This window comes from Populus nigra, chromosome 16 (assembly GCF_951802175.1).
Source record: "Populus nigra chromosome 16, ddPopNigr1.1, whole genome shotgun sequence".
In the NCBI taxonomy this organism is placed as follows: domain Eukaryota; kingdom Viridiplantae; phylum Streptophyta; class Magnoliopsida; order Malpighiales; family Salicaceae; genus Populus; species Populus nigra.
The window spans coordinates 4,136,752-4,203,497 of record NC_084867.1 but is presented as its reverse complement, the minus strand read 5'-3'; the positions used below and the strand labels follow the sequence as shown (position 1 = coordinate 4,203,497).

General features: G+C 32.3%; 2 protein-coding genes across 3 annotated transcripts; both read left to right on the top strand.

Moving 5' to 3' along the window:
- The first annotated feature begins 8,623 nt into the window (after positions 1-8,623).
- On the top strand, positions 8,624-13,221 carry LOC133676343 (uncharacterized). Of its 2 annotated transcripts, XM_062098006.1 has the most exons (5): positions 8,629-9,635; positions 11,348-11,503; positions 12,204-12,293; positions 12,489-12,644; positions 12,785-13,221. In XM_062098006.1, exons 1-5 carry the CDS (start codon positions 9,024-9,026, stop codon positions 12,917-12,919), a joined length of 1,149 nt encoding a protein of 382 aa, XP_061953990.1. In that variant the 5' UTR covers positions 8,629-9,023; the 3' UTR covers positions 12,920-13,221. The 2 variants fall into 2 exon arrangements, with proteins under 2 accessions (XP_061953991.1, XP_061953990.1); XM_062098007.1 differs by lacking the exon at positions 11,348-11,503 and having other exon boundaries at positions 8,624-9,635.
- Positions 13,222-23,614: 10,393 nt separating this feature from the next.
- LOC133675857 (disease resistance protein RUN1-like) lies at positions 23,615-32,258 on the top strand. Its single transcript, XM_062097378.1, has 6 exons — positions 23,615-24,197; positions 25,026-26,133; positions 28,531-29,046; positions 29,598-31,172; positions 31,259-31,842; positions 31,927-32,258. The coding sequence occupies exons 1-5, from the start codon at positions 23,716-23,718 to the stop codon at positions 31,784-31,786; spliced, it is 4,209 nt and encodes a 1,402-aa protein (XP_061953362.1). The 5' UTR covers positions 23,615-23,715; the 3' UTR covers positions 31,787-31,842; positions 31,927-32,258.
- The last annotated feature ends 34,488 nt before the right edge of the window (positions 32,259-66,746 follow it).

The window sequence follows — 66,746 nt, the reverse complement described above, 5'->3', positions numbered from 1 at the left end:
TTCTTTCATATAATATAAAACACTAAAATTATCTTCTCTTATATTCTTATATTTATTTAGTATCATAAATTTACTTTTCTTATTATAAATGTAATATAAAAAAATATTTTTTAGTTAATAATTATAATTCTTAATTTAAATGAGATAAAACTAATATTTAATAATTAAATTAATTATTACAGTATAAAATATTAAGATGACTATTATAAATGATGGTTTTAATTTTCTTATAAAAAATAATTATAATATGGAAGTATTGTTTTATTTTTTAGTGAAACCTTCTCTATTTTTAACAAATGAAACGTTATTTTATTAGGAAATAAAAACCAAAAATAAGAAAAATAATAATTTTCTATTACTCAAACTCCTAAATTATTTATTATGAAATTTTCTGTCTACAAAAATACTAAAATAATCTCATTGAATCAGATACATCTTGTGAAGGTTCTCGATTATACTTTTATATTGTATCTTCAGACACGATTGAATAGTCAAATAAATGGATATAAGCCAATTTAACTAGTAAATTCAAGAAATATATATATATATATATATATATATATATATATATATATATATATATATATTCTTTCTTTATAACTTTGTTAGTTGGTATGCCTATATAACACCTTTTCTAGTAGAATAACTCTTCCATTTATAAAATTATTTAATTAAAGAAATAAATATGTGAATATTAATTTATTTTCATTAATTAGGTTCATTTTAAATAATTTTCTCTCTCTTAATCATTTGATTTTCACCCTAAAAAAATATTAGAATATTCTAAATCCCATAAAAGAATAGATGTGAAGCATTTAGCTTGGTTCTCAAACATAGGTGTATTTATAATTTTAAAATTTGATTTTGAAATCAAGTCTGCAAGGTGGCCTGGTAGTAGATTAGACTCTGGCGGATCGGTAGACCGCCAGAAGGTAGGGCTTGTCCGCCATTCGAGATAAAAGCCTATCCGGTCATTGCTTGCCGGACCTAGAGCAGTAAGATAAGAGCGCCTTCCCCTCCTCGCTCAGTAAAGTCAGAAATGGATGAAACTTCCTTGTTCTATTCTGATTTACTTGCAGAAACCTCCCGAAATTTTTACATCAATCTGATTTCCCTTAATAGACGTCCATACAGTTTATGGAAATACGGGAATGGGCATTTTAAAACATATGTAAGTTCCTTTTCCCGAGATTGGACAATCAAAGAAAGAAAGGCTAACCCCGTCTTCTTGCAATGGGCGGAATCGATGCAGAGTTAGCACCAACCCTTTCAACCTTTTGGAATAAGGGTCGTATCGTAGCGTTAAACCCGGCTAATCGAGTGCCTTTACTAGTTTTCTGCTCCCGAGATGAATGTGAAGCCTCTTCTGGTCTGGCACTCTTCTTATACATACTATTGGATTAACTGGCATAAATTCAATTTCCTTTCCTAAGTGACATAAAAATCCTGTTTCAGCTGATTCTCAAACAGCAGATTCTGTAACAACCAATTCTAGTATTCGACGGTCTATTTTTCCTTTTTCCCAGTAGGTGCAATAACCCTAGTCTATTATAATTATTTTAAAAAATTAAAATAATGTTTTTTTCAAAAAAAAATTAATTGATTAATAGTCCAATTTTTACAGGTCAAATCCAAATTAATAAAATCAACCTCAATTTTTAATCATATAAGTTTATTTTTTTTTTCAAAGCATAAATTATGAGTATTATGATTGTTACCATTGACCTCCTATTGTACACGCATATAAGTTAAATTTTAACATTAATATAAATCCCTTTTCTTTTGTCTTGATTAAGAGATTTTTTTATAAGATACTGGAGATTTTTAATCAACCAATTATTAAAAATTTAAATTCTATTAACATAATATTTTTTTTAAGTAATTAAATTTTTTAGCACAAAATATACAAGTCTTAAGTTTAAAATACCTTCTTAATTAATAACTAATTATTGGAAGAAACAAGTTTCAAGTCTCAACTAGTCATCAAGAGTTCAAACATTTTTATCATCAGATTAATAGACATGAATTTATCAAAGCAACCTTTGGAGAAAATATGGGTAGCGTGCTCCTCTAAGAAACGTTATCTAATTTAACAAACTTTGACCGACTAATTGAGCAAGTAATATTCATAGTCCTAATCCCACCAGCTCCTCCATAACCCAATTTAATTACTAACAAAGTCAATACACTGGACAACTTGATATGCTGAGGAGATGGTTAGCGAGCGAGGATGTGTATTGAATCAAAGATTAAAGAAGATGCACCTCACCTAAGCAACCTTAATATCAACCGAAATGGAAAATCAAAATAAAATCTTGCCATCCTAATAACCTCTCACGATCCCAACTGCAAAACATCTTTAAGATAGTGTTTGTTATGTTTAACAATATTGATTGGACAGTACTAAATAGGAATGGAGTTGATTGGGTTTTGATGAATAGTTATCTTATCTCATGTTTGGTGTGCTTTGAATCGAACTCGATAATTTATTTTATTTTGTGTTTTGTAGATACTAGATGAGACCCGATCGATTCGGGGTTTGGACCGATCTGAGTTATAAGAAAAAATAGAGGAAGAATTGATCTGAACTGACTCGATCAAAAACTCAGGTCTACCCTTTGACCTGTAACCTAGACCTTGCCTCGGGTTGACCCCTTAAGTTGGGTTTTAAAACTATAACAATAATCATTTTTATTTTTATATTGACCTGCATCAATTCGGGTTGACCCTCCTAAACCGTGACCCGGACTTGGCCCTGAGTCGACCCTTAAGTCGAGTTTTAAAACTATAATAATAATATTTTTTTATCCTTGCGTTGACCTGGGTTAATGGTCAACCCAATCTGTGACCTGAGCTGGCCGTAGGTCGACCATTGAGTCGAGTTTTAGAGCTATGATAATGATTATTTTTATTCTTATGTTACCCTGAGTCAATCCAGGTTGACCATCTTGACCCGTGACATGAATCTTGCCCTAGGTTAACCCGTTGATTGAGTTTTAAAACTATGATAATAACAATTTTTAATATTATATTGACTCATGTCAATGGTCAACTCGACTCGTAACTCGGGTCTGGCCTCAGATTAACCATCAAGTTGAGTTTTAAAATTATGATAATAACTATTTTTATCCTTACGTAGACCTAGGTCAATGGTCAACCTGACTCAAGACCCAAGCCTGGTCCTACGTGGGCCTCCGAGTCAGGTTTAAAAATTATAATAATAAATATTTTTATCTTTATGTTGACCTAGATCAATGGTCAACTCGACCAATGACCCAGGCTTTGCTCCAGATTGACTCCTGAGTCAGGTTTTAAAACTATAATAATAACCATATTTATCCTTATGTTGGCTTAAGTCAATGATCAACTTGATCTGTGACCCGAGCCTTATCCCAAGTTGATCCTCAAGTCACATTTTAAAACTATAATGATAATCATTTTTATCCTTGTATTAACTAGGATTAACCCAAGTTAACTCTTGTGCAGAGAATTTGATAAGTCTATCCTACCTTTTTTAGTGAGACAAAAATTTCTCCACTAATGCACAAGATAAAAATTGATTTTTGTATTGTCTAAAGGTGCACCTAACAACTACATAAAAAAAATTGTTCTATCTAGTCCATTTTTATCCAACATACCAAACACTATCTAAGTATGATATTTTTTTTTAAGACCATGAATCTATCTAAATAATTCTCCAATTAAGAGAAATTGTCAAGTTGATGTTTTTGTATAGATCACCATCATTATTTACAAACTGACCTAGACCATGACATATAGTAACACCTTTGTATTGGGTAACAATGAAGTCAGAAAAGACTTCAAATTGGATCGAGTCTTTCCATAAATAGTATAGTGGGTTTTTATTTTAAGTTGGGCTTGGTTAGTTCTCAAACTCCTGTAAAAAAAAGTTTCTTATCAGGATAAGAGACCATTCGATGCTAACTTAGTAAATGTAAGAGAGAAATAATACATAATAGATAGTATGAGAATGTGAGAGAGTATATATACATATATGTAATTATTGTGTATTATTGTATTATGGTCTTGCGTCTGTTATTATCTAGTGACCTGAGATATTTATATACCTTGATCATATGAAATTAGCTCATGGGACATGGAGTTACAGACATACCATGTGGAAGTAATCATGAATAATAATTATCATTACCACGTACGTAACCTAGCCATTGGGTGTAGGCATTATAATAGCTATTGGTAAGAAAAATAAGAGTCTATTGATGAAACATATAGGTGTCTGCAAGTGATTATGCAATGTCATACTAAAAAGACATGCATGGTCTGCTCTACATAATGTTCAACACGATGTCATATTGACAAGGCGTGCAGCCATAAATTCTGTAAGGGCGTAAATGATTGCATGGAAAACTAGCTTATTATTTTTTCTCATTTTTCCTTTATTATTTTTCCTTTCTTATTTACATGTTGTCTTGCCAAATAACTTTAGGGATCAAAGTGGAAAATTATAGATGAGTTAATAACTGAACTAGAGAAGAAGGAGAAAACATTATCTACCACATGAATTACACGTGTTGGTGTATGAAACAACCTAAGAAGGAGAAATTGTCTAGCGCGTGGATTATATATGTTGGTGCATGGAACAACCCACTACATTTAGGTGGCGCATGTGGCTTCTTCCCATATTTGATGATGGTCTTCCTTGATGCCATTAGGTTTATTTTGTTGAGTTCTTTCTGGTGGTAGGGCGCGTATACATGGTGGTGCTCTGATAGTTTTTTTCTTTTTTCCTTTTTTTTCCTCTTTCCCTTGAAAAATGAGTCTGTCATATTTTTTTTCCTTTACCTACTAGATATTTTTTTATTAGAAGGGATTTTTCTTCTTCTTTGAACTACTATATCTAACCCTTTCCCCTTATTATCCGTGTTTTTTTTAATCAATTAATTTGTTAGGCCTTAAACCCAAACTAGTAGACTAGATAACGACTATTCGATTATGACAGTTATGCCTCTAGCCTAAATAGCTTAACCAAACATCACTCTTTGATCTTTTTAATTATTTTTTTATTAATAAGGCTTTGGCATTTTGGCCTATTAGTTGTCCTCTTTAGTCTTTGAAATTGTGTGAAATTTTGAAAACTCATGAATTTTCTCATCAAACTATAGATTACTTAACAATGTAGTATGTCACGATGATTAGACATGAAGTTTGTTCTAAAAAGTAAAGTCACGATAGCATGGGACATAATATACTTCTATGGTTGTCCTTTTTCTGAGTAGTAGCTAGTATAGTGCTTATAGAGGTGGATAATGTTTTGGTTGCCATAACTAGTTTTGACCATTTTTACTTGAGGTGAGGAATGCTTTGTGATTATAAATATCATTAGGATTATGCAAATGACAATAGAGAATCAATAGAGAAATTGACATGATGAATGTTCAAGGATATCATTAAAAGGAGACATGGAGATTTTGTTTGAAGATATGTAGATAAGTAATACCATGGAGAAAAACATACAGAGAGTATTTGGAGAGATAATATTGCCTTTGTTTTTTATTGAAAATTTTAAAAGATTTTCTCACTTAAGTGAAAGAACAAGTTTTAGAGATTATTTGATCTTAGACAATATATTGTGGGAGGCACCGACTTCTGTCTCTTTTGTTCTAGTTGCATTTCCTTCTTTATTAATTGTTAGAGGTAACCCTAACAATCAATTTTTCTATCTTGTTTTTTAGGGCATAACAATCCTCAATATCATGACCATTTTTATGATGAAATAAACAAAATTTATTGGGGTTTCGTGTGCTCATGTCACTCTTTATGGGAGGGGGATATTGCAAATTTCCCCCCTATTGATAGCCAATAGCCAATACCTCCGTGTGAGTTGTGGTCAAAGGTGTGATCATGAGAATTGAAAACTTCAATTTGTCATGAATAATCTCCTCTGTGTTCCTTATGGATGTTTTAAGTTTGATAAGAGACTGATAATGATTGTGGGATTTTGTTTTATATTGCTAGAACTTAGGGTGTTTTTGCTTGGTCATGCTCTTTCCTTCTAGTCAAATATGAGTTTTCATTTTCTATTTTACTTTAAGGATAGTTAGGTTGTGAAGAATGTGCAATCGTTCATATGAAAATAGTTATAGACTCAACTATTTAGGGCTTCAGTGGCAATGATTTCGAGTAGATTTTTCATGTTGAACATTTCCTCATTAAACCTTTGATGATATACTCTTATACTTTTATATTCTTGTTATATGATGGCAAATAACACACTTGTGCTTTTTTAGCTTGCATATTTATGCTAAAACGAGAGATGAGTTTGGGGCTTCAGTTTATGCATATTTAGTGCAAGCGTTCTTATGAAAATAGTTATAGACTCAACTATTTAGGGCTTCAATGACAATGATTTCGAGTGGATATTTCATGTTGAACATTTCCTCATTAAACCTTTGATGATCTACTCTTATACTTTTACATTCTTGTTATGTGATGGCAAATAACACAGTTGTGCTTTTTTAGTTTGCATATTTATGCTAAAACGAGAGATGAGTTTGGTACAAAAATCATCAAAGTCAATGATGGAGCCAGACTCTAAGTTATGGTACCACGCTTGAGCTGATCCTCAAAATGTTGTTGGAATGACTTTACACATAGCATTGTTGTTTTGTGTTACAAGCTCTAGGCCATTGTAGTTGTCTAAAGCTATCTTCACGGACACAATCTTTGAAAAGACAGGTGTGCAGCATTCGATTGCAAAGTGATGAATCTCTCACATTAGTGGGGATAGTGTTCATTCTTAGAAGCTCGTACAATTATTGTTCTCATTTGTGTTGAGGTCTTTTTTGATATCTCAACCTCTTTTTATCAAAAAATTAAAAGCAGACAATATATCATCTACTTGACTAGTTTTAACTATAAGAGAGATGATCAAAAAAGTGATCTAGGGTTTTTTGGATCTAAAAATTTATTTTAAACCTATTTTCATCTAAAAACACCTAATAAAAATCCTTATCATGTTAATAAATCAATCTCTTAACTCAAAATACCCGTAAATCATTTCAAAAACACAATAATATTGGGGAAGAAAAATCTCTTTTAACCCAGATCTACTTTTTTCGACAAGATAAAAGTCTAAAACTACTTCAATAGAACTCTTCTCATTGAATGAAACCCGCTGATACCAAGATAGATTTTTTTTATTGGTGAACATGGCCAACTGACAGTTTTTTCTCTCGGTCATCATTTTCCAACAAGTTTTTTTATACTATCTCAAAACTAGAGACCAAAAAACAAACAAAATAAACTTTTAAAATAAAATTAAAATTTCAAAAACTAAATGGGCTGAATTTGAGGAGAAAGGCTGAATTTGAGGAGAAAGGAAAATCGATGAATTGAAAAATATTTTTTGCAAATTTGAGAATGTTCACTTATTTTTTTCGTGTTTTACAATGTAATCCTTCCTTTTTTATTTTAGCTTTTTACCATAATCTAAAATTTTATCTTAATGAACTAAGTCATTAAAGAATTCAACAAAAAGAAAACTGGGAAACAACCTAACTGTTACATGAATAGTGAAAGCCATACATGTTTTAGTTAAATTTTTTTTAAAGAGTTTAAATGGAGAACAATCACGTTTGGAAAGAAATTCTGACAAAATAAAAATACCATCTAGCAACTTTTTAGGGCTTTCGGCTGCCCAAAAGAGCAAGCAATACACTTGATTTAGGGTGTGTGAAACTCCATAATAAAGAAGAGCATTATTGTAGAGCCCACCAAGGGATGCTTTGTCTAGAAGACATCTATATCTTTATCTCACATTATTATTATTATTATTATTATTATTATTATATAAGCCCTAATACAAATAATAGAAATAGAAATCTCAGTAGCATTATCCCAATAACAAAACAATTTTGATTTTCCATGTGGGACCCTTTCAATTGTCATCAACACTAACCCCCAAATCTGACCTTTCTTTTTTCCTTCAGACACCTTGTTTTGTTGCTCATTGTGCCCTCTTCCCCTCCATCCTCAGCCTTAGACATCAACTAGCATTAATGCTTACATATGGTCACCAGAGACAAACCATCTAGTGGCCGTTAATTCTTACTGTTCATTACAATTCAGTCCTCTAACTCTTAACATTTTATTTCAAGCCAAATCTTGCCGAGTTTAAAGATTTACAACTGCATCCTTAACTTATACTAATACTTTGATTTAACTAGCCCTTGAGGTTATGGTCTAGCGAGGGAGGGAGGGATTTGTTTTTTTTTCTCTGTATCTGGATTCGATTTTTTTTGTACATACTTGTCACCCCACAATATTTTATCTGTTCATTGGGCTTACAATATATTCAGCGAGCTCGAAAATTAATCGTAATATATATAAACATAATTGATTTAACTCACAATTATATTCTGTCAAAGCTTATAATTTATTGAAAATCCTATCCATCCATCATTTTAATATCTTTAGACAATAATAAACAATGATATATTTTTTCTTATATTGAAAAATTAGAATCACTTGAGAGTTTTTAAATAATGATGTATGAAGCACGCCTATATCTAATAATCCATGTCACCGCCGATTCATGTTCATTTTAATGTAACGTGAACGGAAGATCAAGTTGAAGTACGAATGCAAAGGGGAATTGCAAGATTTTGAAGCGACACTAATCCAAATTTCTCCAAAATATGTTTTTTTTTCTCTATAAACCGTTGTTGGCTTTTTAACTTACAAAGCAAATAAAAGAAAACAAGAAAAAGGCAAGTTGTTAACGGGATCCATTGTCAGCTCAGGCTGCTGTTCGATTGATGAGCATTTTCCTACACTCGCAGCCTCATATGAAGACAATTCATAGCCCCACCTAACCAGCAAAAAACTCTTCCTAATCCCCACAATGTGCAATACAAAGTCATCTAAACCATAAAATCAACTTCAAACAAAACTCCCCTCCTCCCTCCCCACCAAATTTAATCGCTTGGAACATCCCATTAATCACATTCATTCCCTCCCTCTCATTGACAAAGCACAAAGATATGCCGGTTTTTGCAGAGAGCAGCAGCACAACTATAGCTGACCAAATCAAGCTAAGAAAACACAGAGAGCTGCAACCCATTGCAACTGAAACAGATCCAAACCCACATATCTCTAGGACCTCCAAATCCAATACAATAATCTCCTCTCTCTTCCACTCTCACTTCACTGCAACCCCACCTGACCAAACAAAGAAGAAAGGTGCAACCTTTAGAGGCCTAGGATGCACTGCTGGAGCAGCACAGCAGGTGTCGGTGCCGGCGGTGATAAGGTCATCGGCTGGCTGGGAAGGGAAAAGGGTCAAGAAGAAAAAGGGTCATCAGAAAAGAAAGAAAGAAAGCTTGAAACTTTCCAGTGGCAACAACAACAATAGTAATAATAGCAATGGTGATGGTGATCTTAATGGAGATGGTAATCTTGGGAATTGCATGGTTATGCAAGATGTTTGGTGTGGACCCGGAATTGGGTTTTCAGGTGCTGATGCTGTTGTTGGGTCAGTTGACTGTGTTGTCGTTAGAAGGAACGCGTCATCTGGAAGAGGGAAGATTGATGAAGGAGAGAAATTTAATCAAAGGGAAAGAGAGAGAGATAGAGAGAGGGGGAGAGAGAGAGAGGTATTGTTTTTCTGTTCAGCATTTATTTGTTTATTGTCTGGACTGGAAGCTTGATTTTTATGCATATATGTTTTTATGAATTATTGAGTGTGCATGTTGAATATTTTTTTCTTATGGTATGCTATAGAAAATATCTTATGGTATGATATAGGAAATAGAGACGTGCAATTTCTTCGTCTTGTTCTTCCTGTTTATAATCTGCGCAGGGGTACTGAATTTGTGCCCATATGAGATGGGACTGCTTGATCAGGATTTGATACACAGGTGGAGTGGTCATTGTTGTTTTTTCTTTTGAAGCTATTTTTTTATTCTTTTGCTTTGCTGTTGAATTAGTTTGATTGTTGCTTAATCATTTGTGGTGATTCTGATTCTTGAATTTGTTTTTCTTTCCTTTTCCTGTGATCCTTTTCCCTTTTGGATTCATTCTGTTCCCAAGGACCCTCAAACTTAAATTAAAATTTACTAAGTCATCATCATTATTATTAAAGAGGGTTTAAAATGTTGCAATTGTCAGGCTATTAATTATTTGGGAACTGTTACAGTCAGGGTTCATTGATCCCTTCCAGTTTTCTAGTTCCTTTTTTCCTCCTTGGAATCTCATATTTCTATTTTTGAAGAAAAACATATAAATAATTGAATTTGAATACGATTTTTCGAATTTAATGTTACTTAATTTCATTTCCCTTTTTGTATTAGCAGTCCATTTAAGCATTAAGTGTTATAGATTTTTGAAGTTTTTGAAGGAAACAACTAGAAGTTTTTGAAGATTTTTATCTCATTAGGGTTTTTCTAGACGTTTATTTATTGCCTCTCAAAGAAAAAAAGATCTTTATATTGTGTTCAAATTCATTTTTTTTTAGAATAACAACTACTAAAAGATCTTTTCTTTTGCTAATCACATGGTGAGTTTGATCAGCGAGTTACTTCTCTCTTTGTAGTTTGGTTTGGTAGGTTTTAGGGCTTTTTTCTTTTTTCTTTTTTCTTTGTTAATCCAGATGTTGCATCTTAGGTCTGTGTTGAGGTGGGGATGAAACTGAGTTTTGCTCCAAAAACAAAACATGATGAAACTGTGTTTTTCTTCCATCAAAGTTTTGAAAGTGTTTGATTAATTGATATTCATTATCAAAACTTTCTTGAAATCTTGGTTGAGGAAAAGTTATAATTTGTAATTTTCTTAAAACCTATCTTTTTAAACTTTAAATGCAAAAGCTATCCCACAGTGTCAAACATAATCATAATCAACATGGGATTTTCTTTTTAATTTCCTATACAATGTTGTTCAATGTCTTGTAAAACTCAAGTTAGTTTGTTTTTTAATTAATTTGTTTAATGATTTTTATGCGTGTACGTTTTGATATGCATAGTTACTGATGTGAAAACATCCTCTTGGACGAATGGCCAAAAGTGTGGACCCCCCCATATTATTAGGATTTAAGAGTTAGCTATACGGTGCTTGTGATAAGTGCTCTAGTAATTTTTTAAGAAGCTTCTGATAAGTACTTTAGTCTTTTAATTTGAGAAGAATACGCTCTTCCTTTTCTTTTTTGAAGATTACACGATTAGGTTTCTTCTTTCATACTTTTGTAGGGTTTGATTGGTTGTTTTGAACAAAAATCATATGGTTTGTTATTCATGTTCTGTACTTTGTGACTCGCTGTGTGTATTGGTTTGTTCTATGTTCTCTTCTTATGTTTCATCATTGTTTTTGGCAGCGTCCTTGTTTAACTAGGCGGGCTGCAGTGAATCCTGAAACCCCCTCGTTTCTGGATACTGATCCTGCTTTTGTAACATCTCGTCCTGAAATAGAAGTTTTTGGAACTCGGTATTATCGCCATATCCGACATCCTTCCCCAGATGGACTTGCTAGGGTGTGTTCAACACTTGAGATCTCAATTTGAGTCGTCCTGTTTTCTGGATTTTTTCTTTTTCTTTCTCTCTTTTTGCATTTTTCAGTGTGCAGACTGTTCTGAGGACTTATTTATAGTCTGTCCTGCTTTCAAGATTGTTTTGTTTATCCTAGGTGGATGGGGAATTGATTTGAGGAGCACAAAAATGATAAATTTGGAAAGGATTTTATGTGACATTGATCTAACTGAATAGTTGGACCATAACTTGACTTGAAAATGGCTTTGGTTATTATGTTCATGATCATAAACCAGAAATTTTCTATCTATTCTCCAGATTTTCTTTGTATTAATTTTATTCATCTTATTATTGTTTATTTCTATATTTTTCAATTAATATTTGTCTGCATATTTATTTACCTACTTTATAATCAAATGCTTTCCAAATTCCTACACTTGTCAGAAAATATTGTTGTGTCATATGGAGATGGAAAATCAGTGCATGTTTCTTCATTTCATAATGGATCAGCGAGAACTACACAATCATTTATGTCCATGCTATTTAGTATTGATTGTTAATTTTTAATTAGTTGAAAGATATTCATTACCTATATTGGGCTATCCATTGAAAATGGGTAAAATAATTATATGAATTCTGCTTGATAAGCATTCTGATTATTTAGCCGCTGTTCTTTCTTTAGTGACCAGTACTGGCAAATTGCAGATGATGATGCTCCAGAATAGTTTTATCATGGGAGGAAGATTGGATCGATTCAGCAACTGGAGACTTGATATTGATCACTTGACATATGAGGTGTGTGGACACCCAATATGATTTCATATTTTTTGTTTTGCTTATGCATAAATGCTGAGTGTTTACACAGCCTATGAAGAACCCCTCTGAAATCCTAGCTTAGACAGGTCCTCTTGGCAATGATGTTTAGCTTGATGAATTTACATCACTCCATGTATAATCTTTAGAATTATCCTGTTTTTGTGGTGAAAACAGCAACTGCTCGAGTTAGGTGATAGAATTGGTTATGTGAATACTGGATTGAAAGAAGATGAGATCAGCAGCTGTGTCAAGAAAATTAATCCCTCAGTCATCAAAGAACTGCCATCACATTTACCCATGACATTGGAAAGGAAGTGCAGCATTTGTCAGGTGAAGTAAAACTTGGATTTGCTGTTTTCAATTTCTTGCATTCTTTGGTTTCTAATTATTTCTTAGGCTCTTTTCTTATCTTTTGTTCATTGCTTTTATTTTTTTGTTTTTGTTTTTGCTCAAATGTTTTCTATATGCAGGATGAATTCGAAGAAGATGATGAGTTGGGCAAACTAGATTGTGGACATGGCTTTCACATACAATGTATAAAGAAATGGCTTGCACAGAAAAATACATGCCCGGTCTGTAAAACTGAACCAGTGGCTCGAGCCTAGTATCTTCAAACTGCTGCTATTTACCTGTTGGTGTGTATAGATTTCATTTCCTATACGTATTCAAGCATCCATTCTTTAGCCTGAAGCTTCAACTCCAGTATGCCTAGAAATCAGAGGCTTTTTCTTCTTTTCTTTTCTTTCTTTGTGATCCAGCAATCTCATGCTGATTGAAATTATTGCGTTGCTGAAATTTGATGGAAATCATTATAGTTTGATGATAGATGTTTGAAATGGAATGTGCTCAATTCCATAACACTTCTAGGGTTATTTCTGAATGCACCAGATGCTTTTTTAACTTATAATTGTAGCTTTATTTGGTAGTTGAGGTTATAAGCTTTTTATCTCGTGAGTATCCAAACAAATTGAAATTAGCTGCTTCTCATTGAATCAATGTTTGGACACTTGCCCCCCTGTTCCGTTCTGGTTGTGGTTATGGAACGAGGAGATTTGTGCTGAAATGGGGCATCCGAGCTATGGGACGTGATCAATAAGAGGCGTTGAACAGAGGGCATAGCTATCGTGGAAGAGTAGTGTGTCTCTGTTGGAATCAGTGAAGACGTAAGTGAGCTTACTCACTTTATATAAACAAATTTTGATGTGTCTCTGTCACCCGGGTTTAAAATATTGGTGACAAGGCCAGAAGCAATCTCGTGGCAACTGGGTCATGTTCCATTGAAAGCACTTCCCATGCCTTGGAGGCAGTCTCTTATCCATGGCAACAGTCATGCTTTAGCTAATCCTGAAAGGTTTCAGTCATATGGTGGCAAAGACAATAAGTTCCAGAAACTTGCAGGTGAAGATTTTTCTTCTAGAAACAAGTCAGTTCTTCTACCAATGAGCGTAGAATACTTGTATACTGCAGGATTTCCCCAATGCGGATGCACATGCTGTCTGATAATGCCTCTGGGCAGTGTGTTTGGACGGTGAAATGAAAATGGGAAAACTATGATAATAATAATAATAATAATAACAACACCACACCCATAAAAGCATCAGACCGATTTCTCTCAATTTAAACACAGTGAGGTTATAAGCTCTTCTGAGTCGTAATTTAATTGAAGCCAAGGCTTCTTATTGGTGAAGAGGATCATTCTTGTGAAGCAGAGGAATGATGACAAACAACTGAGGAAGTAAAGACTTTCTTGCGAGAGATCTGCAGTTTGATACTTTTGCTTCAGTATCTGAGAGGAGGTGAACCGTGAACCATAACTTGTTGACCACGCAAAAAGAAATCCTAGGGCAAGGGTACCATGGGAGGCAGATAGAAATCTTGGGGCAAAGGTACCATGGGAGGCAGATTTGTTGAGGTGGAATCTCTACCATCTTCAGCTGCTCAGGGCAGTCGAGTACGGAAGCAGGAAGCTACAAACCATTCCTGTACACATTAGATTTGTGGATAAACATGCATGGTGTAAATGATCATACCACGATGCTTCCGCGTTTTTCAGCAAAACTCTATTTGCCTGATCATTGACTTGTTACTTTTTGCATACAAGGGGCTTTGTACGAAGTATGAACGGATAGAAGGGAAATAAAACAGAGCATTTGACAAAGGGCAGCAAAACTATCTTGGTAATAAGAAGCATTTCTCCATTCAATTCCCGTTAGCTACACATCTTTTCTATACACAACCTTCTTTTTTGGCTTGTGAATACTTAATATTAATTCCCATACTGTAAATAATACCTAGAACATCCAAAAAGAAGTATAAGATTAACTCATACCAACCTCCCACTAGATCACAGTGAGCACAAAAAAGAACTAGAAGAACAGGAGGAAGCATGGGATCAGCAAGTCTGCTTTTTCTAATCGTTAACACAGCTAAAGAAGTAATTATACTTTGCTTTAGTTCCTTTTGCAATACCATATACTAAGGACCACGTCCTCTATTTAAATACAAACAGGCTGGGGTAAAGACATTAAATCTCTATAATATGCTCTGCCAGGATGAGTGCAAGATTTCCAGGAATACTAATTACATTAAAGCTGTATTAATATTCCAAGATGTGCTCTGTTATGAGTCCAGAATTTCCAGAATGCTCCAAGATATACCTTGTTTTGAATCCAAGATTTGCTCAATCAATTCGTTGAAATTTCCTTAGCTGGTTGAACTACCATTTCGGGTTGAAGTTGTTGCCATCGATACATCTTCATCCTTCAACGTCTCTCCACTACTATATCATGAATTGTGAGAGTTTTCAGCCTTATCACTTCTTTGAGTCCCACAATTCATGCCAAGATGCTAGGTTGTGTCAATACCCTCCCTCAAATTATGCCGGGGTTGGAGGTAGAGTTCAGTTCGAAAATTACTGAGTACTACCTTTGATATTGGTTTGATGAAGAGGTCTGCTACTTGCTCTATAATAAAGATCTGTTGAGTGATGAGATGTCTAAGTGCAACTCGTTCGCGCACAAAATGATAATTCAACTCAATGTGTTTGTTGTGAGCATGAAACACTGGATTTATTGTCATGTAAAGAGCACTTATGTTATTGCAAAAGAGAGTTGGTGTAGATGCCAGTGGAATGTGGAGATCTTTAAGGATAAATGACATCCATGTGAGTTATATTGTTGTATTTGCCATTACTTGATATTCCGCTTTGGTGCTTGATCGAGAGATCATAGGCTATTTGTTTGCACACCATGAGATGAGATTTTCTCCTAAAAATGTATACATTATCATATGGTGGATCGTCTTGTGGTGAGACACCCCGCTCAATTGGCATAGGAGAAAGCACAAAGATCAAGTGTTGTATTTGCAGTAAAATACAAACCTAAGTCAATTATGCCTTTGACATATCTTAAGATTCTCTAAACAATTTTAAATGCATAATTGTGGGGGCATGCATGAAATGTGAAGCATAATTCACACTGAATGAGAGATCTGGTCTCGTGAGAGTTAGGTATTGTTAAGCTCCAATCAATCCTATGGAATAACTTCAATCTTCTAGCAAGACATTGTTTGATGAGGTCTTAGTTTTAGCTTCAAGAGATGTGCTCATAGGCTTGCAGTCGGCCATTTTGACTCTTCCAGGATAGCAAGAGCATAATGAGATTGGGACAAGTGCAGACCAGCCGATGTTTATAATATTTCAATGCCAAGAAAGTGATGAATGAGGCCCTAGTTTTTCATCTTAAATTCTATGCTCAAGAGTTGAATAAAGGATGACACTAGTGTTATGGAGGAATTTGTCAACAGGATATTATCTATATAAAGAAAAAGAATTAATGTACCAAGGTTAGAATGAAAAATAAATAGGAAAGGGTCGGCTAGATTAAAAAAAAACCATATTTAAAAAAAAATACTAAATTGATCAAATCAAATACGAGGTGCTTGTCTGAGGCTATAAAAAGTCTTTTAAAGCTTGCACACATGTTTTGGATATGCAGGATCAGTCATTCCCGGATATATGCATTTTTCTGAAATTAGACCATGATGGAATGTATTTTTTTACTTCAAATTAACTCATACCAACCTCCCACTAGATTATAGTGAGCACAATGCGAACCATTTAGCTGTCCAAAAACTCTGTAAGCATGCAAATGCTTTGGAATGACCTTTGCTGTCTCTGCTCCATTGCCATCATCATAGCCAGAAAAGAAATGTTTAAGAGAATTACTTGAGATTTAAAGCCAATTAGAGGTGCATGTAAACCAAATGAAATAACGAACGGCCGTGTACAGCTTCTGGAGGACAGATGAAATCTTGATCCCCTGCACTTGCTAACGCTGGAACATTGCTTTTGCCTAGATGATCCTTGTGAAGGAAATATCCACTACGGTTTCGTAATCCACCTTCTTGAAATGCTGTTGTCAGCTGCAATAAAAGCTTTGGGTACTGTGCCTGTGGATTATTACGATTGGATTATCTCATGCATGCTAGGAATGAAGAGAGATGAGTGGAAATGATAGCCATTATTGATATTCTTGCCAAAGGACTAAAATGAAGGAGGGGCTCTATTTATGGAAATTGCTTATTAATTAAGTAATACTTTAAAAGGCGTGGGAGAATTACTGTAACTTTCCCACGCCTTTTACTTTCCTCATCTTTAATATATTATATTATTATAATTATTATATTATATTATAATTATATTATATTATAACATATACTAAAAATTAAATCAAACGCTAAATTGTTTTTTTTTAATGATTTTTTTTGTTTGATTCCGGGTTTGATGTGTTAGCCTGATTTGATGAGTTAACCCGAATTTTTTTTTCTTTTTAATTAATTTTTTTCATTTAGTTTAGTTTGTTAATGTTAAATTTCTTTATATTTAATTATTAGAATTTCATGACACGTATCCCGAACTTAACGGGTTAACTTGGTGTGACGAGTTAATCCAATTGATTTTAGATGAACCCGTCAATTGTTTTTTTCTATTTAGCCTTTCACTTCCCTATTTTTAATATATTATATTATTTTTAATATATTATATTATAATTATATTATATTATATTATAACATATACTAAAAATTAAATCAAACGCTAAATTATCTTTTTTTTTTTTTTTTAATGAATTTTTTTTGTTTGATCCCGGGTTTGATGGGTTAGCCTGGTTTGACGAGTTAACCCGGATTTTTTTTCTTTTTAATTAATTTTTTTCATTTAGTTTAGTTTGTTAATGTTAAATTTTTTTATATTTAATTATCAGACTTTCACGACACGTATCCCGGGTTTGACGAGTTAACTTGGTATGACGGGTTAACCCAGTTGATTTTGGGTGAACCTGTCAATTGTTTTTTTTCTATTTAGTTATCAAACTTTCATGACGCGAATCTCATGTTTGACGAGTTAACTTGGTTCGAAGGGTTAACCTAGTTAATTCAGATTTTTTTCTTTTTCTTCATTAGTTTTTTTTTCTCCTATTAGTTTTTTTCTTTTTAATTAATTTAATTAATTATTACACTTTTATGACACGACCTTATAGCCAGACTCACATCCAATGCTTTAGGGTCCGGTGTTGCAGCCAACCTCACTTAAACTTAAGTCATATAACTATATAAGTTTAATGTTATTATTAATATTATAAATAGTATTCTTGGGTCAAGCGTTGCAGCTAGACCCAAGGCTTTTAGGTATATCTTTGCAGAAAGACCTAACACTCTTAGATCTTAGCATTTTTTGATATTTTTTATGCAAGAAAAAAAATTAACCCGTGGCGTATGCCTTTGTTTTTTTTTTCTTTTCCTTTTTAAGCCTTTTGCTTTGAATAGCATGGTGCAATCTACAGTGAAAAAGTTTATGCCTTTAGTTTTTTTTTCTATAGTTTCTTAATATTAAATTTTTTCTGTTTAATTATCAGGCTTTCATGACACGGATCCGAGGTTTGATGGTTTAATCTAATCCAGTTGATTCAGATTTTTTTTCTTTTTCTTCATTAGTTTTTTCCTTTATGTAGGTATTTTTCTCTTTACTTTTTCCTTTTTAATTAATCTTTTTTAAAATTTAGTTCATTAATATTAAATCTTTTTTCTATTTAGTTATCACACTTTCATGACACGAATCTCAGGTTTGACGGGTTAATCTGATTTGGCGAGTTAACCCAATTGATTCATATTATTTTTCTTTTTTCTCATTAGTTTTTTTCTTTCTGTTGGTTTTTTTCTTTGTTTTTTTCTTTTTAATTAATCTATTTAATTATCATACTTTTATGACATGACCTTGCAGCCAGACCTACATCCAATGCTATTGGGTCTGGTATTGCAGCCAAACCCACTTAAACTTGGGTCATAGAAGTTTAATGTTATTATTAATATTATAAATATTACTCTTATGTCAGATGTTGCATCCAAACCCAAGACTCTTGAGTATAACTTTGCAGAAAGACCTAACACTTTTAAATTTTAATTTTATTGATATTTTTTATGCAAAATAAATTGACCCGCGGCATCGCGCGGGTCATATAACTAGTTAAGAACTAAAAAGGGTGGACAGTTTTCGGTTTGTGCATATCGAAGATGGGATTTTTAAAAAATAATTTAGCATAGTAATTAAAAGAATTTAGCATAATAATAACATTTGATTTTTTTTAAAATAACACACTTAAAAAAAGCAATATTGTGTTTAAAAAGCATATAAACTTTAGAAATGTCGCATTTTACAAATACAACATATAATTAAATTTTTGCATAGATATCATTCTCCAGTTCTTTGTCATAGGTATTTACTTATTTTTATCCAAAGTTATTAAACCTAAATTGGCCCGGCTTGGAATCCGGTCGACCTTGTAGCTAGATTAATCTAGATAAGGTGAAAGACTGGCAAGAGCAAAAAAACGATCAAACCCGATCGACCTGCCTAGTTGCCTGGGCCCGGCAAAACCTGGTAAAGACCCTTTTTTTCTTCAAATGTGTTTTTTTCTCCTAACTAGATACCTCTTTTTTTTTCATATTTTTAGTAGATTATTAACTCTTTTCAAAGTTCACTAAATAAATACTAGAAAAATATTTTATTTTTTTAATATGGGATTCGAAGCCCTTTAGTATATATATTCTATATTCACAAGAAAAAAAGTTATGTTTTTTCAATGTGAGATAAAAATTTTTTTTGATATAAATACTTCAACTTAAAATAATAATATAATATATTTTCAATGTTGGATAATTTTTTTTTTGAAATAATCTTTTAAATTTTATTATTTATAATATATATAGTTTATATTTAAATTTATTATTTTTAAAATTTTTTCATATAAATATTAAAACTTCAAATATATTTTTTTAAATTTTTTTATGGGGAATATTGGCAGTAGTTCAAGTCCCTACCAATGAACATTCCTCCTCAAGCCAGCAGAGGACCAAAATATGTTATTTCATCCATTTTTTTTTCATGTATTATTAATACAAATATTTTTTAAAATTGATGTGCTAATTGTCGCATTTGTTCTGCAGATATTTATCAATCCATCTCTGAGAATGACACGTGTCAATATGTTTCCTTCGAATTCACTTCATTTCCCGGCCCCCACCTCCCTCTTCTGCTCGTCTTCAGAACTTCAGAGTTCGTCTTTGAAAGGTATCGGATTACTCTCTTATTCTCATAAATGCCAATTAATGTTGGATTTTGGCGTTCTTGGACACTCCAGGCATGGCCAGCGCTAGGACCTAAAATAAAATTAGAATTTAAAATAGAATTAGGTCGAGCATTATGTAACGCTTAGGTTGTTTATATTTTTAGTATAATTATAAGTACTGGTATTAAAAATATTATTATTAGTTTTTTTTTATTATTCTTTTTTTTTAGTATAATTAATTTTTAGAGTATTAATAGTGGAAATATTATTGTTTGTTTAGTTGATATTTTTTTGTATAATTAATATTAAAAGAATTATATATTTTTTAGAGTATAATTATTATTTTTTAGTGTAATTAATTGTGTTGATCTCAAAACTATTATTATTTGTTCTCTTAATATTATTTTTTAGTATAATTAATAGTACTAATCTCTAAAATATTATTATATTTGGTGTTATAAATAATATGATTTTTTTAATAATTCATATTATTACTACTAAAAATATTATTATTTGTATTATAAAAATTTTAGTATTTTCTTTAAAATTTATAAGAGCATTATTAATAAATTTTTTAAAACTACTATTACTATGAAAAAAACCACGTTGGCATACATTGCGTTTGGGTTCCCTCTAAGGGCAGACAACCCAAGCACCATGTGGCGTTTGGGTTGCTTCCTCTTGGCTGCAATCTAAGCGCCAGGTGGCATTTGGGCAGCTTCCACTCACAGGATGGCCCAAGGCTAGCCTTGGGCCTGGCAGAGTAGGGCAGGTCCTAAAATAGAATTGAGTGCTGGCCGTGGGCAGACCAAGCGCCACGTGGCACTTGGCAAGCACCACCCCAAGCCCTCAACACAACACCACCTAGCGCTTGGTCTGCTTCCTCTTGGGTGCAGCTCTAGCGCTACATGGCGCTTGGGCTGCTTCCTCTTGGCTGCAGTCCAAGCACCAGGTGGCGGTTTGACTTGGGCACTCACAAGCATGACCGAAAGCTAGCCTTGGGCCTGATAGGGCAAGAACCAAAATAGAATTGGGTCTTGGCCGCGGGCATACTAAGAACCACGTGGCGCTTGGGTAGCACCACCCCAAGCCATCAGCATAACGCCACCTGACGTTTGGTTTGCTTCCTCTTGGGTGCAGCTTGGGCTAGGTTGGGCATGACTCAAAATACCCTTGGGTCCTAGCCGCAGCAAGACCCAAATATGCTTAAGACCTAGCCTGGTAGGACTTAAATAGGCTTGGGTCCTGCTTCCAATATTTTTTGGAAGTTAAAGGTGAGCCCACGGCGTAGCACGAGCCACCTAACTAGTATTAACTATAACTAAAAAGATCTAGCCGGAATTATTATGGACTGTGAGTGTTTTTACTGTGAATTGCACTATTTGACATTGTAGCGTTGCAAACTGTGAGTGATTTCATTATAGACTACACTGTTTGGTGGGGCATGATAAGGCTGCAGACTCGCTCCCCTATATTAATATTTGTCTTATAAATAATATTATTTTAATTATAATTAATATTAAAAATACTATTATTTGTATTATCAATATTATTATTTTGAGTATAATTAATATTACTAATATAATAATTAATAAATTTGAAAAAAAATATTAATATTGAAAAATAATAATAGATTTGATTTGAAGGTTACAATTAAGAATTAATTATTATTATTATTATTATTATTATTATTAAATTGAAAAAAAATGTTATTACCATCAAAGAAATACTATATATTAAAAAAAACATTAAAAAATATAAGAACTGGGGTAGAGAAGTTAAATATTATTATTAATGTTATAAATATTATTAATTTTACAATAAATATTATTATTATAAATAATAAAGAATGATTATGAGAGGAAAATAAAGAAGCATGAGAGCTTTTATGCAAGAGAGAGTGCTATAAATAATATTTTTTATACTAACAAGCCTATACAAAATAATGTTGATGATTCTTTGTTAAAGGATTATGTGCAGACACATTGCCTATATGGTGTTCTTATTGTTCGAGGATAAATCCTTTTGAGAAGATGAGGAATGATGAAAATCAACAACTATTATCAAATGATCGATTAGAAGTATCAATTGAGTCTATTACAAGTTCTAAAACTAAAAGAGAAACTTAAAAGGTTAAGTCAAGATGCGTGGGTTAAAAAGTCACAAACCTATTAAACTAAACTTTTGTGTACTTTTTGGGTCACATCTAGAGTTATAGGTGGCAGTTTTCTTTAATTTTAGTTGGGCTGAAAGCTAGACATCATAAGCTTTACATCAATAGATTATAAGCATAATAACTCATCCACACATGAAAGAATAACATGTTTGAAGTCAAACTTGAAATCTACCAGCAAATAAAGAAAGTAAAAAAAGAACCATTTACCATATGATTTGTGTATAATTACAAGAAAAGAATTTAATGATAACGTGAAATCCTTATTTTGCAAGGATTCCTTACTTCATAAAAAGATAAATTAGGAAACAATCTTTATTTTGCAAGGATTTCTTATGCAACCACAATCTTTCTTCTCCTCGAGGAAATATTTCAGCAACTTTAGCAATATTAAAAGTCTTATTTTTGAAAAACAATAAGGGTTAATAGCTTGGGAATTTTGCTTTCAAGGAATACCTAATTTTCAAAGATACCAAGTTGGTAGCTTGGAGATTGGATAAGGAGAGATAATTTTGAATTTTTTTTTCTCTAATGTATGGTTTTATGCTAACAAGCATAACTCTTAATATGATATTTGGATCATGCTAACATTTTTCTGTAAGATTTTAAAAGCTGATTTTTTTTGTAGGGCTTAAATTTTATAGCAATCAGATTTTAAGAAGGCTTTGCAATAAAGCCTAAGAAAATACTATGTAGGAATTGCATTATCTTTCTTGTTGGTTTAAGAATCTTTTTCTTATTTTATTAGAATTATTTTATTGTTTTTCTAGCTTTTTTAATGATTTTTTAAATAGTATGAACATGGTTAAATATGTTGTATTTGTTTTTTTTCTTAGACTTGGATTATTTTATAATAATATTTCATGTGCGGTGAAATTGCTCATGCTTTTGATTTTTTATTGAACTCTTCTGAAGTTATTAAAGATTAGTTATTTTTGTGGTATTCTTTCTTATACTTCAACTTATTAATTTGTTATAATTGAAAAATTATAATTTTCGATTTTTGGTTCAGGTAATTATAAAGTTAAGTTTTATATCGGTTTAATTTGAACTTTTTTGAATGGTTTCTATCTAATAATATATTAAATAATATTTTTTAAATTTATTTTTAATATTAATATATAAAAATAATATAAAAAATAATTTATTTTTATAAAAACACTTTCCTATTGGCAAATTGGGGTGCAGTTGGCAGGGTATGTCGTTTCGAAGTTAGGCCTGAGTCACCTCCTTGACGAGCTATTCTTGTCCTTTGTAATTACTAGTCAAGTAGATTTAATGGACTTCTGTCAAAGAATGAAAAAAGAGATACCTTTCTTTTGTCTGTCTCTACTTTTTTTTTCCTTTAAGTTGTGCTGTTCGGGCACTCCCAATCAAACCATATATACCACAAAAAAAAAAAAAAGGAAAAAAGAAAAGAAAAAAGAAAACCTTGCTTCGTATGATATTTTTTAATATATTTTCAAAATAAAAAAAACTTTAAAATCATCATCGAATAAACACCCCGCGTGCAAGCAGTGACAGAAGTATAAAGCAACCGACATCATCACCACACAACGAAGATAAAAGTAAAGAAAAAGAACAGAAAAGAAAAAACAAGAACCAAATGGCCATGCCCCATAGCCTGATGGTTTCATCATCTCCGGCAGCTCTCAGACTCCATTGGGATGTGTTCTTAAGTTTTCGTGGAGAAGACACCCGCCACGGCTTCACCAAAAACCTCTACGATTCATTAAGCAAGCAAGACATCAGAGTCTTCTTAGATGACTCTGGAATGGCTCAGGGAGACGAGATTGCTCCAACTCTAATGGAGGCCATTGAAGATTCAGCCTTATCGATCATTGTTCTTTCACCAAGGTATGCCAACTCTCATTGGTGTCTTGAGGAGCTAGCTAGAATATGCGAGCTGAGGAGGCTGATCCTGCCTGTGTTCTACCAAGTTGATCCATCCCATGTTAGGAGACAGAAGGGTCCTCTAGAACAAGATTTTATGAATCACATGGAGAGGTTTGGGGAGGAGAAGGTGGGCAAGTGGAGAGAAGCCATGTATAAAGTTGGTGGTATCTCTGGTTTCGTTTATGACACCAGGTGATGTATTTCTTTCACACCCTTCTCTTTGGTCCTTTTGTTGTTCTTGGGGCGGGGCAGGGGCAGTTGCTTACTAAGGCAATAAACGATCTAGACTTAAATTATTTATTAAAATATAGTGAAAGACAAAAAATCCTTAATATGAAACTGGTTTTTTCCCCATCATTTTAATGTTTAATGGAAAATTGTAAAATGTAATATGACATGTTATTACGTCTTAATTTTAAGCTATTCATATGACATGTTATTGTTAAATTATTATTGAATTTTATTTAATAAAATTTTTAATTACATATGAAATAAGTTTATTAAATGAAATTATACAAGTTGTTTTTGCTTCTTAAATTTCATAAACATGCAAATGAGTTTCTTTATAAACATGCCCCACAAACCGAATTAATGCTATAACTCGACCATTTCCCTAGAGTTCTTTTCTTTGTGTCTTTAGATATCTTCTATTAATAAAAGCACGCACGCATGCTCGTTTTCACTTTTTAAAAAAAAAAACTAAGAAAAAAAGAAAGAGCTTTAACGAGTTAAGCTTGAGCTTCATTCATGTAGAAAGTGAGCTTTAATAATGGATTCACATTAGCTAGTTAATTGGTCTTTACAAGGCAGGCCGAAGCCTGTTGCAACTTACAACTTTTGGGTGGAACCTGGGATTTCCAATAGCGTTAAAGAGAATTCCAGTTTTAAGCAGCAACTCATGGGATTTACTATCATGGCCAAGGATCCTATCATTGCAATTATGTAGAGTTATCACTTTTGTAAGAAAACACAGCCAACTCTGCTCACCTTACCAAAGCTTTATATATTATTTTATTACAGATCAGAAGATCAGTTGATTCGGCGTTTGGGGAATAGGGTTATGACAGAATTGAGAAAAACCCCGGTGGGTATAGCTACTTATACCGTTGGACTGGATTCCCGTGTAGAAGACTTCAAGAAGAGGTTCATAGATGATAAATCAAATCGCGTTCAAGTTCTGGGACTTCATGGTATGGGCGGGATTGGTAAAACAACTCTTGCCACAGCTCTCTTCAATAAACTTGTTGGTCATTTTGAGAGTCGTAGTTTCATCTTCAACGTTAAAGATATTTCTAAAGAAGATGGTGGTCTAGTAAAACTGCAGAACAAACTTCTTCGTGATCTTTCCCCAAATTGGCCTCTTGTAAATAATATTGATAAAGGTGTTGCCGCAATCAAAATGTTGGTTCATGACAAGCGGGTACTAATTGTCTTAGATGATGTGGATGATGTAAGCGAACTGAATGCACTAGCAGGGAATAGAAGCTGGTTCGGTGAAGGAAGTCGAGTTATTGTTACAACAAGAAACAAAGCTGTTCTAGCTGAACACCTTGTCAATGAATTTTACGAGGTTAGAGAGTTAGGTTACCCGGAAGCCTTACAACTTTTTAGTTATCATGCACTCAGAAAAGATAAACCCACAGAAGAATACATGAATATATCCAAGGAGATTGTGTCACTCACAGGAGGACTGCCTCTGGCTTTGGAAGTGTTTGGTTCTACTTTGTTTAATGAGAGAGGGTTAAATAGATGGGAAGATGCCCTGAAAAAACTGCAACGAATAAGGCCACATAATCTTCAGGATGTGTTACGAATAAGTTATGATGAGTTGGATGAAGATGAAAAGCATGTCTTCCTTGATATTGCTTGCTTGTTTTTTAAAATGGGAATGAAAAGAGAGGAAGCAATTGATATTTTGAAGGGTTGTGGCTTTAGTGCTGAGACAGTCATCACAGTTCTGACATCAAAATGTCTCATTAAGATTCGTGAAGATGATGAATTATGGATGCATGATCAACTCAGAGACATGGGAAGACAAATTGTTCAACATGAAAACCTTGCAGATCCCGGAGGGCGTAGTAGGCTATGGGATCGCGGTGAAATCATGTCAACGCTGATGCGCAAGAAGGTGAACTTCATTACTTTTTACATACACATTCATCCTTTTTTTTTTCATAGTTTTTAAAAGCTCAATATATAACTAAAGGTTGAGAATTTACCCCCACATAAGTAGATCAGATGATGGTAAGATTGATAGGTTCCTAGGCTGAAGTTTTAGGGGTTTGATTCCCGGTTTTGACTTTCGAAGCTTAATTATACCAGTCCATATTGAGTATATTATGTATTTTCTTATCAATATATTCTATGTTTTGAATATTTGTTTAACCTTAACCCCTGTTGATAGACACTACCAAAAAATCAATAAATATAAATGGAAATACTAAGAAAGTATTTTTGTCGGTAAATTTTTAAGGGATTTTACTAACGAAAATATTCTCTCGGTATATACCGAGAGAATTATAGTGGGAAAAAATAATTAAAACAAAGAAAAAAAACGATGACGTGTCGTTTTTACCAACGAAATTACCGATGAAATTTATTCCATCAGTAAAATCCGTTGATAAACTGTGAACATTGTTCATCATGTCAATTACAAAGGGAATCACTGATGAAATTTTCCGTCGATATTTTCCAGAGAGCTCTAGAACTGTTTACTTTCCAATTGCACTGTTAATTGTTGTTCTTTAAGGACAAAATCGCCGACGGATTGAAAAGTCGTCGGTGTTATTTGACTGTTTTATGAAAAAATTCAATTAATTTAAAATTTTCATCTAAATATTACAGACGAAATCACTGACGGATTGAAAAATCATCAGTAATTGTTGGCAGTTTCTGAAAACTTTTTACGAAATTAAAAATTTAAATTAAATATTACCGATGAAATTACCGACGGAATAATTAAAAAATATTAATATTTAATTATCCGTCGGTAAATCTGTCGCTAGTGCGCCCCAATAAAAAGCCTGAATCCCCTTATTTCACAAGAGACAAACTTCTTTCTTATTCTTCTTCTTCTTCTTCTTCTTCTTCACCATATGTAAAAAACATCAATATCTATTTCTTTCTCTCCTTCTCTCCTTCTCTCCTTCCTTTCTCCTCCATGCTCGATATGTCTTCTTCTTCTTTCTTCTTTTATCCTCTTAGTTTTTTTTTTAATTAATATGCTTTACAAAATTTTTTCTCTCCTTAGCTTCACTTGCAACTATATTAAGGTAAGATTTTTTTTTTCTTTTTTTTCCATGATTTTTTTCACTATATTTGTTTTTTATTTTATTTTTAATTGTTTTTGTTCTTAATAATTGTATAAATATTGTTGTGAGATTTGTTTTTTATATGAGATCAATTTTTAATTGATTTATTTATAGGATTTTTAAATTTTTAGCAATTGCAACTTCATTTTTTTCATATGATTTTTTTTAGTTGAATTTATTTTTTCATTTTATTTATTTGTTGCAAATTTGTTTGAGTTGATTTTCTTATTCTTTTTTCGAAGCATTTTGAGTATATATTATAGAGTGTTGATTTATGTTAATTTAATTATTTTATAATTTTATAAAATGATTTTTTTAAAAATGTTTTTAAATAATTACTGACAAAATTACCGATGAAATTTCTATTGGTATATCCCTCGGTAAATCCATTGGTAATAAAAAATATTATTACCGAGGAATATACCGACAGAAGGAAGCGGTAATTTTTTTTACATGTCTGTTCCGTCAGTAATAATAATTTTTTTATTACCAACGAATTTACAGACGGACAAAAAATTACCAATGAAAGATTCACTGACGTAGCATTTCCGTCGGTGATTTTATTGGTAAATTATTACCGATGGAATATGTGTTTTACGCCGACGGAAAAATTTCGTTGGTAAAACTATTAAATGTTGTAGTGAGAGCATTCTAAATATTAATATAATATTTTGATAAGTAATATTAGTACACTATTATATCTTTTGATAGAGCATTCTAACCACTTTTGACCTTAACCTTAACCACTTTTGATAGAACATTCTAAATATTAATATTATGTTTTTGATAAGTAATATTAGTCATTCTATATATATGTATTATCGATAAAACCTATCGATAAAGAATCTTCTGAAATCTGAGAGATGAGTATGGATTTTGTTTCCAAGTGATTCAATCGGGAAAAATATGTGATTCTTCGCAAACTTTAAGGTGTTTAATTTTTATTTTCCTAGATTGTTTGTGCTCTTTTTTTCCTTACAGTATTATAAAATGTCGGATTAGGATTTTTTATGTTCATTTTGAAAAATGTTTGATTTTGAATTCAGTAATTATGATTAGGCGAGAGCAATAAAATAATAAAAAGTTGAGTTATTATTATTTTTTATGAATCAAATCATGTTCACCCAATTTAAATTCTGAAAGAAACATGAGAGGATCTGAATCTTTGTTTCCAATCTTATTCTGGAATGTCTTCCTTTAATGACTGTCAACAGGGCACAGAAAGTGTACAAGGTATAGTTTTTGACTTCGAAAAGAAGAAATATACGATAACTCGACGGATTTCTTGGGTTAGAGCACTGAATCCGTGTTCAGCACTTGCGTACTTGATTGAAAAGTGTAAGATTTTTCTTCGACAAGGACAAGAGGGAGAAGAAAAGAAGAAATATTCGAGAACTCAATGGATTTCTTGGGTTAGAGCACTGAATCCGTGTTCAGCACTTGCGTACTTGATTGAAAAGTGTAAGATTTTTCTTCGACAAGGACAAGAGGAGGGGGAGATGATACTTGACACTGAAGGCTTTAAATCAATGGTTAATCTGAGACTGCTCCAAATCAATCATGCAAAACTGCAAGGGAAGTTCAAGAATTTTCCCGCTGGCCTGAAGTGGCTTCAGTGGAAAAATTGTCCTATGAAAAATCTTCCTTCTGACTATGCTCCTCATGAGCTAGCTGTGCTTGATCTTTCGGAGAGTGGAATTGAACGAGTTTGGGGTTGGACCAGTAACAAGGTATGATTTGTTTATCTAGTCCATATAATGGCTTAAAAGAAAATGTTAAATAACTACTCAGGACTCCCTGTTTCAATCTTGCAAAAGGGAGATTTGTTTTGGAATCATATCCAACATATTGTTACAATCTAATGATACGTGTTTACACTCGTACATGATAGGCTTTTTAGAACCACATGATGAGTTTTGTACATCTCTTGAGGAAAAAGGTTGAACCTTATGTTTATAGCTAGATGAGGGATTTGGGTAGTTGCATATGGCTGATGTCTCTACAAACAACACCGATGACACATAATAGGCCCTTCAAGAGGTATTGTCCCACTGGAATCAGTAGATTTTGTCTTATACAAATGCCTCTTGGGGAAAAGTTGAACCTTGTGTTTATAAGTGACCATAAACCCTCGTCTTCTAACCTCCTAACCGATGTAGGATAATGTCATCATCACAATTCATTTGAATTCATTCAAGTATTTGCAATCTGTCCCTTATGGAAAATGATCTCGTTTTCCTCTTAGTAACTCATGTTTGCTTCTTAAAATTCATCGTTGTAGGTGGCCAAGAACTTGATGGTTATGGATCTCCACCGTTGCTATAATCTTGTGGCTTGTCCTGATTTATCTGGATGTAAAACCTTGGAAAAACTTAATCTCCAGGGTTGCGTTCGGCTAACTAAGGTTCACAAATCAGTGGGGAATGCAAGGACATTACTTCAGCTGAACTTGAATGATTGCTCAAACCTTGTTGAATTTCCAAGTGATGTATCTGGGCTAAAAGCTCTTCAGAACCTCAATCTCTCTAACTGTCCAAAGTTGAAAGACTTGCCACAGGAAATAGGCAGCATGTATTCCTTAAAACAACTTCTTGTTGATGAAACTGCTATATCAGTGCTGCCCGAATCTATTTTCCGCCTTACAAAACTGGAGATGCTTAGTTTGAATGGATGCCAATTCATAAAAAGGCTGCCAAAACACTTGGGAAAACTGATTTCTCTGAAGGAACTTTCTCTCAATCAATCTGCAGTAGAAGAACTGCCTGATTCTGTCGGATCTTTGTCAAACCTTGAGAAACTAAGTTTGATGTGGTGTCAATCACTTACTGCGATTCCTGAATCTGTTGGCAATCTCCAGTTATTGACCGAAGTTTCCATCAATAGCAGTGCAATCAAGGAATTACCTCCTGCAATCGGTTCATTACCTTATTTAAAAATATTATCAGCTGGAGGGTGTCGTTCCCTGAGCAAATTACCTGATTCCATTGGAGGACTAGCTTCTATTAGCGAACTTGAGCTAGATGAAACATCAATCTCACATCTTCCAGAGCAGATTGGTGGTTTGAAAATGATTGAGAAGCTTTACATGAGGAAGTGTACATCTCTTAGATCTTTGCCAGAATCAATTGGGAGCATGTTGAGTCTTACTACCTTAAACTTGTTTGGTTGTAATATTAATGAGTTGCCTGAATCCTTTGGGATGCTGGAAAACCTTGTGATGTTGAGATTACATCAGTGTAGAAAGCTCCAAAAGCTTCCAGTTTCTATTGGGAAGTTGAAGTCTTTATGCCACTTGTTAATGGAGAAGACAGCTGTTACAGTACTACCTGAAAGTTTTGGAAAGCTCTCTAATTTAATGATATTGAAAATGCGAAAAGAGCCGCTTGAATCTCCCAGCACACAGGAGCACTTGGTTGTCCTCCCAAGTTCCTTCTTCGAACTATCCTTGCTAGAAGAACTAAATGCTCGTGCTTGGAGAATATCAGGTAAAATTCCTGACGATTTTGAGAAACTGTCATCATTAGAGATCGTGGATCTTGGCCATAACAATTTCAGCAGTCTTCCTTCTAGTTTATGTGGCCTTTCTCTTCTAAGGGAGCTTCACTTGCCCCACTGCGAAGAACTTGAGTCTCTCCCTCCGCTTCCCTCAAGCTTAGAAGAAGTGGATGTTTCCAACTGCTTTGCATTGGAAACTATGTCGGATGTTTCAAACTTGGGAAGCTTAACGTTGCTGAACATGACAAATTGCGAGAAAGTGGTGGATATTCCTGGCATTGAATGCTTGAAATCCCTGAAATGGTTATATATGAGCAATTGCAAGGCGTGCTCCTTGACAGTGAAGAGCAGGCTATCCAAGGTTCTCTATCTTGTACCTATATGTGCCAGTTTTAGAGTAACAAGGTTTTTGCCTCTTACTTTTTTTTTTTATTATTATTATTATAGGTTTGCTTGAGGAATATACGCAACCTAAGCATGCCTGGGAGCAAAATCCCAGATTGGTTTTCTCAAGAAGATGTAAAATTTTCAGAGCGAAGAAACCGTGAAATCAAAGCTGTGATTATAGGTGTCGTTGTCTCTCTCGACCGTCAGATACCAGAGCAGTTGAGATATTTGCCAGTTGTACCAGACATTCAGGTCAATCTACTGGATCAGAATAAACCTATTTTCAGCACCACATTGTACTTACAGGGAATACCAGAGACTCATGAAGATCAAATCCACTTATGTCGATATTCACATTTCAATCCATTGGTTTCAATGTTGAAAGATGGCTCTGAGATACAGGTAAGAAAGCGAAAACCACCTGTGATTGAAGGGGTCGAGCTGAAGAAATGTGGAATTCATTTGGTTTATGAAAATGACGATGATTATGGTGGAAATGAAGAATCCTTGGATGAAAGTCAGCAATCTGTATCACAAAAACTGGCCAATTTTTTCAATTCGTACGAGGAAGATAGCGAAGTTTGTTGAAGTTGAAAAGCAAAATGAAGATATTGAAGGGAATGAATGATATAGCAGTTCATCAAGTATGCGATTTAAGTTACTTCTTTACTTCCTTCTCATATGCTTTTAGCTGATCTAAAGCCTGTACCTTTTTTGTGAACATGCAGCATCTCGAAGATCCTTTCGAGGATGGGAATGGGATTTTGACTCGAAGGAAAGGTGTTACGTATGGCTTTGAGGATGCTAGACAGGTCTTGGTTACGTGCTGGGAGACAACTTATAAAGCCAAAAGAGCTTCTCTGCTTCTCGGCATAGAATGTTGATTTCCTCGGGAATTAGATTATGGATTATGTGTGTTTGTTGTCCATGCCAAGATCTTATTTAATTTCATTTATGTTTTATATGGTAGACGGAAAAATAATTTAGTTTTTAAACTATTTTTTAAAACAAGATATTTATTTATTGATATTTGTTTAATGTAAGTGTTATTGTGTGGACTCGTCTTGTTTGTTTGTTTAATATTTAGTGCTATCATTTCAATTTCTATAATTATTATTATTGTCTCTGGTTTATTTCTCAATTATCCATTTTTGAATAAGAAATATCATTGTCTTTCATTCAAAATCAATCTTTTTATTATATAGATGGATTAGAACAAATTGTTTTTGTTCATTCATCATTATCTTCTTTCCTTTTCCTTTATACTTCTTCTAAATCAGTTCAATTTTAATGATCAAATATTGAGTAGGATTTCAATTACTTTATCATATACAAATATAATATGTTTTTAGAAAACCTATAATTGAGTCCCAAACTAAAAGTTTCTTGTCTCAATTAATTTTTACGATGCATACCCTACATGGGATTGTATTTATCTTGCACACCAATGACATGTTGATTTATATATATTTATATTTATCAAATCAAGTTAACTGAAACAAATGCTTATAGGATTATTCATAATCCAGTTTGGTCCGATTTAAATAAAAAATTCAATAAAAAATTCAAACTAAATTAGGATAGGTTAAATTTAGCAAAAATAACCTAGGCTAAACCAAAAATCAATTTAAACTGAACCGGTTTAGTTTGATCAACATATATTTTTTTGATGGAAAAACCATAAACCTAGTACAACAAAAATGTACATTTTAGGTTTTTCTTTTTAATTAACCTATATTAAATTGGGTTTTAACAATATTTTGTTAGGTTTAACTTGTTTATTGGGTTTTCAATTTTTTTTATTAGGCTTTTTAACAAATCTAGCCTTGCTCCATTACCAAATTGAAAATTGAATTTAAAAGGAACTCTATTACACATTTGCATTATTTTTCCTTTCCTAGCCTAATCACAACAACATTACTATGACTCTGTTAAGCCTTCATATATCTCGGAAATATGAGCACCTCAAATTAATAAAGATTAATAAAGGTGTTAACATTTCTTACAAGCAAATACATTAACATATTAACAAATTTAATAAGATGAAATTTAAATAAGATGAAATTGAACAAAAAAATAAATAAATCAAGCAACAACAACATCTAGAAAATTCAGCAACAAAAAAAACTAAAAAAATTACAAGGTTAATACTATAAAAAAACACTAACAAATTAGCAATATATTAAGGTTTTTTTTAGCAATCGACAACTGAATCAGAGTAAGAAACAACAATCGAGGCAAAGTCTATAGCGCCATAAATGACCATTAAAATTGTGTTGATCCCAAAAAGGGATTGTTGTACCTAAAAGTTACCATGGAAAATGCTATCTCAATAAAATATTCCATTGAAAACCAGCTTATCATAAATTAAAGACAGGATTAAAAGAATATCAATGTCTTCTTTTTAAATACTACGAGTAGCTATGCCTTTTCAAAGGAAAAAAAACAAAAGGGAGAGCACACATACTAAAATGCATATATGTAGACTATAGATAGAATTTTATTAAAAAAAAGCTAGAAATATTAAAACATGTAGAGGTTTTATGTAATAAAAACAATAATATGGAAGAAAAAAAAATCCATCTCATACACATTTGAATATGATTTGCAACCACTAGTAGGAGATTTAATATAACTATTTGTGACCTCGTATAATGTTGAGCAAGAAATCCTATCTGTCTGGCATAGTTGATAATGAGAAGGACATGAAAACAATAAATATAAATGTCAAGAAGTAAAAATCAAATTGCACATGCAATAGATTTAATGATATATAACTATATCTTAAGAAAACCAGGTACATAATATATTTCCATTTAGATCGATGACCCACAAAAAATAAAAATAAAATAAAATACAAAATACTTTACAATTGTTTTTTATAAAAAAAAATCGGTAGTTTCAAATGGTCAAGAAAAGAACCTTACATCATTGTATGATTTTGATAAATCCATATAAGCTTCCCTCTTGGTACCATCTCCACCCTCACTTGCTTTAGATTGATATGATTTTTTAAGGGTCTTCTATTCTTGCAAGTCAACTTCTCTTTCCAAGAAAGATTTCTTCACATGCTTAGCAACTTCTTATTTGAAAATTACCTTTGGAGGGAAGAAGTCTTAAGCCCAAATCTGAAAATTAAACCAAGTATTAATAAAAAATATTTTAAAAAATAAAGTGAAAGAATGAAGAGATGAAAAACACCTATGAAAAACACCTTTGAAGTTTTGGTAGTTTTAATCACAGATCTGATCCTTCCACTACCATATCACTTAATAAAAATCCAAAGTTTGGTTCATTAAATTCATACATTCTTAGTACTATCCTCGAAGATTTGCAAGGTTGGTCACCAAACAAAAATTCTAAAACAAAATAGTTGACTTTTAATTAGTGAAATCAAGTTAAAAAAATCTTTTGATTAAACAAAATAGGAGACAATATAAACATGACTAAAGTGTTCAAAGCTAACATTAGTTTCAATAAAATTCTTAAATATTAAAAAAACAACAACTGAAACATAACAATAAACTCTATTATAAGCTTAAAATATTACAATTTGTTTTTGTTTGAGATTACCTTATAATAGATGGATTTAAGCTTTGATCAAAAGATTTAATTTTTTGTAAATCAAACTAGAATGAGAGAGATGATTTAGGGTTAAGAGAAGAAAAAGAGAGTGAGAGAGAGAGGGCAAGGGGGAGGTGTTAAGTTGTGGTTGGTGGTTGGTGGTTGGTATTAAAACTCAAAAGGAATTTAGGGTTAGGTAATCTTAGGAGAACAAGAGAAAACAAAAGAGAGGGAAAGGGGCGACACAAATTCTTTTAGGGTTTGAATATGTATTCTTTTTATACTATTCAAATTCAATTGAACTAGTATACTTCAATTAGTTTTAGCTTTCTAAAACAAAAACCGAACTGGATATAGTTATTTTTCTTATTTTTTATTGATTTCTTTGATTTTTTAGCTGACTAAGTGATTTTGTTTTTAATCGATTTCTTAGATTTTTTGGTTAATTTGTTTATTGGTTATTTTGGTTTACTCGATTGGTTGGTTTTTTTGAACATCTTTAGTCATGCTTAAACATGTCAAATGACGCTATATGGATGATTATTAAAAACATGTATTGTAAACCCCCGTTTATAATTTTTCTAGGTATTTAAAAGATGAGAAGTTTAACCAATAGTAAATGGATTAAATTAAATTAAAGAAACTAAATCAAGATAAAAATAGTGAAATTGATGAAATAAAAAGTGAATATAGTACTAAATTATTGGAAACAAAAACATTTGTGAGAACAAAATGAATACATAAGATCAAGAGAGGTCAATATTCAAATAACAGAAAGTTAGGAGTTTATGTACAAATGATAAAAAAGGGTGGGGATAAATGTGCAATTAACAAGATGTTAGAACTATAAATATCATTCTATTTTCTCTCTTGGAGGGACTGGCAAGAGTAAGAGAGAATTTAGAGAGAGGCTGGAGAGAAGATATATTGATGACAAAACATCCGACAGCTATAAATCCACCTTCCACCGTTGGATCATAACGATATTAGGATATGTTGTGCTCATCCATGTCGTGTACATTGTCACCGGAGGGATTTTCTATATGAGTGTCCGTTTGAGAGATATCAAGGGGGGAAAATATCTGGGAAAATACACTTCTGGACAGTCTTCTTTGCTATCTATTTTCTCCTTCATCCACTGTTGGATTAGGCTATAATTTAGATATGGTGTTCTTCCTGATTCTCTCTCGACTTTGAACGGTGGAGATCTGAAACAAACATTTGGTATAGAAGTTGTGTATCTTGCACAGTAGATTTGCAAGTTTGAGGTCAGTTCAGTTAAACCTATATTTCTGGAAATTTCACCATTTGATGAAGTTAATATTTGGATATTTTATACTCATAATAATGTATTATAACTTGACAGTATGGATTTTTTGGAATATTATTCGTTTGTTATTTATGGTTGATTGAAACTGTTGTCAAGGATTGTGTTTAGAAGAATATTGTTCGGAAAGTTTGTAAAATCGATAAGAATGTTTTATTTTGACGTTAAGAGGGAAGATTGAAATAAATAAGGTAAATTGGCTCTTATAAAGATTTTTTTTTTTTACACTCTTAAACGATATGTGATATGGCCAGGGGTTGAGATAAAAGAGAAAAAGTTAAATTATGGATGTTGTGTGTAAATGGAAAGGTTGATGAATCTGGACAGATTCGTCTCCTGACTTTTGGAGAGAATTCGAGTAGGAGGATGAGAGAATTAGGATCAAGTTTCTTATAGTAATTGTAGTTTTGGATGTTAGCTAACTAAGAGAAATTGGTCTTGCTTAATATGAAGGTGTAGAACCCCAGCTATGGTTCATTAACTGAGACTGGGTCCTGAGAGACCCTGTAGGATAGTGTTTGTTGATGAGCAATTTTGACTATCTAAGAGGCAGAACTGGGTTCTCCTTACTTCAGAGAACTTGTAGCTAATGTGGATGGGTTTTTATATCTTTTTTATCATTTTTGGTTAATGTGGATGGGTTCATCGATGGTTCAGCTATATGGTTTCCAGGAACAGTATATTCTTAGAATTTTTTGTAGTTTCTTAAGCATTTCCTGAAGCATGAAACCAACTAGAATAGATTTTGAGCAGTTTGATTCCAGATCAGAAGAGTACGCTTTTCCTGAAGCATGAAACCAACTAGATTAGATTTTGATAGCACATCAGTTAGTACTGTAACCGATAGACGTTTGCTTACTTCGAATGACGCTGATGATGATGTGTGTGTTTGAGAGAGAGAGAGGCAGAGAGGATAGGTTTGTGTTATCTAGCAATGCTGGTTGTTATGGACAGCAAGAACTAGCTTTAAGACATGCGTGGGTACTGTTGCCTTACAACTTGGGCAATAATGATGTTTCGATTCACAAGATTGTGAAGCAGAATAATGTCTGTATCTATTGAGTTTGGATTTTATCATAGCTGGAGCTGGCGACACTCCATGTTTAGTTACTGTCCGCTAGTGTGGACACTGCTTGCTTAACCTGATTTATTTTCTGCATGTTCATAGAGCTGATACAGATCTTTGGCACCCTTTTATAAATTTTGACATGGGATTTCTTAGAAATTATAGGTTCCAAGTAAGGAAGCAATACTGTCAAGCTCCATTGTATTATACACAACTGAAGAAGTTTATTATGACTGCCCCACGAGTGCAGCCACTTTCAGAAATGAGGTGGACGACACAATAAGCAACACAGAGGCAGATTTTGAACAGGTCGTTGAAACTGAAAGTATGTCCAAACCCGAAGATGGGATGTCAGGAACCTTAACAAGTTCAAGTCGAAGTTTTGGGTGATGAGAATGTTCAAGGAGAGTCGAGTTTCTTTGCAGTTGATCCCCCTCCAGGCCTGACCTACTCAGAAGGTCCTATATATTGTGGAAGTGTCAGCTCGCATTCGTTAATTTGCTTTTCCCATGTAAATCCTTTGTTTTTTTTTGTTGATGCTCAAATGTTAATGCTTTCCCGAATGTAAATCCTATTTATTTTTCTTTCTCAGTCACTCTACTAATTTGTTAATCCTTGTGCTCGCTTTTGTGTAGATTGCCCTCAGAATGGGACGGCAGTCCTGAAAGAATGGCAAGCACTGACAAAGTACAATTTCGAAGGCATCAGCCTAGGAGAATGCGTTTTCTTTGCTGCAAATTCTGAGTGACATAAATTTCACTGTTCTGTTATTTTGCTGTTATTGTATATTTCATGATGTGCTTCCTTGATTTACAGAATCCATGATGTAGACATTAATGACTTACACCATCACGATACCAGTAATTATTTTTCCGTGGAGCAGATATAAACTGTTTTGTCAGCACATCTTTTGACATATTCTTCAACGTGATTTTTCCTTGAAGGTATTGAATTTGCTCTTTATTCAGATCGGATAATGGTGCCAATGCCATGCATGTTTCCCTGCTTCCATTTTTAGTTCTCCCATGGAATGAGCTCACTGTAACGCTGTTGTTATTCTGCTTTTCTTTGCTCAGCATTAGTTCTTCTGGAGCTTAAGAGACCGGCAACGATTTTGTAGCTGCGTAGATTTTTTTTCATTTTCCTTTGGAGGAGTATTAATGTAATTTAGGAAAAATGTCATACTTCCCTTTAATATATGATTAGAGCTGATACGCTTCATGCAAAGTCCTAATCTCATCACTGCAACGCGGGACATCCCAAATATTTTCCTATCTTCTAAAGGCTGCATTATATATATATAGACACACACACACACTTCTTATTCTTTCTATGTTCATCTATCAAAGCTTATTGGATATGATAGCAAGAAGGAAATTCAATCAATTTTAAGAGGTGTAACTCAACTAATTAGATTCTAAGTTTACTCTTCAGAAGTCACTAGTTCGAATCCCACAAAGAGATTTACATTATCATTAACTTCAAAGCCCGTGTGATTAATCAAAGAACACACAAGCTGGTCTAAATACCCACGTTAATTTAAAAAAAAAAAACATGATCAAACATCTTTATATATGCAAGTGATAACAACATATAACCAAGAATCTCGGATAAAAGAAAAACTGTTATTTTTACAAAAATTCAAATGTCTTTGTTCTTCTCAAACTAAAAATTAAATTAAAGGAAATTTGTTCGTACATCGTGCAAGGCGATAAGCAATTAAGCAGATAAGGGGCACAACTAGTGTAAAGGGTATAATCGGAACAATCTTGAACAACAAATCTAGTTAAGCATGCATACTTCATCAAAGAGAAAAGGAAGAAAGTCTAAATAAATAATAAAAATATAGTCTATTTATTTTCTATTATATAATTCTCGTATAGCCTATAAATTATCATAGATAAATAGGTAGATAATACATGAAAAATCCATCAATGAGAAATGTGATATTAGTACTATTGATAGCTTAAATAAGAAAATTAAACACTCACCCACTCACAAAAAAACAAGGAAAAAATAATTTGTGTTTTGAAAATATTTTTATTAAACATATAATAAAATCAAACTTGTAAAAAGACAATAAATGGCATGGAAACAAACCACAATCCTATTAAAATAAAATTTAAGTGCAGAAGAAATAATTAGGAGATCATCTTGAAATAAGGTAGGATTGATTTTGAAATAAAATAAAAATAAATAAAGGAAGAAGAAAGAAATGAGATCAGATTGATTTTGAAATAAAATAAAAATAAATAAAGGAAGAAGAAAGAAATGAGATCAACAATTTAATTAGTTCACCTCTTTGGAACTTGTTCATCAAAATAAAATTAGAAAATCCTGGCATAAGTTCCAAATTATTTGTGAAATATACATGACATAAGGAGCAAGAATGGTATGAGAAATAAACATATGTGTTAGCTTTTAAAATTAACTTTTAAAGGATTGCTTATATCAAGAAAATCGTAGCAAACGAAATGTAATTCTAACTATTAAAAAATTAAATTAAAAATTAAAAATTAAGTATTGGTTACTTGAAGTCACTTAAAGCCAGCCTTATTGTTTTTACATTTTAAAAATGTTTTTGAAAAAATTATTTTTTATTTTTTTATATAAATCAAATTAATAATTTTTTAATTTTTTTAAATCATTTTAATACGTTGATGTTAAAAATAATTTTTTTAAAATAAAAAATAATTTTTTCATATATTTTTAAATAAAAAAAATATTTTTAAAAATAACAATAATCTCCCTACAACACTAAAAGAAAAAAAAAACAAACGAAGGCACCCAGCACCAAGGTTGTTAAAAACACATTTTTGACACGGTACGAAAAATACAAAATAAACTCGGATTGTAAAAACGGATCGTAAAATCGTAAGGAATTTTAAAATACATTAAAAAAATAAAAATTCATGCTTCAAATAATCAATCACAACAGAAAATCAACCAAAATAGCCTACTTTCCATTCTTGATGATTAATTTCAGTAAATGCATGCTTAATTGGTTGTTTGAACAAGGCTCCCCCTGCTAGAGTAGAAAAGGCTCCCCAAAAAAACTAAAGCAAAAGAAATTGGCAAGTTCTTAAAGTGCTTTCTACTTATACCGTTGCAGCTGGTCAGTGAATGTTCTGCTTAACACATCAAGATAAAACACAATCCATCTAAGCAGTTTAGTGCAGTTGAAAAAGGTAAACAGAGAGAAACATGATTATATACTTACCAAGTTGGAAAATTTATAGGACCATGAAAATGCTTGCTGGCATTAGAGTATCTATGTTCCACCCCTCCCCACACCATAGCCAAATCCATAACCAATCCCACATCCAGCACCCAATATAATGCCAAACTGTAAACCAGGAATACCAGGACCAAACCCAACACCTGAAGAATTGACCATTTAAAACCTCAGTAAAACACAATATGATGATAATGATCATTATCGTCACATATAAGATAAAAAGCAATATAAGCTGCAACCATCAAATATAAATATTAAATGCAGTCAAATAGCACAACTAAGACTAAAAAAAGGAAAAAAAAAGGCCGATTGAGAATATCAAAGTTTACTAAACTAACTCTTTGTACAATCAATTTCCAACTCTAAAATCAAACAAACATAAGCCATTTTGAAATCCTTCAAAAAAACATCAAAAGAAGAGAACAAAAGCATTACTTTGCAACAAGAAAAATGGCTGACAAGTTTTGTCTATTTCAACATAACCAGCAAAAATCAAGACATCAAAGTCAGCTAGCAATGAAAGAAGGCTAAACACTTTCCTCATTCTAAAACGAGCAAAGAGAGAAACATAATAATCGTACCTTAGAGGAAATAAAGGACTGCAAGGCAAATCATAGACTGCCAAAAGATATAATAATGTATGTAGCAAGTTGCAGATGATTACATGGCATCTAATTTCTTAATCTGACTGGCGATTTGGGGAAAGGGGAAGGGTGGCGTGTCAAGTGGTGGAGTGGGGACTCATAGGGAAAGGGGAGTGCAGTTGTTTTAATTTTAACGTAAAATCATGAAATCGGTCCGGTTTAGTGATTTTAAGGAGTCAGACTGATTTTATACAAGTTTGATAGGGTTTCACCGATTTTACTGGTTTTCGAGTTTTTAACCTGATTTAACACGTTTAGTTATATGGTTTCCTTAAACTGGTTTTTGAGATTACTGTCTAACTTTGAATTGTTACTGTCCAATTTCCAACTGTTACTATCCAACTGTTATTGTCTAGAAATTGAACTGTTACTGTCTACCCATTAAACTGTTACTGTCTAGACATTTGAACTGTTACTGTCTACACATTTGAACTATTACTGTCTAACTTTGAACTATTACTCTCTAGACATTTGAATTGTTACTGTCTACATATTGAACTGTTACTGTCTAACTTTGAACTCTTACTGTCTATATATTTGAACTTTTACTGTTTACACATTTTAGTTACTGTCCAACTGTTATTGTTTAACTTTGAATTGTTACTGTCTAGACATTTGAACTGTTACTGTCTACACATTGAACTGTTACTGTCTAACTTTGAATTGTTACTGTCTAGACATTTGAACTGTTACTGTCCAACTGTTTTTGTCTAACTTTGAACTGTTACTGTCCAACTGTTTTTGTCTAACTTTGAACTGTTACTGTCTAGACATTTGAACTGTTACTGTCCAACTGTTATTGTCTGAGCACTCATCAGATTTTTAACTAAATCTAGAGTTATAGAACTCCGTTTCAAGCGAGATTAGTCTCCTTGAAACCATGGTTGGATAAAGGATGACAACATTAATGGGTGTAATGAGAAAAATGTAAGATATAAAGAAAGAAATGATTGAAAGAAAGATTTATTAGCTATTGGTATGATTATTATAAAACATATCCTTGAATGAGAAAAAATTATGAGATGAGTCTGTGACTGTAGGAAGGACCACCGGTATGGTGCAACACTAGTAACAGGGGAGCACGAGTAGAGCCTCTACTGTAGGTAGGTGACTTTCACCTTCCTTTTAAATAATGTTGAATAATGAAAATACTTTATCATGAATATTACTGTATTGTGTTAATTCAGATACCAGACTGTCAAATGCTTAAATGTAAACAATTGATTAGCTTCGGCTAATGGCATCTGAAGGGATAACCGGGACAAATGAATGATTAGCTTCGGCTAATGGCATCTGAAGGGATAACCGGGACAAACGAATGAGTAGCTTTGGCTAATTGCATCCGAAGGGATGGTCGAGACAAACAAATGAGTACCTTTGGCTAATTGCATCCGAAGGGATGGTCGGGACAAACGAATGATTAACTTTAGCTAATTGCATCCGAAGGGATGACCGGGACAAATGAATAATTAGCTTTGGCTAATTGCATCCGAAGGGATGACTGGGACAACAATTGATTAGCTTTGGCTAATGGCATCCGAATGGATGACCGGGACATATGAATGATTAGTTTTGGTTAATGACATTAAATGGACGACCGAGACAAACGATTGATTAGCTTTGGCTGATGGCATTCGAAGGGGATGGCCGGGGTGAGTGAACAGTTAACCTCGACAAATGATGTCATAAAAGAATGGCCGGATTTAAAATTATGGTTGATTGTAAGAATTGGTGCATGTATATGTACTGCAAGTTGTGTATACCAAAAACATGAAAGAACTACAAATGTCGCGCTTCAAACATGAGATAATGTTAATGCTTCATTAAACTGCCAGACCATTTTCTTATTATTATTATTATTATTATTATTATTATTATTATTATTAGTATTAAGTATTTGCATTCTTGTAAATGTTTTGTACTGCAGTAGGGACGTCATACCAACAAGGTGCCTAGGAAACCCAACACACAGGAACCTACTTTTACAAGGAATCATGTAGTTGCTTTCTAAATCATGATGTATTTTATATGAATCAATGTACTGAAAGTATAACTATTATTAGATCCTTTTATATTAAATTCATAATGACTATTTGTAGGATAGAATACAAACTCATGTCTATGCATGTATATTTTAAATGCGAACTTCTAATCATGCAAACATAATATTATGAGTTTATGTAAGATTCACTTTTAACTGAAATGTTAATTGTTATTGATGTATGGATTGTATATTGATGATGTGAAGCGAACATGTTCGCTGATTACTGACACGATGTATGTCAAGTACAAAAAAAAAATTTACTGTTGTTTTGGGCTTGAAAAGTCGGGTTGTTACATGTATTAACAAAATTAATCAACTCCACACCTTTTAACCAAGATTGTTAAGACCGAGTCTGCTAATTTAATCGGGCACTCACGAGCCAACCACTATAACAATTCAGTTATGCTAAAAACCCTTTACATCTAACTCATGGCTTAAAGTTGATTAAAAACTAGAAACGATTTAATCTACCCATCTAATAATTTTTTTTCTCATTTGTTCTAGCAATTCTATATATTTTTTATAAATTGCAAATAGTTTAGGTATAAAGAAATGATAATTTACAACTATAAAATATTGAGATCAAAGATTTAAAGTCATTTAATGATTGGAGTTATATTTGATTGTTGTGAAAGTCCTATAGAATCGCTAAGAGAGATAACTCTAAGTTCTACACTTTCAAATTATCAAAAGTCTTATCTCATCGTTGTCTTTTTTGTTTGCTAGCACATGCTTTAAAATATCATACTTGTTTCATATTCTATCGAGTTTGATAATTATGTGAGGAATGAGTGTTGTCCAATTAGTAAATTGAAAAAGACCAAAGATGTATATAAAATGCAATTCAACTATTATACTATAACACACTTTTAACAAACTTAAAGTATCTTAAAATGATTAACTTAATACATGATCAATTTTGCTCACTTTTTTATTATGCTGCATGAGGAAAAGTCATCAGAATCGTTGAGCAAAATTGCAATTCCTTCTTATGAAATGGAATAAGTGACTACTGTAGGAGCAAAAGTAGCATGGGGAAGGTTCCTTTCCAGTCTTTTTCTTCAATTAAGATCCTTATGGGATGCATGGATTCAACTTATATGCTAAAAGGAGAAAGTTTAAGAGAAGTAAAGATTTCACAAGATTACTATTGAGCTTAGAGAAAATTGACAAAAATTTGGCCAATGCTGCCTAGCATTTAAGAGAGGATTCATTATAATATTGGTAATGACAAAGCTACCGTTCTTTGATAGGAATCATGGCATACTGAAAGGCTTCTCATCAAGAAATATAATTATAGAATAATTTATAGCAGATATATTGTTGTGTATGGAGACAATAAAAGCACATATCCAACTACAAATTAAGCTAAAAGGGAAAGGAAGATTTAAGTGCTATAAATTAGGCTATATGTTTTCTAGTGAAGAATTGCATGATATTGTATCAAAGTACGGTGACATTGTGTTTGGTCTCCAATCAGGTAAGCAGGAGTTTCCTGGTTTTTGTTTGACCTATAATTGGGTAAAGCGAAGTATCTTTTGGGAGCTTCCTTATTGGAAGACCAATCTTCTCCACCATAACCTTGATGTCATGCACATTGAAAAGAACGTGTTTGAGAACATTTTCAATACCGTCATGGATATGAAGGAAAAGACAAAAGGACAACATCAAGGCTAGATTGGATTTAGCGTTGTTCTGTAACTGTAAAAATATAGAGTTGGTTTGTGAAGGGTCACGGGTCGTAAAACCAAAAGTAAGCTTTATGTTAGAGAAAAACGCATAACTACTAGTCTACAAATGACTTAAGAGTTTGCGTTTTTTCGATGGACATGCCTTGAACATATCAAGGCTAGTTAATATGGAGGAATGCAGATTATATGGAATGAAGAGTTATGACTGCCACATGTTTATGCAAACACTCATTCCATTAGCTTTTCATGATTTGTTGTCAAAGGGGATATGGGATGCACTCACGGAGATTAGACATTTATTTAGAGATATATGCTCCAGCAAGTTAAATGTTGATCACATTGAAAGGCTTGAAACGAATATCGTCGAGACAATATGCAAACTTGAGATGATATTCCTCCATCATTTTTTAACTCAATGGAGCATCTACCCGTACATTTACCGTATGAGGTAAAAGTTGAAGGACCGGTCTAGTATAGATGGATGTATCCATTCGAGAGGTTAGTTATTACAATTGCAATGTAATTCATAACTAAATATTTTTTCATTGTTTTTTTAATTGATAATTTTTGTTTAATTCTACATATACAGGTACTTGTTCAATCTTAAAAAAAAAAAGGTTAAGAACAAAGCGCATGTTGAGGCATCAATATGTGAGGCCTATATTGTTGAGGAGATCTCAACATTTATCTCATACTATTTTGAATCTCATTTGAGAACGAGGATCAACCGTGTTCCAAGGCATGATGATGGTGGTGAAGTGACTTCAAGTGGGAATTTGTCAATATTCTCCAATCTTGGATGACCCACACCTAAAAATACTGTAAAGGGAAGATATTTGTCTGAAATAGAGTTCAGATAAGCACACAATTATGTCCTATTTAACTATGATGAGCTGAGACCTTTTATTAAGTAAGTAGATGTACTACTTAAACTTTGTCAAGAGTGTACTATTTATATATTGTGATATCATAAACTCATATAATTTGGAACAACCTTACAAGCACATCGACGATATTTATTATGCAATAACTCACAGCTAACCGAATCTTAAATCTTTCAATTTCAAGATGAACAATTTGTCACGTGGTTTACAACACATATAAATCCTATCACAAACTCATTATCTCTTGTAAAGTAACTGTACGTCAATATTACAGAATGTTCGTTTATTGATTATTGTTGTATTTGATATACAAGGTTTATCAAATAGGAGGTAGTGTTTCTATTTCACTGTCTTTACTAAGCCTGAGCCCTGAAAGAAAAGTCAAGTGTTATAACAGGTATTTTTTCAATGGATATGTCTTTCATACTGTAGAATACGGGCATGAAAGAAAGACATATAATAGCGGTGTTTGTATTAAGGGATCGACTTCTAGTGAGTTTGAAGTTGACTACTATGGTAGATTAGAACAGGTCGTTGAACTGTAATATCATACTGAGCAGAATAAAGTGTTTTTATTCAAATGTTATTGGTATGACACAACTGACAGAGGAATCAGAGTAGATCCTCACTATGGTCTCATTGAAATCAACTTAAAAGCTAGACCCTGCAACGTAAACGATGTCTTTATTTTCACAAAGCAATGCCAATAAGTTTGTTACATATACACCTATTCCTTTAGAAATGATCGATCAAGAGTTGATTGGTTATCTATTTTAAAAACCAAACTCAGGGGTCATGTTGAGGTTGATGAGGATGAGAACGAAGACACAAGTGTGATAGATGGAGTCTTTCAAGCTAGTGAGTTGGTTGAACCATACCAAGTTGCCCCTTCGATTGACTTAGAAGAAAATTCAAATTTTCATGTTTTCGATGATAGTCTTGTTGATGTTGATAGAAGAAAATTTAAATTTTCATGTTTTTTATTATAGTCTTGTGGATGTTAATGTAGAGGAGTTAAATGTTGTTTTGAGCTCTAGTGGACTAGAGAATGTTGATGAAGAAGATGATAACCATATTAAAGAGTGTGATGAAGCTGATAACAATTCAATTAAGGACGAAGATGAAAATTATGACTAAATATGATTAGAACACGAAAGTGTAAAGCCTTTTTTTTTATATAATGCAATATTATGGATGATATTTTGGAACATGAAATATTTATTTTATAATTATTTGCTCTTATTATTATGTTGTGCGTGCTATAAGTTTGCAATTTAAGTGTTTGTGCTGGAGGATAAATAGGCAATACAAACAAAACATGTAAAAGTATGATACCAATACTGACAGAATGTGTTTCACTGCTATTTTACCGAGAGTTGAAAAAAATTACAACATTTACCACAATCATCGACGACAATACTGATGGAATGTGTCTCGTTGGTATTTTACCGAGAGTTACAAAAAAAGTTACATCCCATGCCACCATCATCGACGCATTCCCCGATGGAATCACAGACGGACGGTGCAAATTCCAATGCGTGCGACAGTCAAACTGCTTGGTCGGTTGGCTCATTTACCGACGGCATCACCAACAGAAGCTGCAAATCCAATACGCGCGTGCTCTGATACTTATTTACCGACGGATGTGCCGATGGACTTTGAAAAATCTGGAGGGATTTTCAAAATTTTAGTGTGAAAATAAAAAAATACTGACAGAAATTACTGACGGAATTTAATGTCATCGCCCAAGAAAATATTATTCTATGTTTCATCAGTAATTATGTTGGTAACATTGCAGTATAAAACCTAGCCCCCCCTCTATGGCTCATTTTTTCTCCGATCCTCCTCATTCATCTTCTCTTATCCTCCTGTAATTCCTTTGCGTTTCTCATTGTATTTTTATTGTTTTCATTGAAGTTTTCAACATATTAAACGATATGATTCTCCTTTCTTTATCTTTGTATTTTTTTACTTTTTTTTATTTTAATTATGATTATTTTTGTTGTGTTTTTTGTTTTGCGTATTGTTTGTAGATAAAACCTTGAAATCAACACACTATTAACGTAAACATTTTTCATTCCAAAAGTCTTTAGTCTTTAGTTTTTATTTGTTCAATTTATTTTATTGTCTGTATTGCCATAATAATTAAAAATTTTGTTAAATTTGAATTGTTATTGTTGAATTTACCCTTAAAATATTAATTGAAATATATAATTAAATTTAATTATTTTATCTTAATTTTATTATATTATTGCTTGTTATGTTTTGAATTATTTTGATTAATTTTAATTGTTATTTATGAATTTGTATAGATATTAGTTGAAAATATATAGATGTAAAATTTCTATAGATGTTAGATTGTATATAAGATTTTGTAATGGAGTCAATTGGCTTGTGGATATTATCAATATTTGTATGTATGAAAACTGTGAATAGTCTCTAATATAAAAGAGTTGCTGACAAATTTTTTTAAAAAAATTAAATTAAATTATTTAATTATTCGTATAAATTTGTGTAGATGTGTATAATGAAAATTTAATTATTTTATTGTTTGTATTGTAATAATTATTGAAAAATTTAGTATCTTTTAATTGTTATTGTTGAATTTACCATGGAAATGGTAATTGGAAATGAAGAATTAAATTTTATTATTTTATCTCAATTTTATTCTATTATTGCTCGTTATGTTTTTTATTATTTCTATTAATTTCAATTGTCATTTATGTATTTCTATAGATGTTAGTTGAAAATAATAGATGTTAGGTTGTATATAAGATTTTCCAATAGAGTCAATTGGTCTGTGGTTATTGTAAAGATTTGTAGGTTTGAGAACTGTGGGTAGTCTCTAGTATAGGGGAGGTGCTGCTGAAATTTTTTAAATAATCAAAGTTAATTATGTAATTATTCATATAAATTTATGTAGATGCGTAGAATGAAATCAACAGGACATCGTTAGTAGACAGTTGCAGCTAGTTCTTCTAGCAACGAGGATGACTTATCATTAGGTGCTGATCACAAAAAGGCACCTGCGCCAACTTGTGATGTTGTCTCTTCTAGCGCAGTTTTATAATGCAGAGGCGGTGTGCCTTTACAATGGAGTCAATTCACCCGCAAGTACCAGGCACAATGGAAGGATGACCTTTCAATGTCAGTTTGTTTAGGTTTTAGTTTTTTTTTTTACTTATAACATAATTTATGAATAACTAATTAATATTTTATTAATTTTATTTAATTTCAGGTTCACAAACATTGAGGTTGCCCAAACAATAACATCGGCGTTTAAATCGTCGATGGAGATTCTATTATTTCAATGGAGTCAGGTTTCCAAACATCTGGGGTGGAGATCTAATATTGATGCATGGTTTTGACGATTTCAGACAGGTGTTAACTTCTAATTTCCAGCTTATTTTTAATAAATTATTTTATAATCTTATATCTTGTACTATTTTTATTTTAAATTAATTATTTATACACAACACAAATTTGAGTAGGATAGCGTGGACAACAATGCTGTGAGGAAGGTATGGGAGAATCACACGACAATTAGGTAACATCGAAAATAATATAATTTTTTGTTCTAAATTCTAATTTGTTACTATGGAAGTAGATTGCATGATTTTTGATATGACACGGAAAAAAAAGAAGCAAAAAGATATGCGAGGGATAACGGTCTAGAAGGCTAGAATGAGGTGGTGATTTGGTGGGAATTAAAACCGCCATTCATCTCGGGGGATATATGAACGCAATATGAGAACGTGATGTTTGAGCGGTTCGCGTGACACTCACAGTCCAGTGCTGACAACCGGAACCGACAAATTTATGGTTCGGTGACCACGCACATCGGTGGGTCTATCCCGTTCAGTGCACATGCAAAGTGGATGGTAAGATTAATTTAAATAAAATATATCATTAATTAATTTGTTGTTGCTTATAAATATATTTAACTTGCAACCTTTTTTTTCCTTACAGACTACGTCTCTTGGACGTGAGTCAAGCCTAATGGAGCTGTTTGTAGAGATGCAAGTGCGGAGTCAAGACCGTCAAAATGGGGTGCAACATTTCGTGGACAACCGTGCTCAACACTTCGTGGTATATTCGTTCAATCATTTTATTTCGTAAGTTATTATTTTCTTGAATTGAATATGATGATTTTTTTTTTAATTTTCAGGAGACCTATAATAGCCGGATGAGGGAGAGATATGGAGATAATCCTTCGACCCATCCGGATTTGTGAATGGAGGTAGGATCGTCTGGTGGACTTGATAAAAATCAGGTCCATGGGCTCTCCAACACCACGGCTGAAAACTTGCGGGCGGCCCGTAGTATCTTAATCGTTGAGAGCTCTCCATCAGTATCGAGCACCCAGTCTGAGGAGTTCATGACCTTGAAATAACAATATAAACGACTCTTGATGGATTATGATTAGCTCCGTCTAATGGTCATGGACATTAGATCAAGGATGGGTGATGATACATGTGCAGCCCTTTTTGGTCGTACGGTCCCGGGAACAACCAGCCTCCTCCTCCTCCTCCAACTCCGCTGTTAATCTAGTTTAATTTTGTTTTTGAAACACATTAAATTTGTAATGAATATTTGGATGAATATTATTTAACATTATTTTTATATTTTTAATGTTTAATACAATTTTATTTAGTTAATTAGTTTTTTTATTATTAATAAATATTTTAAAAAATATTTTAAATAAATACCGACGGCCTTACAGACGGAACCAAGCCATTGGTATTTTATCGAGAGTTGCAAAAAAATTACCACCCATGCCACAATCAGTGACGGCCAGTCCGTCGGTGATTTACCGTTGGAAATACAGACGAAATAAGTCCGTCAGTAAAGTTCTCGCGGGAATTTTTTTTGGCATGCTTCCCCCATCTATAAGACCGTCAGTCTTTGGGTTTTTTTCCCGACTGAAGGAGCGACGAAAATGGAAATTACCGACGATCAATATTCAGTCAGACGGATTTCATCGGTGAGTCCGTCGGCAAAAATGTTACCGACGAATTGTGTCTTACACCGACAGAATGAATCCGTTGGTAAAACTGTTTAATGGTGTAGTGCTTGATCAAACTTTGAATCAGAGACCTCAAAATTTTCTTCATCACACAAATATCATCAATATTTTCATCATTCCTTCTCATCTGGTGAACCAATGAGATTACTTTTGTGAAGTAATCTGAAACTATCTCATTACTTTCTTTACTCAACTTCTCAAAGTCTCCTCTTAATGTTTGCAACCGTACCTTTTTTGTCTTTTCAACTCCACTATAAGTCTTGTTAAGCATTTCCCATGCCTCCTTTGACGTCTTTGTTGTTGCCACCATCTCAAGAGTTTATTCTTCAAGTCGAAGAAAAATCATGAATAAAGCCTTATTATCCTTCTTCCTTGATTCTCTCAACACTTGTCTTTCTACATTACTCATTTCTGCCTCTTCTCTTGTTGATTCTAGTTCAGTGTAACCATCTTCAACTAACTCTCATAACTCTTGTGATCTTAGTAGTGCCTTATATTGAATACACCACAGATTATAGTTTTGTTTGGTAAGACGGGAAATATGAAACTGAGAATTGTTATTGCTGGAAGCCATATCTAATCTCAAGTTCTGATACAAAATTTGTTGGAAAAAAACAATGACAAAACATATGAGGGGTTACTACTCACATAATTTAGTGGAATACAATACTCTAAATAATGGTATTCTCACACCTTTCATTATCAAATCCACACACACACACTATAAAATGTTTTTTACAATCTTCAAAGTAATTAATTAATATTAGACTCTTCAATACTTATTCTAGATTCATAATATCTCTATATTCATGGTATTTCTAGATTTATAGTATTTATAATGTGGATGATTATTTATTATACTAACTTTAATACACTTAATCTTGGTCAACAAATTTAATAACTAACAGCAGGAACGGATAGAAGGGAAATAAAACAGAGCATCTGACAAAGGGCAGCAAAACTATCTTGGTAATAAGAAACATTTCTCCATGCAATTCCTGTTGGCTACACATCTTTTCTATACACAACCTTCTTTTTTTGCTTGTTAATACCTAATATTAATTCCTATACTGTAAATAATACCTAGAACATCCAAAAAGAAGTATAAGATTAACTCATACCAACCTCCCACTAGATCATAGTGAGCTTAATGCAGACCACTTCGCTCTCCAAAAACTCTGTAAGCATTTAAGCAGACCACTTCGCTCTCCAAAAACTCTGTAAGCATGCAAATGCTTTGGAATGACCTTTGCAGTCTCTGCTCCATTGGCATCATCATAGCCAGAAAAGAAATGTTTAAGAGAATTACTTGAGATTTAAAGCCAATTAGAGGTGCATGCAAACCAAATGAAATAACGAACTGCCGTGTACACCTTCTGGAGGACAGATGAGATCTTGATCCCCTGCAGTTGCTAACGCTGGAACATTGCTTTTGCCTAGATGATCCTTGTGAAGGAAAGATCCACTACGGTTTTGTAATCCACCTTCTTGAAATGCTGTTGTCATCTGCAATAAAAGCTTTGCAGGTACTGTGCCTGTGGATTATTACGATTGGATTATCTCATGCATGCTAGGAATGATGCATGCTAGGAATGAAGAGAGATGAGTGGAAATGATAGCCATTATTGATTTTCTTGAGTAAAGGAGTGGGCCCTATTTATGGAAATTGCCTATTAAGTATTTTGATGGGACAGTTTTCGGTTTGTACATATCGAAGATGGGATTTTTTTATAAATCTAATTATAAAAAAATAATATCATTATTAATAAAAATAGCAATAATAATTTTCAATATTATTATTAATATCATTGTTATTGAAAATAGTAATGAAAAAAAGATTTTTATACTTGGATGGTTTAATTAATTAAATTGAACAAGGTTCAATTTGATGCAATGGTTTTTCAAGAGCGAAACGGAACATGTGGAATAAAACCGAAACGTTTCGGCCAAAATTTAGCCGAAAAATACAGAACGAATCGAGATTTAAAATGAAATGAAAATTGTTCTGTTTTTTGAATTGGTATGGAATATTTAGATCATTTCAGGCGAAACGGAACGGAATTGATAACCTTGATCCCCACCAATGTACCAAAAGGTCCTACAAGAAAATGATAAAGTAAATTTTGAGGGAGTGTAGCATAAACTAGTCAAAATTTATATTTGTTTTCTAAATATCATCAGTTCAAGTGTCATAAATCTTAAGTTACTGAGGTTTACATGGTCGTTAACTTCAGAATATTAAAAAATTAATCGAAATGTACATAAGTTAGCTCAAACACCATAATTTATATATATAAAATAAATGGTGAGGTAAAGGGATGCCTAAAAGCAACATATAAGTGTGGTGAGTTTACACCACATGTGGAGAAGAAGGCAGCCTTTCTCAGCCTATTTTTAATGTAGTGATTTTTAATTAATTATTGTGGTTCAAAAACCTAATATTTAATATATATTACGGTTTTAAACAACAACAAATAAAAGTGTATCATTTCATGAAAAAAAAAATTTGCAGTATTGTTAATCCACCTATTTTTTTTTTTAATTTATATGTTAATCGCTCAATTTGGATAGTTATCACCCCAACTGAGAGAATGACACGTGCTATAGACAAAAGGCCAGGTAGTTCAAGTGAAAAAAAGGATCAATGGAACACAAGAAATGATTACTCTCAATCTTTTGTTGCTGCAAAAGCCAATATGTTTCCTTCAAATTCACTTCATTTTCCCCCACCTCCCTCGCCTGCTCGTCTTTGAAAGGTATCAGATTACTCTCTTATTCTCTTATTAATTACTAATATAATTAATAGTACTAATCTCTAAAATATTATTATATTTGGTGTTATAAATAATATGATTTTTTTTAATAATTCATATTATTGCTACTAAAAATATTATTATTTATATTATAAAAATTTTAGTATTTTTATTAAAATTTATAACAGTATTATTAATAAATTTTTAAAAACTGCTATTATTATGAAAAAAATCACATTGACATACATGGCGCTTGGTTCCCTCTAAGGGTAGACAACCCAAGAAACACGTGACGTTTGGACTGCTTCATCTTGGCTGCAATCTAAGCATGTGGCTATCATTCATCTCATTCTTAATAGTAATTACTTTGATAGTAAATCCCTGATAATGGCATTTTCACTTGAGTTAGCGATATTTTTATTAAACATCATTATTTTTTATTTGGTTTGATTTTATTTATAAAAACAACCAAACTAAAATTTTATAAAATACAAAAAATAAACCAAAACTGAACCAAAACCAGTTCAAACCGACCGGTTTCGGTTCGGTTTAATTATTTTATATAAAAAACCAAAACCCAACCGAATTGTTTTTGTTTGGTTTGATTATTTTATATTAAAAACAAAAAACAAAATTGTTTTTCAGGTTTTTTTTTTAATTTTCTAATGGCCTTGGTTTCGGTTTGGTTTTTTATTTGTTTTGGTTCGGTTCGGTTTTTTTGATTTCAGGCTTATAAAACCGAATCAAACCGAATATTTTTTAAATATTATAATCATTTTAATCAGTATTTTTCATGATTTTAACTTTTTAACCTTTTCAATTTAATCTGTTTTTTTATTTTTTTTCTCTCCCCTGCTATTAATATTTCCTTTCACAGTTAAAAATTAAATGGTCACAAGCAAGGGTGTCAAACTCGCGAGTTAACTTCTAAAATCATCCGATTTTACGAGTTAACTTCTAAAATTATCTGATTTTACGAGTTAACTTGTATATACAGTGTAAAATCAGGTTAGAAACTCGAAAATTAGCAAACTCGGGTCAAACTCGGTTAAATTCAGTCAACTCAAACCAAGTCTACGAGTTTGACAAACTCTTCAAGTCTCTGTGTTTTTGTTAGTTGCTAAAATACACCCATTGATCTTTGTGTTCATCTCAAACTCTTCTCCATCCTTAGCCATGTACTCTATAGTATAGATCCCTTGTTGCAGATTGATGATCTAGTGGTAGGAATCCACCCCAGATGGTTGATCCTCACTTCCTTGAATGGTGGATGCTAAGCCCATCGCCATCAAAATCAAGATTGTAGCTGAAATCAAGAAACAAGAACTCCACTTTGCCATTTCTTGAAAAGGATATACACAAATAAACTCTCTTTCTCGCTGGGTTTTCTTGAATTAATGGTTTCTGTGGGCTTCTATTCTCTCTCTATAAAGATGGTACTGTGTTGTGTGTGTAAATGAGCACATAAGATTTCTCAACAGCTAAGGCTTACCGAGTTGAAGACTTGGGCAGCTATTCATGATTGACTTTGATGTTGTGTTTTATTTACCAAATTGCCATTTCTTTTCTTTTAAATCTAAGTTCTGCCACTAACTACAAAGATCAAAGTCACCACCGGTCTTCAACTTTAATCTATACTGACTGGTGGTGACCTGGGGAAGGGAGGTGGGTTTTTAATTATTTTTTAATTTTTAATTTATTTTTTTAATTGTTTTAATGTACTAACATTAAAAATAACTTTTAAAAAAATAAAAAATAAAAAATATATTATTTTAATACATTTTAAAATTAAAAACATTTTAAAAATAAGATTTATCATATAATTAAACAATTACTAAACTCCACACTAGGTTATTATTTACTACTTAAATGAAATTATTAATATATAATTAATTAAAAAAATTTACATATAATTTTATAATTTGAATTTACAATTCAAATTTATATTATATACTATGTGTCGTAGAAAAAAAAGGTTTATTTGAGGATCTTAGTTACAATAACACCCATCTTGAATAACATTTAAGTAATTGAAGAGAGGAACTGACATGCACGCCAATCTGAAACATTGGGCACCTTTTTTTTTTTTACTGTGGGGCACGTTAATACTATTATTATACATATCCGTGCTGTCAGGTGAGTATATAAAATCCTCGAATCAAAGGGCAGGTTTTGCAGTGTTCAGAATAACATTTATTAAAGGATGCAGTTTAATTGATTATATTTTAAATTTAATTTTTAGAGTTTTATAAATTTTATAATATTAAAAATTTATATAATTATTGATTTTAAAACTAATAAAATTAGTAAAAGTATATATAAACTGACTCGAAAATTTATAATAATAATAAAAAAACCATTTACCAGTGATGATGCCGATAAATGTTTTTTAAAAAAGAAAACTGGCGTGTGCTGTTCCCCAGACAGCTAGAAATCATGTTCATCTTGCCTCGTATCGATAGAATATTGTCTTGCACCTACATTTATGATGTTGTCTTGCACCTATATTTATGCATTCCAGCTTATATAAACCTAGAACTAGAAGTTCATAAAACAAACTTTACATCCACACAATTTTATTTTTTTATGCAAAACAATGTCACAATAACCAATCATGACTCAACTTTTTAGGGAAAAAAATAAAAATTACCACCGTCTCCATAAACAGCACAATGGCTCTGCTACTTTTCTTTCTTCATGAAGTAAGTTAAGGCACTAATTGTATAAATATACTCACCCACCCAGTCACCAGGTAAAAAATCGAAGTCCATCCTTGGCTATACAAATTCCAGAGCTATATATAATGCTAGGTTAGAAAACGTACAAGCCATTTAGGACATGCTCTAGACCATACAAGTCAGTCCTACCTACAGAAACTCTCTCTCCATGCATTTATCTTCATATATATTACACTAGCTCCTTTTAATACTTGTTAACTTAAGCATTAAATATCTTATTTCAATAAGAGACTTATTTTGTAAGTAAATTCATGGACTCGCAGTTAAGCACATTCATTTCAACCCATGACACAACAAGTCTAATTTTTATATGAATTTTTTTCATGATTGATACAAATTAGCCTATAATAATAACAAGGGCTCTCCTAGAAGTGTCAATTGGAGATATTATGAGGTCAATAGACAAGAAGCTCAAAGAGACCCTTAATGAACTTATTCATAATATTTGGTTCAAGTCAAGTTTTTAAACATCAACAACGAATGATCAGGTTTTGATTAATATGATTCGTGCAAGAGTTAGACAAGCTTAAGTAAGTTTTGTGCTTATTTTTTTTCATGCATAATTTTATACTAATAAGCATAATTTTTTATTTGACTGTTAGATTTTAAACCGATATACATCCTAGAAGATATATGGCTGCACTATCTTGAGCACGTGACGTCTGAGCAGTTCACACGATACTCACAGTTCAGTGCTAGCAACTGGAATCAGCCAATTCATGGCTTGGTGACAACGCACACCGGCGGCTCCGTTCTGTTTGCTGCACATGCGAAACAGATGGTAAGATTAATTTAAATGAAATATTCGTTAAATTAATTTTTTGTTAATTAATCTTTTTTCATTATAGGCTACGTCTCTTGGACGTGAGCCGAGCCCGATGGAGCTATTTGTGGAGACACACGTGCGGAGTCAAGACCGTTAAAAGGGGGCGCAACAGTTCGTTGACAACCGTGCTCAACCATTTTATTTTGTAAGTTATTATTTTTATTGAATTGAATATGATTACTTTTTTTATTTTCAGGAGACCTATAATAGCCGGTTGAGGGAGAGATATGGGTACGATCCTTTGATCCATTCGGAATTTGATCCGGATTTGTGGACGGAGGTTGGATTGTCTGGTGGACCCCATAAAAATCAGGTTTACAGGCTCTCCAACACTACGGCCGAGAACTTGCGGGTGGCCCGTAGTGTTTTAACCATTGGAAGCTCCCAATCAGTATTGAGCACCCAATCTAAGGAGTTCGTGGCCTTGCAGCAACACACGGCTCAGCTCACCGAAAAATATGACCATCTATCAGCTGCGTATGCACAACTCAAAGTGGAGCATGCACAACAAAAAGCGGAGGATGCACAACGGTATGCATAACAAAAAGCGAAGCATGACCAGCTTCGCGAATTTGTCATGAACATGGCATCACAGAGTGGTGATACATGTGCGCCTCCTCCTTTTTGGCCGTATAACAACCAGCCTCCTCCTCCTCCTCCAGCTCCACCATTATGTTAATTTGTAATGAATATTATTTAACTTTAATAGTTAATTTAATATTTTTTTATTTAACTCCAACTCCTCCAGTTTGTAATGAATATTATTTAATTTTATTTCTTTTGTTTTTGATGTTTAATAAAAATCTTATTTGCATAATTGGTTTTTTATTACCATTAATTTATATAATTTTATATTATGAATTCTAAATAATTTTTTAAAAACATATTTAAAAATAATCACAAAGGGTTTTACCGACGGAATATATCCGTCGACATTTGACAGTAGCTGCCATAGTCACCGACGAATTTACAAACAAATATATTCGGTCGGTATTATGGACTCACCGACAACTTTACCGACAGACTGAATCCATTGGTATTTTACAGTGCCTGCCACAATGACCGACGAATGTACAGATAGATGTCTTCGGTCGGTATTCCAAACATTCACTGACAATGTTACCAACGGTATGAATCCGTCAGTATGTCATACTATCACCGACGGGATAAATCCGTTGGTATATTTCAAGCGGGAAACTTTTTTTTTGTCGCGCAATTTCCGTCAGTAAAACCATCGGCAAATGTTTTTTTATTTTTTCGACAGATATAGCGATGGACTGTGGTATTACCGATGAAAGGAAAGTCGATGGATGTATTCCGTCGATGATGACGTCAGTAAATAAATCACCGACGAAATTTTAATGACATACCGACGGAATATATCCATCGATAAAACTGTGAAATCTTGTAGTGAGGTAAGTACGGGAGGTAAAAGGTGAAAAGGTGAACATATTATCGTGAGAAACTATATTTAAGTGAAACATAAGAGGAGTAATATATACTTGAGTGTAAGCATATGAAAGAGTATATGAGGATATATTTTCTTATTACGAAGGTGTTTTTCAGATTATGATGATGTCTTCCAAAGATGCATCATCACCTCTAAAAGATTGGTTTTCACAGCCTAGAAAATTAAAAGGTTGATGGTTTTCATTGAGGTGATTAGTTCAACTATAGGGGTGAAATTCAAGGTCTTAGGTGTCGTGATGACTTAGATACAAACTTTGGGAGTATTAAGATGAGAATTTCGGTGTTTTAGGGTAGAAATGATCCCAATGCTTATTTAGATTGGAAGAAGAAAGTTGAGCTGATTTTTTATTGCTATTGCTATTCGGAGAAGAAAAAGGTAAAAGCTTATTGTCATTGAATTTACTGATTATATTATTATTTGATGAGATCAACTTGTATTAGGTATGAGGAGAAAGTGTGAATACTCATTGATACTTGCGAAGAGATGAAAGGAATCATTAGGAAAAAATTTGTTTGGGGACATTACTACTAAGATTTATATCGAAGGTTCCAAAACCTGACTCAATGGTCTAAGAATGAAGAGGATTACCATAAAGAGATAAGTCATTATGATTAGAATGGATTACCATAGAGAGATAAGTCATTATGATTAGAACTAATATAGTGGAAGATAAAAAAACAATAATGGCAAGATTTCTGAACAGGTTAAATAACGATATTCTGAATGTAGTTGAATTACAATAGTACATTGAGTTAGGAGATATGTTATGTAAACCCCAACCCAAAATTTTAAACTAGTGCTAAATGAGGTGATTCTCAACTAAAAAATAATAAAACTAAAAAAAAAAATTTATGATTAGTGGTGAAAGTTCTTGGTAAATTGGTGTAAAATCCCTTAATAAATTAAATTATGAATTTGTGAATAAAAGTATTGACAGTTAGAGTAAACTCATGCGTAATAGAGTAATTTTTAACTAAAAAATAATAAAATTTTAAAAAAATTTATTATGACTAGTGATGAAATTTTTCAAGTGAATTAGAATATATCTCTGATAAAAAAAAAGTGACACGCAAAAAGGGTTGATGGACTAAGATTTGATAAAAATTATGGAGGGGATATTTAATAAGTGGCATTGTTGTAAATAAGGAAAAATACTTTCTTCCCCTTTAAAAGCCATGAAAGACACCATTTATGGAAGAAAAAAAAAGGGAAACTTGAAAATTTCTTTATTTCTTCTTCTTCTTTCTTTCTTGAGTTAAATGGCATGGAGTTTTTGGTTTAAGGGTTTTCCACCTCAAAATCAAAACCAAATTAGTAAACTTTTAGATAGAGATTGAAAGTTTAGAAGCTCGAGGAAGAAATGGTTCCATTGGAGGAGAAAGAAGATTTTTGAAGAATTGTCCATTAAAACTCATTAAAGTGAGTTAGTCATGAGTCATAAGAAGTTTAATTACAAGAATTTTTATTATTTTAGGTAAGGAAATGAAACCCTCTAATTTTGGATTTGTTAGGATTTATGGTTGATTAAAAAAAAAAGATAATTTAAATGATTCTTTGTTAATTTATGATGCAATGACGTGTTTATTAAGTAAATTGAAGGAACTTTAGTCGATCATAGGGTTCGTCTAGTTGTTAGTTTTAAAAATTAGAGGAATTTTAAAAATTAACTTTGATTTAGGTTGTTTTGGGTTTCTTTATGTTATTGTGATGATTTAATTATAATTTAAAATCAAAATTCTAACTTATTTAACCTCAATGACCCGAGAATTTAAAATATTTGTGTAATCAAATTACCACATGTTTTTAGTAATTTATCCAAGATTAAACAAAATTGTATCCTTCACAAAAAAATAAATAATAAATAAATAAAATAGGCTCCTAATAGTCAAGTTCATTTCTTTAAAAATCATCTCTCAAATTTTACTTAAGTAATTGTGTAGCAATTAAACTATAAATTCACTAATTTGAAGTGTGTTTAATATTGTAGTAACAATTATTTTTTAAAATATTTTTTATTTTAAAAAATATTAAAATAATATATATTTTTTTTATTAAAAATTATTTTTAACATTAAGACATTAAAATAATTTAAAAATATAAAAAATTAAATTTTTTATTAAAACACTTACCAAAAACAAATTCATCCTCTTGCTGTTAGGGCACTCCCAATTAAACCATTTGTAGAAAAACCCCTTGCTTTGTATGACACTGCAGTTTTCATGTTTCTTTGTTCTTTGTTTAATTTTCCTCTTTAACATATTTTGTGTATTCGCATTTTAGGACTTGCGTCATTTGGTTTCGCATTTCATCCTTTATTCAAGTTTGAAAAATAAAAAAAAGAAATTTGCAAAAAAAATTTCATTTAATTTATTATATATATATATTAAAAAAAAAGGTTATTGTTCAATAGAGTTCTTTATTTTATATAAAATATTTTTTAATATACAATATTTTACATATAAAATACTTTTTTAATATTTATCTTGAAATATATTTCGTTCTATAAATAAAATATTTTTTAATAGTGATGATGGTGAAATAAAAAACAATAACAATAATGGTGAAATAAAAGGAAGGATGACAATAAAGAAGACATTGGTTGGGCGATGATAGTAATGAAAAAGAAATGATGATGATCAAGGAAGAGGAGGTGATGGTAGAAAACAAAATAATAATTATAGAAATAAAGAAAAAAATGATAGTAAAAAAAGAAAAGATGATAATTATGGTGATGAGATGAAGATTGTAGTTAAAATAATTAAATGAAATTATCAATGAATTACTTTTTATAAAATATTTTATAAAATTTAATGAGATGAAAATATTTTTTAATAAATAAATTAAGTTTAATAATTAATTATAAAATAATTTTTATTGATTAATTTTTGTATAAAATATTTTATAAAAATAAATACATAAAAATATATTTTTTAAAAAAACACAATAAGATATTTTCCGCAAATCAACCAAAGCCGCCAGTGTCATATTCGATATCTTACTTTGCCACTTGTTTTTTTTTTGTTTTTCTCACGTTTGGGAATCTTGACTTTATTGTACGAGGGAATTTTATATTATTTTACTGTATTTTTAAAATGCAAAAAAATTATGGGTTGTTTTGGTTATGACACGTTCGCTTTTGGTCTGTATTTGACAGCTTGGGCTACTTCAGAGTGGCTACTTCATGGTCCGTTTGTTTACGCGGCTGCGGCTGTATTTTAATTAAAATACAGCTGTCAGTCATTTGGTAATGAAAAAACTTGATTTATTGTACCTGGGTTCCACGTTTTTTTTTGCAGCTGAAACGTAAAAAATGAAAAGCAAGAAAATCATGCTTTTCATTTACTATGCATGCTAATTGCACTGTTCACTGAACAGTGCAATTAACATGCACAGTGTACACGGTACATTGTTCAAGTGAACAGTGCAGGGGAATTGCACTGTTCACGTGAACAGTGCAATTAACTTGCACTGTTAAAACATTTTTTTTTAGTGTGTATTAATTTTATTAATATTTTTTTAAAAAAAATAGTTTAAAGTAAATTAAATTTATTTGCATTGTGATATGAACAATATATTTTTACCGAAAAATTAGTATAGAGTAAATTAAATTTACTCGCACTGTAATATCAATTTTATACATGATAATATTTTATTTAATTGTATTATTAAATAGTTTAATGAAATAATAAAAAATATTTATATAAAGTATTATTTATTTCATAATTTAATATGAGTAATTAATTTTACAATATTTAAATTTAAAACTATCAATATTAATATATATTTTTTAAAATTATTTTATAACCTCAATTTCAAAAGCATTTTTACCCAAACACATTAAATTATTTTTTTTCAACCTCAATTTCAACCACAGTTTTAACCAAACACCTATTTTTTCAAACCAACTTCAATTAAAAGTACTTTTTATAAAATTATTTTTTTCAAATCACAACCACAACCACTACCGCAATACCAAACACATACTGAGTGTATTAATTATTTGCTTTGGTGTGTGCTAATATGTAAGCCTTGTTTACATGGAGGATTTCATTCAATGTTGTGTTAAGCACCGTATGTTTCATACACCTCTTTACTGTAATTGGATTGAAATCATTCGTAATCTATTGCGTTTGATTCACTTCTTTGAGTGTATTAATCATTCGTAATCTATTGGATTGATATAATTATTTCTCACATCCTCTCTCTCTCTCTCCTTTTCTTTTTTTGTATGCCTTTATAATGTGGAGCCTCATCTAAAGGCATCATCTAACGATCTATCTGCCTTCAAACAAGCCAATGATCTTGATGCTTCCGGTGAAGCCAGTGAAATTAAGATCTATAATAATAAATCAAAAGCTCACATTAGTAGGAGTGTTAGGGCTCGAATCGACGCATCGGCGAGGCGATTTCCGCTTCAAAGGAGACGAAATCCGACTCTCGTGCATCACTAGATCTGCGTTAGATCTTAATCTCCGTTTCTGAGGAGTAGTTTCACCGTTGGATCGAGAGGCATGTATCATCCTTGTTATGGAATTCCTCCATGTTCGTGTGGCTCTTGAGCAGTGTTGGTGGTGCGTGGAATATCACTCCATGGCCAAGGCACAATCAACGGTGGCCCCTCTTACAACGACACGGACGGCGAAAACGATCGCTTGCATGTCCAAAAGTTCACCTCTTGGGATATTTTTATTGATCGCTACATTACCAAAATAGCCTCTCCATTTCTTCATGAGAGCACCGCACACAAATCCAGTCTTGAAAATAGCATGCCGTGGAAAAATTAGAGGGAAGGTATTTAGTAATTTGGAGTGGAGATAGAAACAAAAATTTTTGAGAGGGAAGGATCGATGGAGCATTGAGTGGGAGAGGGAGAGGGAAGAGTAGATTAAGCGATAAGGGGATTGGCGTCTACATGTCCCTGTCCGATCTTTGAGCCCCATGTGAAACAGAGGCCATTCTCGACGTTTTCCTTCTGTTGGCTATTTTCTCTTAGTGCCAACAATAGAGTCTCGACGGAATCGTCGATCTCTTCTTACACGTTTGAAGGGTAGACAATTCAATGTACTAAACATGAGAATTTCAACCATGTTGCTTGCTTTCAGATCTTCTACATCAAAACCTTGTTTATACTGGGGACATGAACGCTAGCTATTATTAATAAAAAAAAATCCAAAATCTCAACCTAATACCGCAAAAGGCCATCATCTGTATCTAGATATACACTAGTTATTTAACATGCAACTCGCCCCGGGTTGCATAATTATTATTTGCAATTACCATCCTAGTGAAGATCAAGCAACTGTTCTCTGCAATTCACAACAAGAAATTTAGCACCAAATATTATCATTATCCGCGCAAATGAAACCTCAGTTTCAGTGGATTAAGTCCAAATAAATGAGAGAATGGTAGACTTGGAAGCTAAAGCATTCATCTAAAAGAGATGATACCCATCGATTTTGTGGATTAAATCCAAATAAAGTTATCAAAACCCAACACAAAAAATCTTCAACAATAAATATGATTTCTGCTAGTGAAAGGCAAGCCCCCTGGTACCTGTGCTTTCTAAATGCCATCACAGCCCCGTTCAAAGAACTTCCAGACAGAGGATTCTTCAGACCAATAGATTTACTAACGGAAGACAATAAATTCAAACTGTGATATCAGAATCAATATAGATACCTCCATATTTGCATAATCCAACATAAAAAGGACACCTTTTATGTTTATGCCACAACTTCGAGAGTTGAGAATTCATAAATGCCCGTTGTTGAGAGCACTACCAGACTATGTTTTGGCAGCGCCTCTACAGGAATTATTCATAAGTGGTTGCCGCAATCTAAGGAAACGTTGCGGGAAGGAGAAGATGGGTGAAGATTGGCAAAAGATTTCTCCCATCCCAAACATTTATTTTCATGATATATAGGTGAGAAAGACAGAACTCTTTAATTAGAACCGGCAGGAACAGGTAAATTCTTCTACAGTGTTAATTCTTAACGGTATAATATTTTAGTATATTTTAACAAATCCATTTTAATTAATTATGTAAGTCATAGCTAGGTCACTGGGATTTTTGTCATTCAGAAAATGGAATGCTCATTTTGACATCTACCATTCATTGGGTTGTTTTGGTGATGACACGTTTGCTTTTGGTCTGTGTTTGACAGCTTGGGCTTAGAAGATACTGAAGAGTTACTTCACTGTGGGTTCCGATTTACTTTGTGCATTTGAAGATTTTCCCTTGATATTTTTGGAATCACATCGAAGGGCATTCTGGTATAATCAAATGGAGGATTTCATTCAGTGTTGTATTAAGCACCGTATGTTTCATACACCTCCTTACTGTAAATGGATTGAAATCATTTGTAATCTATTGTTGACTTGGATTTTATTTCCTACTTCCCATTTATTCTCACATCCTCTCTCTCTCTCTCTCTGTTTTTTTTTCTTTTTTAATTATTGTGCACCCCAAACTAGATTACATCTTAAGGAATTATTGTTAACCCCAACTTACATGTAAATGTGCAATCGTTGATGGATCTCGAGTTGGCGGAATCTCTTTAATGATTTGGTTCTTAAAAATAGCAATTCATCCGTAAATGGTGTTCATAAATATGTCCATGACATCAAAAAAAAAAAAAAAGTAACTAATACATGGTTTCTATTTCAAGAGCCATCATCAAAAGTACAAGATTCTGATTGCCAAATTCTTCTCAACCAAATAAAAGTATGATTAAATATATAGCACAATTGAATAGCACCAAATACTCAATGGATCAGCTAAAAAAAACAAATTACCAAAACATAGATTCTAAACATAATAACAATTTGAAATGGTGCAACTGAACCACTACATTGCATGGTAGAGGATATTCAGTCGACTTGTGTATTTAGCATCGTACACCTTATGCCATAAGAATTTCGAAGTTAAATGTATTTGGACTAGAGTAGTATTAGGATGAGTTCTCTTCTTGAAAATATTGTGCATCCTAATCCCACATGGAAGTGTGTGATCAACCCCATTAGAATCATTATACATCCCAACTCACATGCAAATGTACAATTCCTTGTGGACCTCGGGTTGTGGGCTCTTCCCTATGATTTGGTTCGTGGGAGTGGCTAATTGTTTACGTATCCAAGAATATATATGCGATCTAAAAAAATATAAAAAAGGGGATATTAACTAAAACATGGTTTCCAGTTCAAGAGCCATCATCAAAATTACAAGATTCTTATTGCCAAATTCTTCTCAACCAAATAAAAGTTTCATTAAATTGAATTGAATAGCATCAAATATTCAATGGATCAGCTAAATAAAAGGTACTGTTTGTAAAAACAAATTTAATATATCTCAAAATTAAGCAGATTATTTTGGTAATTAAAATAAGAACTTCAAAAAATATAATAAAGAAATGAATTAATATGGCCTGACGTAGTTAAAACATATCGGTAGACTCGAGTAACTTGTTTAAATATTATTGGTTTTTTAAAAAAAATAATAATAATTTCGGTCAAAACGATGTTATTTTAAATTTTTTTATAAAAAAATTAAATTAACTTGGATTAACCTTCCTATATTAGACCTAATTCTTGACCCGGGACGTTGAACCTCAAGTAAAGTTTTAAAAACTTTGTCCCTATAATTTTTTTTTCTAACAATGTAGCACTATATTTATTTTTCATTTCTTTAATTTCACCATTTTTATCTTGATTTAAGTTTTTTTAATTTAATTTAATTAATTTTACTATCGGTTAAATTTCTTATATTTTAATAGCCTAAAAAAATTATAATCAGTGGTTTACATTACCATACAACAAAAAATTAATAGCATACATATCTACAGTCATGATTGATTAAATATTGAAAAAACTTATCAAGAAAATTAATATAATCAAGAATAAAGAGTTCAAAATTTTTGTTAAAATTCAAAAAAATGGTGAAATGTCTGATTTTTAGGGATAATGTCAACAATTTCATTAAATCTAAAAAAGTGATGAAATCTCCTATCTTCAAGGATTAACGTGAAAGTTTTTGTTAAAATTCAAGAAATTGTGAAATCTATTGTCTTTAGGGATTAATGTAAAAAAAATTAAAAAATTAATGAGACCTCCTTTTAGAGATTGAAGATGGCAAAATTTTTGTTAAAATTCTTTTATTCATAACAGTTGAGATTATATATATATATATATATATATATATATATATATATATATATATAATAGCATAAAATAATTTAGAAAAACATAAATAATGGTAATTTTTCATTTAAAAAAATATG

Bases quoted from the DNA above. Each gene is read 5' to 3' on its own strand.
- LOC133675857 (XM_062097378.1), top strand. From the start codon at position 23,716: ATGGCCATGCCCCATAGCCTGATGGTTTCATCATCTCCGGCAGCTCTC. The intron at 24,198-25,025 runs GTGATGTATTTC...ATTTTATTACAG, and splicing joins GGTTTCGTTTATGACACCAG to ATCAGAAGATCAGTTGATTC. The intron at 31,173-31,258 runs GTTCTCTATCTT...TTATTATTATAG, and splicing joins TGAAGAGCAGGCTATCCAAG to GTTTGCTTGAGGAATATACG.
- LOC133676343 (XM_062098006.1), top strand. From the start codon at position 9,024: ATGCCGGTTTTTGCAGAGAGCAGCAGCACAACTATAGCTGACCAAATC. The intron at 9,636-11,347 runs GTATTGTTTTTC...TGTTTTTGGCAG, and splicing joins AGAGGGGGAGAGAGAGAGAG to CGTCCTTGTTTAACTAGGCG. The intron at 11,504-12,203 runs GTGTGTTCAACA...GGCAAATTGCAG, and splicing joins CCCCAGATGGACTTGCTAGG to ATGATGATGCTCCAGAATAG.